At 45.4% G+C, this 72,089-nt stretch overlaps 1 protein-coding gene across 2 annotated transcripts; it reads right to left on the reverse strand.

Moving 5' to 3' along the window:
- Positions 1-12,391: 12,391 nt before the first annotated feature.
- On the reverse strand, positions 12,392-60,257 carry DPT (dermatopontin). Of its 2 annotated transcripts, XM_073308035.1 has the most exons (5): positions 59,707-60,257; positions 44,324-44,496; positions 37,594-37,719; positions 21,469-21,576; positions 12,392-13,872 (listed from the first exon to the last, which is right to left on the reverse strand). In XM_073308035.1, exons 1-5 carry the CDS (start codon positions 59,803-59,805, stop codon positions 13,806-13,808), a joined length of 573 nt encoding a protein of 190 aa, XP_073164136.1. In that variant the 5' UTR covers positions 59,806-60,257; the 3' UTR covers positions 12,392-13,805. The 2 variants fall into 2 exon arrangements, with proteins under 2 accessions (XP_073164136.1, XP_073164127.1); XM_073308026.1 differs by lacking the exon at positions 59,707-60,257 and having other exon boundaries at positions 44,324-44,630.
- Positions 60,258-72,089: the final 11,832 nt, after the last annotated feature.

Below are 72,089 nucleotides of genomic sequence, written 5' to 3' on the forward strand. Positions count from 1 at the left end.
GTGCCACTGCCCACACTGTACCTGTGCTGGGGGTGAGAATGCCATGGCTGTCCAGCTTGAACTGCACTGAATCCACTCCAAACGTGTACAATAAAATAAAGACATTATCTGTAGGGCCGAGATGATTTGCTTAGTAGGAAAAATATAGTTGAATTCAATATCCCAGTGTATGGTTATGACTGTTCCACTCCAAAACCAAAGAACACCCTAAAGTCTTAGAGGACTGGTGGAGAACTTGGAGCCAGAGCAGATGGAGGGGGAGGGGGGAGACTTTCTCCATGGCTGATGGCTCTGCTCCCTCATCCAAGGCCCACTGAAGTCCAGGGAAAGTCTCCCACTGAGATCAGTGGTCTCTGGATCAGGCCTTCAGGCAGTGGGGATATGTTTGTAAACAATTGAGTCCCAAATTAGAGAAATCTAAAAACATGACATGCTTTTCTGAGCTATTGCCTTTTATTACTTATATAGTGTCATAGAGTAGGTGCACATGGCTCTTGGCAAACAAGGCAGGAGAGACAAGGTCACTGTCCCAGAAGCCTTGCAATCAGCATTAGATACAATACAAACAGAGGGTCCAGTGAGAGGGTGGGTGCAGGCAGTTTCAGAGCAGAAATTTGAGAAGCCAAGTAAAAGAAGACTGACTGGAGACCAGGAAGACGTTGCTTGCCCTATGGGTAGGGGTCTGGAATGCTGTTCATTCTCCCAGCTAATGACTCCTGAAAGGAGACCCATAGGAATTGACTTCATATAAAATGTACCAGATTCCCTGCCTCCCAAAATAAATCCTGGGGTAGGGGAAAGGAGGAGGAAATCTCTGTGAGGTTCCCCTTGTGGATACTGTCCAACATTTCATCAGGGGGTGGGGTTTGCATTTCCCCATGAAATCTGCCATGGGACCTGCTACCACATGAAAACGATTAATAATGGATGATTTGTGCTATTAGGATATGTTCTTTTGGTTGATTGAACGCATCAGTTTGCTGGGTCAGTGTTTGCTCAGCAGGGATGAGCCTGAACCCAAACCTTAGCCCTGGACAACTCCAAACTTTGAAGATGTTTGGATCCAGGTCTAGATCTGAATTTTGTAGCTTGGCCAATACATCTATAGTGGATCGAATCAAATGCTGGATCCAGCTTCCTACAAACGTAGAAGTTCAGATTTGTATCCAATTTTGTAGCTTAGGTTCCTTTCTTTTGCTTGCTGGGAGTGTTTGGTAGGTTTCACTTTAATTCGTTTCTCCTACTATCTGTTCATGCCTCCTTTCCTTATGTATGATCATTCTTCTTGCTTGTATCTTTGTATCTAATACCTCTTCATTGACTTGTTCCCGTCTGTTCTTTTCTTTATCCATTTTCTTTAATCTGTGGCCAAGCACTCTTAACACAGACTAAAAAAAAATAATTGAAATCAACATTACCAACTGGCTTGGATTCACCTGGCACACTGCCTATCTTTCAGGAAGATATTTGATTTACGGTGTTGGCTTTTTAATTTGGAAAGTTATTTGGGATGTTATTGCCAATTTCTTGACTTGTTTATTGACTTCAGACGTACGTTGGTCATCACAGCGGTTTGAATCCGAGTGTACCGTACTGTATGTTGTTTTACAGAATTTCACCACTGAAAATTCATAAGATTGCTTGGTAGTTCTCTTCTCTTTGCTCCTATTCTTGGCATTCTGTGAGCAAGGGAAATGCTGGGTTAACATGCTCTTGCTCAATTTGTTTCCTTTGAAGTTCCCCCCCTCAGTCCAGGCTGCCAGATTTGTTTTGCTCACTCACGGCCTGCAGATTCTGGCCCTGCATCTGGGATCTCGTGTCCTGATCCTACAAAGGTTTATTCAGGTATATATCTTTGTTCATTGCGAGTAGCCCCATTGATGCAGTGTGTAAAGCTAAGCACCGCACACATTTTTGCATGAATGGAGGACTAGGGAAGAACGCCCATTGAACTCAATGGAGGATGTCCACTTCATAGTAGGGTTTTTTGCTGGGAGGAATGAGGCCTCCTAAATGTATTGTGTGTGGAATCTAGGTTTTTTACATACATGATACAGGTGGTAAAATCCTGTGTATTCTTTTACAATGATTTTGTTTCAGATAGGCTGGACAAACTCTGCTCCCAGCTCGGTGTGACTGTGGAGTGTCTCCACTGACTTTAGTGAAGGCTACATTTACACCTGAGTAACTGAGAGCAGACTGACCCCCTGACAATATTGTTTACCCCTATATTGTCTTTGTGTGATTAGTGCCCAGATCCGCCACTCTTACATTGAGCAATATCTTAGTCCACAAATAGTCTCATTGATTTCACTGGGTAAGGCACAGTGCTATTCAACATGAGTAAGGGGGAGAGGGTGCCTGAATCAGGCTGGTGGGCCCCAATCCTGGAAAAATGGATGTACGTGCTTAACTTTAAGCATGCGAGCAGCCGCAGAGACTTTTCAAAGCATGACCCTGGATTTCTGTGGTGGCAAAGCATACATAATCACGAATAAAGTAATATCCTCCTTTGTCATTGTACTGTCTCCTGGAAGGGAAATCCAGGCACGCTCAGAGCTACAGGCCTGGGGTGTTATTAGCAGAGCTCTTTCTGCCTCCTGCCCATGCTAACAGCTGAGGCACAAAATTCCATTGCCAGTAGAGTTGAGGTTCTCAGGTTTAAAACAGTCTGGGAGTCTTAAAGGGGAAGACCACTGCAATAACCCATGGCTGGTGGCATAAAGATGGGCTAGAAATAAAATTTTAAAATGGAAGGATTCACTGGCTGCAAGCTCAGGACCCTTAGATATTTAAACAAGTTATCCTGAGAGCCAATTGATGTCCTGCCAGAGCACTTCCTTATACTGTGTACTGGTTTCCCTTCAGCTGTGTTGGCGTCTCTCTGCTTGGAGGATGCTGTGCCAAGGTTATCTTATGTTATGAAATCCCAAACACTTAACTGAAAGAGGTTTCGATTCCCTCTTGATCATCCAGGAAATATGCCTTATTTCAGCATCACTTACTGAACATTGGGGTGCGGGGTTAAATATGTGAAAGATAGCAACATTGTACAATTTTATCACTAGTTTCATGATATTTGGTGTTTTGCTTAAAGCTCCAACTCCTGGAGTCAGGTGATTACATGAGAACGTCAGCTTTTATTACTAAAAAAGTACATGTCTAGCTTTCATGCTTGCAGAGAAAAGCTTGACAAACATGATCTAAGTGTACCTTGAAGGCTCAGAAATCAATAGGCAAAAGGAAAGAATCCAAAATTAATTTTTAAAAGTCTCTTGATTTTTAAGCCAAACTCATGAGTTTTTGAGGGCCCAACTCATTATTTTGGGATTGGCAATACTGTTCATACTCTCCTCAATCACCCCTGCCACCTCTCTTGCCTCTGTCTTCATGAGGACAACACCAGCTAGAAAGAGTGGGTTTGTTTGGCTACAAACTCAATTCAATCGCAAATTAAAGGAGACTTACATAGGGGAAAAATTGGTTTATGCCTCCCTGCACCTTTTAAAATTATTTTTTCTCTTTGTAATGTATTAAAATATGCCTGAAAAGTTTTTTTTATTGTTTATTAAATGGTCATTCACCCCCCAGCTTGTTTCTTACCTTAGAAGCAGCAGGTCTGTAAAGGCTGGTCTTCCCTAGTTTTGCTAGAGGACCCATTGAAAATGCCAGAGATGCAGGCTATGAGCTTCCTCAGCCCTTATCTGAAGGGGTAATGGTGTTGAATGTTTAACAGAGACTGCTTTTCTCTCAAGTGTTTCAGTCAAACACATATTAACCCTATGGGCTTAAGTGGGTCTTGAGGGATGCATAGGTCTTGTGCTGCTCCTCCACACAGAGGTAAACTCCACCCCTTGTTTTGTAGGTGTGCACAGCACTTCACTGCAATGGAATTTAGTCTGAATTAGGGTTGCAGATTTGGCCCACTCCATGACCCTTAGTCAGATCTCATGTGCACTGGTTTTATACCACTGTAGCTTCACTGACTTGAGTGGAATTACTCCTGGTTACTACTACCTCCAGCCATACCTGCAGAGACCTGGTAGCAAGGTACCTTTCTCCATTGCAATCCTCCCAGCTCTCCACTTGAGGAGGCCTCTCCCCAGTCAGGTGTATCAGCTAAGTATGGAGTGCAGTGGGCCTTTTTATACCACCCCAGCAGCAAAAGGGGACCATCACGTGTGTGGAGATAGCTCCCGTGCAGAAGATTTCCTTTGCCAGTGTAAAACTAGCAAGAGGGCTGTCTGCTGGCCCTGCTCCTAGCCCCTGGCAGATCAGTGATATGTCAGGAGCGTGGCTGGGATGCACTAAGCTATTCTCTCCTTCCCAGGGCCCATACCGGAGAGCAGAGGGCAAATTAGAGTAGCCCTACAACTGTTCTCACTTACCCCAGGGGCCAGACAGGCCTGTTCATGGCCCAAGAATACAGGGGCCAGACCCTCGGCTGGTATGAATCAGCGTGGCTCCACTCACTTCGATGGAGCTATGCTGCTTTACTGCAGCTAAGGACCTGGCCCTGGGATTGCAAAGGTGGCTTAAAGCCATTTGTGCCCCTCTAAACCTGCCCCAAGCACAGGATTGGGGTAACTTACAAATAAGTGCAAGGGGAGCTGTCCATGGAGAGATTCCAGTTTTCAAAGTCTCGCCCAAAAGACTCACTCCCTATAAACAATGTAGAAAGCAATTTATGGGCCTCACCATGACACAGGGCTGAGTAGGACCCAAGTAAAATTTGAAAGTGTAGTTCTGAGGTGTGACTATTGCAAAACAACCAATCCATCCGGCCCAGTAGTGGCTTCATAACAGTTTAACTTCTCTGAGTTAGATTGTGTCAGCTCCGCCACTCTGACATCTGCAGGCTTGCTCTAAAAGGCACTGTGCTGGAACAGCACTAGGCTTCTTTTGCTCAGGGCCAGCCCCAGGAGGTGGGTGTGTAGGTGTATGGGACATTGTGCTGCTGAGGGTCACAACAGGCCATGTCCTCAGTGCGGAGTTAACTTGCATTATCCACAATAGAGTTTCTGAATAAGCCTAAGTCAACTGAAAGCAGCCACACAGACACACACACACTTGAGCAACTGCATCCACACTGGCAGGGCACTTGCTCATGTGTGGCACTAAGAACATAACATAAAAACATAAGAATCCTCCTACTGGGTCAGACCAAAGGCCCATCTAGCCCAGTATCCTGTCTTCTGACAGCGGCCAATGCCAAGTGCCCCGGAGGGAATGAACAGAACAGGTAATCATCAAGTGATCCATCCCCTGTCGCTCATTCCCAGCTTCTGGAAACAGAGGCTAGGGACACCATCCCTGCCCTTCCTGGCTAATAGCCATTGATGGACCTATCCTCCATGAATTTATCTAGTTCTTTTTTGAATCCTGTTATGGCCTTGGCTTTCACAACATCCTCTGGCAAGGAGTTCCACAGGTTGACTGTGCATTGTGTGAAGAAATACTTCCTTTAATTTGTTTTAAACCTGCTGCCTATTAATTTTATTTGGTGACCCCTAGTTCCTGTGTTACGAGAAGTAGTAAATAACACTTCCTAATCTACTTTCTTTACACCAGTCATGATTTTATAGACCTCAATCATATTTCCCCTTAGCCGTCTCTTTTCCAAGCTGAGAAGTCCCAGTGTAATCTCTCCTCATACGGAAGCCGTTCCATACCTCTAATCATTTTTGTTGACCTTTTCTGAACCTTTTCGAGTTCCAATATATCTTTTTTGAGATGGGGCGACCACATCTGCACGCAGTATTCAAGATGTGGGCGTACCATGGATTCATTTTGAGGCAACATGATATTTTCTGTCCTGTTATCTATCCCTTTCTTAATTATTCCCAGTATTATGTTCACTTTTTTGACTGCCACTGCACATTGAGTGAATGTTTTCAGAGAACTATCCACAATGACTCCAAGATCTCTTTCTTGAGTGGTAACAGCTAATTTAGACCCCATCATTTTATATGTATAATTGGGATTATGTTTTCCAATGTACATTACTTTGCATGTATCAACACTAAATTTCATCTGCCATTTTGTTGCCCAGTCACCCAGTTTTGAGAGATCCTTTTGTAGCTCTTAGCAGTCTGCCTGGGTCTTAACTATCTTTAGTAATTTTGTATCATCCTCAAATTTTGCCACCTCACTGTTTACCCCTTTTTCCAGATCATTTATGAATATGTTAAATAGGACTCTTCCCAGAACAAACCCCTGGGGGACACCACCTCTCGCCATTCTGAAAGCTGACCATTTATACCTACCCTTTGTTTCCTATCTTTTAACCAGTTACCAATCCATGAGAGCACCTTCCCTCTTATGCTGTGGCAGCTTACTTTGCGTAAGGGAAGTGAGGGACCTTGTCAAAGGCTTTCTGAAAATCTTAGTACACTATATCCACTGGATCCCCCTTGTTCACATGCTTGTTGACCCCCTCAAAGAATTCTAGTAGATTGGTGAGGCATGATTTCCCTTTACTACCATGTTGACTCTTCCTCAACAAATTATGTTCATCTATATGTCTGACAATATTGTTCTTTATTATAGTTTCAACCAGTTTACCCGGTACTGAAGTCAGGCTTACAGGCCTGTAATTCCCTGCATCACCTCTGTAGCCATTTTTAAAAATTGGCGTCACATTAGCTGTCCTTCAGTCATCTGTTACAGAAGCTGATTTAAATGATAGGTTACAGACTACAGTTGGTAGTTCTGCAGTGTCACATTTGAGTTCCTTCAGAACTCTTGTCTGAATACCATCTGGTCCTGGTGACTTATTGCTGTTTAATGTATCAATTTGTTCCAAAACCTCCTCTAATGATACCTCAATCTGGGACAGTTCCTCAGATCTGTCACCTAAAAAGAATGGCTCAGGTTTGGGAATCTCCATTACATCCTCAGCCATGAAGACCGATGCATAGAATTCATTTAGTTTCTCCACAATGGCCTTATCGTCCTTGGGGACATGTCCCATGGTTCTTTGCACTGCAGTAAGCTGAGCTAGTCTATGAATTCTTTCCCAAATGAACTGTAGGAGAACTTGTCTGTCTTTTCTAGGCACATGGTGATGGGGGGATTGTGGGAAGGCATTGGAGGAGTAGCCTCACTGGAGTGGTGCTATCTTACATCCGCACTACAGAGTGGTCACGTTGGCAGCTGACGAGTTTTGCTAACTTGGGTTATAGCTTATAGCCTCTGGTAGGCCATCCAAATAGAGTTAAAAGCACCACCAGCTTTCACAGGATAAGAGGGAAGGTCCTCTCATGCATAGGCCTCAAGGGAAAAAATATGGTGGGTGATGAGCACCCACCGGCTGACCCCCTACCAGAACCTCCCCCCAGCACCTCCTGCCCGCTGGTGGGCCCCACTGATCAGCGCCTCCCTCCCAGCCCTACCACTTGCTCCAGATCAGCTGTTTCACGGTGTCTGGGGGCACTGTGGGGGAGGAGCAAGGGTGAAGTGTGCTAAGGGGAGGAGGTGGAACTTGGCAGGGAAGGTGTGGGGTAGGGGCAGGAAGAGGCGGGGTGGGGACGGGGCCTTGGGGGAAGGAGTGGAGTGGGAGTGGGGCTTGGGCAGAGCCCGGGGGGAGCACCCTCGGCAGATTAGAAACTTGGAACCTATGCTTTCGTGGATCAGTAACTGGTTAAAAGATAGGAAAGAAAGGGTAGGAATAAATTATTAGTTTTCAGAATGGAGACAGGTAAATAGTGGCGTCCCCCAGGGGTCTGTACTGGGGCTTGTACTGTTTAACATAGTCATAAATGATTTGGAAAAAGGGGTAAACAGTGAGGAGGCAAAATTTCCAGATGATACAAAACTATTCAGGATAGTTAAGTCCAAAGCAGACTGTGAAGCGTTACAAAGGGATCTCACAAAACTGGGTGAGTGGGCAACAAAATGGCAGATGAAATGCAGTGTTGAGAAATGCAAAGAAATGCACATTTGAAAACATAATCCCAACCATACATATAAAATGATGGGGTCTAAATTAGCTGTTACCATTCAAGAAAGAGATCTTGGAGTCATTGTGGAAAGCTCTCTGAAAACATTCACTCAATGTGCAGCGGCAGTCAAAAAGCAAACCGAATGTTAGGAACTATTAGGAAAGGGATAGATAAGACAGAAAATATGTTGCTTCTATATAAATCCAAGGTACGCCCACATCTTGAAAACTTTGTGCAGATCTGGTCGCCCTATCTAAAAAAAAAAAGATATATTGGATTTGGAAAAGGTACAGAAAAGGGCAACAAAAATGATTAGACATAAGGAACAGCTTCCATATGAGGAGAGATTAATAAGACTGGGACTTTTCAGCTTGGAAAAGAGACAGCTAAGGGGGGATATGATAGGGGTCTATAAAATCATGACTGGTGCAGAGCAAGTAAATAAGGAAGTGTTATTTATGCCTTCTCATAACACAAGAACTAGGGGTCATCAAATGAAATTAATAGGCACGAGATGGATCACTTGATGATAACTCTGTTCTCTTCATTCCCTTTGAAGCATCTGGCATTGGCCACTGTCGGCAGACAGGATACTGGGCTAGAGGGACCATTGGTCTGACCCAGTGTGGCTATTCTTATGTACTCATCTCCAAGAGTTTGAATGTGAGGATGGGACTTGAGTTATGGGCAACATTTGAGCTATTACTTGAGTTATCTCTGCAGTGAAAACAAGACCACAAGAGACACTCTCTGCCACCTCCCACAGCTGGATACTGAATGAGTCAAAGACTTCTTTAGTCCTGAAGAAGGATGGCTGGAAACAAAGACTCTGTTGCTGCAGGAAATCAACTCTGAAGTATACACAGAAAAGAGGTCAAGGTGGGTATAACCCCCAGTGAGCTTATTGTGGGTGGGTGAGGAGGAGGAACTGGAGGGACAGCTGAGAGGCATTGTACAGGGAGAAGAGATTTCAAGGCCTGTCAGTAGGTGGTTAGAAGAATGCTCATTTTGGTCTATGAGTATGGGGGTGAATGAGTCATTGAAGAATCTTTCCCATGACAAATGCCCACACTGACCCACAGAACTACCAGACACTTTGCGTCTCTACCAAAGTCTCTGTCCTACAGAGGAAGCCATCCCACCCACCTCCACTAGTGATTGGCCCCTATCTAAACACAGGGCCCCCAGTTACATGGGGCCAGCTGGGCTTTCAGAGAAGCTGAATATGCATTTGGCTTGTGAACAAAACCTGGCTATGTGAGACTTCAGGGGAGGAATCTCTGCTGGTTCCTAGCATTTTTAAAGCATTTCTCCCTTCCCTGAGGAATGTGTGACAGTGTTCAGAATTTATCAGTTGCCCCAGGAAGTCTGGCTAGGAAGAGCCTTGGCAGTGCCTCATGCACTGCTGTAGTCATCAGCAGTCTGTAGCACTGCCCTAGCAAGAAACAGAAGAAAACAACCTGTGCAGAAGTAATAATAAGAGATTGTATCTGAGTTTTCCTGTGGATTTTTTCTCCCACCAATGACTTTGCCTCTCCCCCGCTACTGCAAGGCATCAAAGTAAGTGGTGACACAATAGTTGCATATTGGTAACACCATCCATCCATATGTTTTATAGATATGTAAATATTCCTCTCACAGGCCTCTTGCGGTAGGACACCTAAGTCTGACTATCCCCATTTTGTAGCAGGGGTAAATGAAAAGCAGAAATGAAAACTCAGAACTTCTGGTTCACAGGAAATTGACATTCTGAAACCTATTTTCATTCTTATTCAGAACAAAACCAAATGTATCAAAATTCTGCATGAACTAGAAATTCTCTAAAATGTTTGTTGTGGAAACATCAGCACAGGGTGTTCCCAAAACAGAATATGCTCCCCAGACCCTGGCAGCTGCTGACTGATATCGGCATGATTCTTCTCAGTTTCACTGCTGCCCACCATGGAAAAGCAGCCCTGAAGCCGAAAAGAATCATATCAGTTTCAGTCAGCAACTGCCAGAACTTACATGGTCTCAGGTGGGGCGCCATGGGGGGTCCCAGTTCCAGGGCAGTGTGCAGCCCTATGACGCCTAGGCTTTCTAGCAGCTCGCTAGATGAACTGGCAGGAAACTGGACAGATTTTTGCAACAGACACTTGCCTGTGATTTGTCAGAAGTTTGTCAAACCTGATTCATCTCCACAAAACAGTTTGGGTTTGACAAATCAGAAACCCTGTTTCTCTGGAAAATTTCCAAACAGCTGTAACAGAGACGTTAAAGTAACTTGTCCAAGATCACACTGTAAAGTTAGCGGTGGAGATGGCACTAGAACCAAGATCCCTGACTAAGGGCTTGTCTACTTCACACAGCAATGAGAACTAGGGAGGTGTGACTTTTGTTGCACTCTAACTGCCCCTTGTGGCGCGTGCTGGCCTTCTTTAAAAAGGCACCACTGCACACTAACATAGCCCTGTCTGACATATGACAACATCACTGTGAACTGGGCACCTGTCAGAGTGCACCAGCTGGCTCTACCTGGGGCAGTTAGGACACAACATGTCAGAGTGCTCTAGAAATCATACCCCTCTCGCTTGCTCTGCAGTGCCATGTAGACAAGCTCTAAGCCTCCCTCGTTCATTAATTTGCATAGCACCTGTGATCCCAAAGAACCCCAGAGTGTTTTACAAGCTCCATTCCTGGGTGTAACCAGGCTGCTTTCAGCACAAGACCCGGGCAGGAAGCAAAAGCAGCCTTAACCTGACAAACAGCTCAGCCTTAGGATGCTCTGTCTTACACCTGGGTGACCATGGCCCCAAGGGGTAATCCCAGCAGCTGGGACTAGCCAGACTGCACGGCCAGTGTTTTAACCTCATTTTGCACTCGTGTAACTGATTGCACAAGTTCCAAGGCAGCATCAAATCAGGATCAATATCTTTTTGAATAGCTTTAGGCTGTCCTAAACCTGCAAGCACTCCAGCAGAGAAGGCTTCGGGGGCCATTGCACAAAGTGACCAAGAGAAGCCAAATGCTAGACAAACAGAGGGAGCTGGCAGGAGCGTAGAGTGAGGTCAGTCCCATGAGGCAGGCTAGAAGCTTTTAAAAAGAAAGGAGAATATGGCCTAGGAGGTGGGGCACTGAACTATGACTCAGGAGTCTTGGGCCTCACTTCCCCTATCTGTAAAATAGGAATAATGATTTCAACATCCTCTCTCAAAGTGCTTTGAGATTGTCATGGGATCCACTTATCATACATGGCACCTCCTCCTGACAGCTCTGAGGATTAGCTCCAGCCAGGCATTGCCCTCCTCTAGCAGTATCTCTACCTGGATCCCAATAGGATCTCTTTCACCCTGCAGCCCCCATCCCTCCCAGAGCTGCAGCTTCCTGCTTGTGACTTGGCTCTCCAGCCAGGTCACTAAAGCCCCCCCTATCTGGACAAGTCAAAGACCTTCCAGACCAGCTATCCACTCCAATGCCCTGCATCACTTCCCAGTGGCTGGTAGGGAACACGGGCTCTAGCCCAGGGACCCTATAACAAGCAGCCAACACCTATACTATACTATACTATACACCCCTTCCTTGCAACCCCCTTGCTGCTCACAACTCCTGGGCTTTATACAGGCCCCTCCTGTTCCTGCCCAGCTGAGCTCATTTCTAATTAATGGCCTGTTCCCTGTCTCCTTCAGGTGCAGCCTGGGCCATTAATTGGCCTGCCCAGCCACTTCAACTCCTCCAGGCCTTGTGTTGGGTGGGTACCCCATCACTGAGATCTACTGATGAAAAGCACTATATGAGAGCTAGGTATTATATGCAGCACAGTGATTCATTTTACTATTTGCACTGGGTTCTGCAAAGCTTTTATCTGCAGATTTATGATGCTCATGTCCATTTAAAATGTCTGTAACTATTGACAGCTATAGGAGATTGAGATGATGATTTGTACTACAGAAATACTTAAGAAGGGGCCACAAGATCAGGACCTAATTATGCTAGGTGCTATATGTAGAGATAGTAAGAGGCAGTCACTGCCTCAAAGAACTTATAATCTAAACAGACAAAGGTGGCCAGAAGGAGGGCTGACATAAATGAGAAGAACAGGTGTCTCTCAAGGAGAGATCTTCCTGTAGAGGACCAAGAATTCTATGAGTTTGATTTAACTCCATATCCTTTTCTATCACTACTCTAGCGATAGCCTTTTCCTCTGCAGTGCCTGTTGTTACACTCTGCTTCATCAACTCTCCATCTCCTCCAATGTCACCTAAAATCTTCTCTCCCTTTCCTGTGCCTCTCAAATTTCTCTTTCTTTTTGTTACTTATTTATTTGGCCTAGTAACTGACTAGAACAGCACCTCACTAATTACAGTGATGCACTCTGTGAGTGATTGGGTTTTTTGCAGATTAGTGAGTTAAGTGGACAAGCAGGTTAAAAAAGAATAACCCAGGCTACCACATTGCAAAATGTACTTAATTCATTTATTTGACAAGTGTTTTAATGATAACATTTCATAGTATGCTAGTAGATACCTAGTACAAGAGAGCTGCTTGGGATGGGGTAACTGAATGATTGACTCCATTCATGTCCGTGTTTCTCTTGATCTTAGAATCTTGAGTTTGGTGCACGTCTTCATTATGGGCCTGATCATGTGCCACTGAAGATGGTGGGGACTTTGTCATTGATTTCAATTGCCAAAGGCTCAAGCCCTAAATGTCTCTGAGTGTGAAAAATCCCATATTTGACCTTTCTGGCAGAAGTCATCAGAAAGTCGTCTGTCTGGACTGCAACTGCACAAGTGTCCTTTTGAGTGACACTCTTGAAATCTGGTAGGCTCATGGACTGCCAATTACATGGAGAAGGGAGAACATACATTTGAAAATGAACATTTCCAAACATCGCTCTGAGGCTATGTCTGCACTGCACTTGGAGGTTGTGACTGGTGCTCGTGTGGACACGCTCACACCAGCTTTAATCTAGGGAGCATGGCCAATCTAGAAGACATGGCAGCATGGACTCTGATGTGACTAGGAACATCCGGGATTCTGACCCTCCGGTGGCCTGCACTGCTGCTGCTACACTCTATTTTTACCCAACTACCTGTTCTAGCTCTGATCCAGGTATGTTTTCTCAAGCTGGGACTCACAGCCCCAGCTTAAAGTGTAGGTATACCCTAAGTCTAAAGGAGATTCAGGCTCCTAATACAAACAGATAAAGTTGCTATTTGCACTGATGGAGCTTACTCTGATTTCAAACAGGGCTAAATTCTTCTAATGCAAATAGTGACTTTGCCTGTCCACACAAGGGAGTTTCACTAGTGCAGTTATACCAATGGCTGGAATTGGAGCAAATCCCCAATATGGACAATGCCAAGATCCTTGCAATGTGAAATCTCTCTACAGCACAGTCTCAGTTATTAAACGCTGAGAGGTGGGGAGAGACCACTGGGGTTTGTGTGCCAACTAGAAGGTGTGAAAAAGTAATGAAGTGCACACGGAAGAGCTTCTACTGTATTTTAACCTTGTGTGCAGTGGTTTGGGGATGGGAGGCATCTGACACAAAGGTGCTACGCAAAATAATGTTGCGCATGTGCGAAGTGGCTAAATACAAAAAGAAATAACTGCTAATAAAATGTGTGTATATCATAAGCATTTTAGCTGTGAGATGCAGCTACACATAACGTTCAAGGGCGTCCTCTGAGGTTGCAGCTGCAATCATGTTACTAGACTAAAAGGTGCCGTGGGTTGGTACGGCAGTTAACAGCTCCACAGGCAAAGGAGAAGAACTGTAACATCAGCAGCCAGCTGGTGCTGCTTGATGCTCTCTTTGTGAGTTTAATTGCCCCTTTCCCACCCACCCCAGCCTCCCCAAGTTTGGTATCATCAATATGTCTAAAGGTTTTGAAATTGACAGTCAAAGGCTGTCATCCTGCAGATGATGAACTTCCACTGACGATCCCTGCGGGGGAAGAGAGACAAAAGATAGACATTAATGAGGTGAGGGCAACCGCAGAGGATAAAATTATACAAATGAGAACAACTTTGCACTAAAGGTGCCTCCAGCTAGCAAACTCTGTCTGTCAGCCACGAGCCCAATCAGTCTTCCTCCAAGTGTTCCCTGCTGTGCGGTTACATTACGGAAGGCAGCTGAATATTTCAAAAGATTGATAATGCCCTGCCCTGCCCCCTGACAAACTTAAGAGCATAAGGCCACTGAATTACCCATCAGAAGATAATGACTTTTAATCATGATCTACCTCCAGTAAGCTTCAAACCAGTGACTAGAGGAGAAAAGCCAGGCTGGTTATGATCAAAAGTGAGTGCTCAGGTGATGAGTTGCTCTGTAAATTGTGGTACATGAAATGGGTTGGTCGTCTTCAGCTGTCATACGGTACTGGGTAACTAAAGAATTCAGACGTAGAGTAAAATATTGGCAGATGGCAATTGTGATTTAAATTAGTAATGAGTGGCTCTCCAAAGTTTGGAGGTTTCCAGAAGCTCTGCTACAGCTAATTGTCTGAGCTTGAGTCTGAATGCCGGGTTGGTAACATTGTGAGAGCTGGTCCAGGCAAAGGGGAGATTTCCTTCCCAGATCCATGCACAGTCTTTGTCTTCTGCCGGCAACCCCAAACGGCGCATGCCGCTGTGCACTCATGAAGGATAGGAGGTGCTGTAGCGAATGGAAGACAGATACTGATCTCACATTTGCTGGGATGTGACTCGATTGACTTCAGCTGAATTACTCTTGACTTATACTGGAGGGACATGAGAGAAAAATTTTGTCCCCCTGGACTCTCTATAAGTAAAAGTCCTTTCAGTTCAGTTTTAATTTACTGTACATATTATTATGGTAGTTTTTCCTCATTTTAACAGAATATAATTTAGAACAGTGTGTCTCTCACATTAACCAGCAGGGTTTAATCTTTTTTTTTTTTTTTTAGATTTTTGCTTGCCTAGCTAGTTTTGACTGTTTGCTGACACATATGTCACTAAGGGCTAATACAACGCCAAACTTATTTTTAGATTCAGTTTAAGAAATCATCACCTGTGGGTACATGCATGCTGATCACAAATGTGTTACTCCTTTGGTCGCATGGATACCCAGAGATACAGATACGTCATGCTTCAACAAGGTTTTACAGCTCAAAATTAGGATCTATTAAACTCGCCCCTGTTGGAATGGAGGCTCTAAGCTCAAAAGCTCAGATCCAGTACCTTTGCCATTAAAAGAACACTGTTAAGATAAAAATCAAGCATGTCTAAAAGAAATGTTCTTTACTTCCTGTATTAATAACACTGTCTATGATATTAAACCAGAAAGAGTTTTGAAACATTAATTTAGATCTCAATCCATCAGACCATTAAACAAATTTAATTTTAAGCCCTATTCAACTTTTCGGGACTATTCAGGGTACAGGTGCCAACTTTCATTTTTCTGGGTGGGTGCTCCGTTCCCTACCCCCAGCGCCCCCTGCCCACCGCCAAACAGTTGATCAATGGGTGGCTGGTGGGTGCTGAGCACTCACTATTTTTCCCCATGGGTGCTCCAGCCCCAGAGCACCCATGGAATTGGTGCCTATGATTCTGGGCTTACTTTGTACCCTTTGTGCTGTTTGTTTAATCTTTTGCATTTCTCTTAGGGTATGTATACCTTGCCAAAAAAAATAGGTGTGTTCTTGGCTCAGGTTAGCTAACTCAGGTTAAAGTTAGGTTTCAGAGGCGCAGCCATGTTCGTCTATATCCGCAAAAAGAACAGGAGGACTTGTGGCAACTTAGAGACTAGCAAATTTATTTGAGCATAAGCTTTCATGAGATGAAGTGAGCTGTAGCTCACGAAAGCCTATGCTCAAATAAATTTTTCAGTCTCTAAGGTGCCACAAGTCCTCCTTTTCTTTTCAGGTTAAAGTAGCTGTCAGGACATAGCAACTTGGCTTCTAACTCAAATCAGCCCCTCAAATTCAATCCCAGGCTCCTCTGACCTGAGTTAAAGCTGAGCTTCTGTGTCTTAACCTGAGTTAAGAACACACTGACCTATTTTTGCAGTGTAGACATACCGTTAATTAGGAAGCAAAGCTTTGCCGGTCACTTTCACTTTGGTTCTCATGTACCTAGTTCTGTTGTTATCTGAGGAAACCCAAATACTTGTTTCCAATTAAATTAAAAATTTACACTATTTCTAATCCTAATAGATTTGATTTCTTGTTGTTATACGAAACCTAATTGGGAGCCTAAAACACCTGATGGTTTAGCTAATCTATCTGGGTAGTCAGTAGGGTGACCAGATGTCCCTATTTTTTAGGGACGGTCCCGATATTTGGGCTTTGTCTTATATAGGTGCCTATTACCCCCCACCCCCTGTCCTGATTTTTCACACGTGCCGTCTGGTCACCCTAGTAGTCAGGGTCTCCCTAGGCATTTCTATTGCACTTACCGCACAGGTAGCTGAATGCCAATGGGCTTTAATGATGATTCTCATAGCAGTTAAGAGATTTCTCACTATTCAGTTCACTCAAGCAAAGACATAGAAGAACAGATGACAAAAATCTCTGTATACCAAATTATTGAACTTCGTGTAAGGCGTGTGGCTGGGCATGACGTTTGTGTCCTACCACTTGCACTGCCAAAACCTGCTGGGTCCCCACAGGGGCTGGAGCGGCAAAGGGTTGCAGAGGAGGGTGTGCACCGTGCATTTTGACATGTACAGTAAATTCATGGCCCACTCCGCGACTGCAGATTCCAAACCAGGCTTTAGGGAGACCTGGACTGGTGGCACTTGGGCAGAACAGCCTGGGTTAGTCATTCTGGCAACTAGAGAGCTGGAAAAAACAGCAAGGTCTGTCGGTGTCCAGCAGCCTCCCTAAAGATTCCCAGGCTGGGTTGCATTAGCCTTTTCTTCTCTAAAATCCCCAACTGCGGCTATCATAGGTTCAGCTCCACCAGTGATAGGGATGGTGGGGCTCCTGGGTATAGCTGGCATTGTAAGCACCGTGTTATCGAACCCTGCTCAAAGGTGTTCAAACCAGCAGCCAGCTCCTTGTCTACACTAGTGCTCCCACTGCTACTATCAATGGGGATAGTGCAGTGGGAAATGCTAAGGGGAAAAACCTAGTGTAGCCATGACCTGGGAGTCTGGTCTCTTCTCTACCACAAGGGAGCGAGGCACCTCTGATCCAACTGCCTGTCTCTTGCGTCGGTTACTCCTGCTTCTGGTAGGAATAGTTTCTGCTACAAGGTTGCCAGTAAGCAATCATCAGCCCCAGGCAATTTTGTCAGAAACTATCATTTCTGGGACTGTAAAAGCCTGGGAATTTATTATTATTTCTGCAAAGCCACGACTCCCATGGCATCGTACTGACAACCTTGGCCAGGGGGACTCCCTGGTATGCTGCCAGGGAGCTAGGACGGTCACTGTGGCCAAGGCATCTCTTCTTTCCCTCCTTGTCAGGTGAACTCCTAATTTGCCTCTCTCCAGCCACTCTTGGCAACAACTGGCTGCCTCAGTACACCCCAACTCAGTATCTGCAATGGTATCCCAGGCCATAATGGTGGGTTAGCAAATTGGCTTGGTGTCGCGGCTAAAATAGCCAGCAGTGAAATAGTTAACAGTGTTGCCCTATAATTTGACCTCATTATAATTGAGTCAACACCCCTATTGGATTAATGGGGGCTGTTCACACTTCTCAGGCCTATTTTTTCAGACTGTCTACAAATTGGGCGCTGCATTTTTCTACATTAGGTTCACATTTTGAAGGTTATCTCTGCAACCATGATGGCTAGAGAGATAATTTAGTTTAAGGTGGAGACTTTGGAGCACAATAATGCAGCAACTTCAAAAACAGACCAATGATATCCATTTGCATGCCAGTATAATCTCACTGTACATAGAGCCCTGCTCATAAGGTGGTAACGAATGCTAATGGTAAATAAGGGTCTGGCATGATTGATACAAAGTAATTAACTCATTCTCTGGAAAGGAATCAGTGTTATATTTCATTAACCTTAATTCTCTGTGCCTGACTTGCAGCATGCTTCAAGCTGCTCACTTACCCTATGTTTTATATCGGTGTCGCTGCTGATTTCAGTGAAGTTATTCTGCATTTACGTTGTGTCAAAGGGGTGGAAGAATCAGGCTCATTATAGGTAAAATTCTCTATTTTAAACCACTCCATATTGGGCCTTATGAAACACCGTGGGTTCTACAGTCCCCCTTCCAATTCCCCAGTAGATTAATAGGGTTTCCCTTTTCTGTGTGTCCTTCTGCCTGAAACCCAGCTTCTGATTCATCAAGCTGTTTGTGAATGGGTCCTTACACTAATGAACCAGCTTGATCTACAGTACAGAATATTCACCAGTGTTTGGCCCAATCCACGTTTAAGTTATTGAAGGGATGGTGCTATTCAGTCACATTATGATTGTGTATGTAGCTATGATGTTGTGCCTTTGCTTCCTATATTCTGCAATTACTAAGAACTCTCCCTGTGTGCATAACTTGTGTATTTATAGGTTTCAGAGTAACAGCCGTGTTAGTCTGTATTTGCAAAAAGAAAAGGAGGACTTGTGGCACCTTAGAGACTAACCAATTTATTTGAGCATAAGCTTTCGTGAGCTACAGCTCACTTCATCGGATGCATACTGTGAAAAATACAGAAGATGTTTTTATACACACAAACCATGAAAAAATGGGTGTTTATCTATACAAAATGTTTTCTCTCCCCCCACCCCACTCTCCTGCTGGTAATAGCTTATCTAAAGTGATCACTCTCCTTACAATGTGTATGATAATCAAGGTGGGCCATTTCTAGCACAAATCCAGGGTTTAACAAGAACATCTGAGGAATGGGGCGGGGTAGGAAAAAACAAGGGGAAATAGGTTACCTTGCATAATGACTTAGCCACTCCCAGTCTCTATTCAATCCTAAGTTAATTGTATTCAATTTGCAAATGAATTCCAATTCAACAGTCTCTCGCTGGAGTCTGGTTTTGAAGTTATTCTGTTGTAATATCGTAACTTTCATGTCTGTAATCGCGTGACCAGAGAGATTGAAGTGTTCTCCAACTGGTTTATGAATGTTATAATTCTTGACATCTGATTTGTGTCCATTTATTCTTTTATGTAGAGACTGTCCAGTTTGACCAATGTACATGGCAGAGGGGCATTGCTGGCACATGATGGCATATATCACATTGGTAGATGTGCGGGTGAACGAGCCTCTGATACTGTGGCTGATGTTATTAGGCCCTGTGATGGCGTCCCCTGAATAGATATGTGGGCACAGTTGGCAATGGGCTTTGTTGCAAGGATAGGTTCCTGGGTTAGTGGTTCTGTTGTGTGGTATGTGGTTGTTGGTGAGTATTCGCTTCAGGTTGGGGGGCTGTCTGTAGGCAAGGACTGGCCTGTCTCCCAAGATTTGAGAGAGTGTTGGGTCATCCTTCAGGATAGGTTGTAGATCCTTGATAATGCGTTGGAGGGGTTTTAGTTGGGGGCTGAAGGTGACGGCTAGTGGCGTTCTGTTATTTTCTTTATTAGGCCTGTCCTGTAGTAGTTGACTTCTGGGAACTCTACTGGCTCTATCGATCTGTTTCTTCACTTCCACAGGTGGGTATTGTAGTTGTAAGAATGCTTGATAGAGATCTTGTAGGTGTTTGTCTCTGTCGGGGGGGTTGGAGCAAATGTGGCTGTATCGCAGAGCTTGGCTGTAGACAATGGATCGTGTGGTGTGGTCAGGGTGAAAGCTGGAGGCATGTAGGTAGGAATAGCGGTCAGTAGGTTTCCGGTATAGGGTGGTGTTTGTGTGACCATTGTTTATTAGCACTGTAGTGTCCAGGAAGTGGATCTCTTGTGTGGACTGGACCAGGCTGAGGTTGATGGTGGGATGGAAATTGTTGAAATCATGGTGGAATTCCTCAAGGGCTTCTTTTCCATGGGTCCAGATGATGAAGATGTCATCAAAATAGCGCAAGTAGAGTAGGGGCGTTAGGGGACGAGAGCTGAGGAAGCGTTGTTCTAAGTCAGCCATAAAAATCTTTTGTAGTGATAAACACCCATTTTTTCATGGTTTGTGAGTATAAAAACATCTTCTGTATTTTCCATAGTATGCATCCGATGAAGTGAGCTGTAGCTCACGAAAGCTTATGCTCAAATAAATTGGTTAGTCTCTAAGGTGCCACAAGTATTCCTTTTCTTTTTGTGTATTTATGCATCACCCTGAACAGGGGAGATGCACATACTGTCTGTCTTCTCTCATGAAGACTTTATTTTTGTTCCTTTCTGTTACTTTTATTTTAGATGAAAGAAAACAATTTTAGATTGAACATATAGTGTAGCTCTTTGCATATTGAAAAACATGCAATTGAAATACCCTCAATTGTTAATGTAAGTTCCCTGAATGTCTACAAACACAGGCATTTTAGTCCCTTTTACATGACTGTAAATTATAAGAATTGGTTTCAGGCATGGGGAATAATCTGAAGTCATGTCTATAAGAATATGGAAATTACTGTACCGGGTCAGACCAATGATCTGTTCCTGTTGGTACTCTGCTTAAAGGAGTTCCAACCAGCAGCCAGTCACCAGCACTAGGCTCTACTCAATGGATCAGAGAAAATAATCATACAATCACCATATATAAAAGCGGGGGAGGTGTGATATTAGGACTGCTGTGAGGCTTCAGGGGGGATATATCTACTGTTATGGCGGGGTTGGGAGTGGAAGAGGAGTTCCAGTCCTCTTTTCCTTGTACCCCCAATGATAGCACCTAGCAACTGTCTACCTTAATCAAGCTAAAGATGGCAAAATGCAGTCTTCAGGGGCTCTGTGGCTATGGCAATTGACGCCAGCGTAACAGGGGATTGAGGGCATTGTATCCTTCATTTCTGGAACCGTAAAAGCCTGGCTTCTAATTTGTCAGGAAGCAGCATACATCTGATGTGGGTCACCTGCGGCTGATGCAGTGTGGCGCGCACACACTGAGCATGCAAATGAGCAGAAGGAGCAGTAGATGTGTCTCCAGACACAGCGCGCAGCATTTGGCAGTCCTGTGTGGCCTGAGGGAAACACCAAGCGCCCTACACACCTGCTGGCTCCCCAGTAGCCTTCATGAAGGGTGGGCTGAAATGAGCACCTCTGTCCTTCCAGGGGTATGGGATAGTCAAGCTGGAATTTTAAAGATCTGGATAATTTTATAAACAACAGTATCCGGAGCTAGGCAAGAGCCAAAACTCTAGATCCAAACACCAGTAAACCTGGGGGAGCGCAGATCCACATGTGAACTTCTTGGCTGAGGCCCACTGCTAATAATGCTTGTAGTTGTGCCTACTAATCAAATCTCAGCTAAGATGATCACCACTGAGGACAGGAAGGTATTCCTCCCCTCCCCTATGTACAGCCCATAACAATTAGCCAGGTGCATGATGGACTTCCCCAGATGAGGGATAGTGCATTTGATGGACCATTGTTTGATCCAGTATGGCAACCCTATATTCCAGATGGGGAGGAGCGGGGAAAATACCCACTTTTTCTCCCACTTCCAATAACAACACAAAGCAAAAAGCAAACCTGTCCACAGCAGAGAAGGTAGTAGTTGCTCCCCGGATGTAATGATCATAGGTGTACATCATCATGTCCATATCTTCTCCATAGTGTCCCGGCTGCTCTGCTGTCAGACTTTATGTCAAGGGAAAAGAAAACACAATTTACCTTTTGGAAGAAATGAGGAATGAAATAGAATTAACTGAGTGCAGATCAAGTGCCAGAATCTTCACCTCTATTTCTTTGAAAGTTTTTACTCTTTGAAAGTTCTTATTCTTTGACAACATCATAATGCAGAGTCCTACACATAACATGGTTTTGTTTCTCTTGCATGCAATTTGTTCTTGGAATCCTTTAGGCAATTACAAAGAATTTAGCTTGTGTAGAGTAGGTCTGATTATTAAACATAGCAGCAACTCTGGGAGAAAGGCAATCTGAATAAGAATATAATGCCTGTCTATTTCTTCTGTGTCTGTTACTTTCCTCATATCAGTTTGTTTGGTTTAGTACTGCAAAGTGTCCTAAATATTGCCAAGTCAAATAAATACAACCATGTCTCCATTTATGACTTATACGTATGCATATAACAGCTATTGTGTTCCTCTTTCTTCTCTTTCCTCCCGGTTTGTATTCAGGCTTTAAGAGAGAATGATCTGGATTAAATGTGTAAAGTGTAATTTATCCAAGGATCTCAAAGTGCTTCTGCAAACATTAATTGAATTATAGTTACAAGCAACCCTCCTGGGAAGTAGGCAAGTAGTATTATTCCCATTTTACAGATGACTAAACAGAGGCACAGAGAGGGTAGGCAGCTTGCCCAAGGTCATCCATCAAGACTCTGGTGGAGGTTGGGAATGGAGACAAGAGGCTGGATTCATCACTGGGTTTATGCAGGTGTAAACATAGTTATATCCATGTGAATCTGAAGTAAAATAGTGATAAATCAGGTTTCAGAGGAAATTCTGTCCCAATCGAAGTCAATTGCAAAACTACCCCTGACTTTAATAGAAGCAGGACTTCACCCCAGGAGCTCTAATTCCCCGTTCCCTGATCTAGGCCCCAGCAAATTCAGCAAAGTCTTTAAGGACATTCTTACACACACAAATAGCCCCCTCCCTATTCAGCAAAGCCCTCAACTATGCGCTTGAACCCAATTAAAGTCAATGGGATTTAAGCACATCCTTGAATGTTCTGCTGAATAGGGATAGTACTATTGGGATTACTTACATGTTTAAAATTAAGCACATGCTTAAGTGTTTTGGTGAATCAGGGCCCTAACCGGTAACTATGGGAACTATCAGAAACTGGAAGAATATTTTAAGGCAAGTGTATCTGATTTTTCAAAAAGATCATGTTTACATATTAGCTTAGGCTGCTTTATTCCAGAACTGTTTCTGTGATTAAAAATTCTCTGAAATTACCACCAATGGCTGTATGATTAAATGCATTTTACATTACTTTGTTTACCATACTATTGAGCTGTTTGTTTTCTCTGTACATAGCAGATGTGACTTAATTACGGGTCATTTTCTGCTCTTGAAAATGAAAGGAAAAGACCATCCAGTGCAACATCACAGTTGGCAAAATATTATTCCCGGGCAAATGAAAATAAGAATCAGGTTAGAATTCTGATGCGGATGTTTAAGACCTTAAAGGTATCAGGAGCGGATTCCTTTTTACCCCACAGGCATTCTTCTGCCACCTATCCCTAACCATACACCATCATCAAACAAATTAGTGATTGCAGAATGAGTGCAACACTGCCTGGTCTTATCTGAGAAGTGTGTGATCAGGTCGGTGTAACAGCATCCTCGTCAGCATTCCAGCCAGGGGGCTGGCGTTCAACCCAGTCTCTGTGGTGCCTTGTTGTTAAGTGATGATCCACATACAACAACATTTCATCACTGATACAGTCAGCTGCTGCAGGCAACCAAACAGAACACCTGTCCGAAGGGAGAAATAACACAGCCAGGGGAATGGATGATTGCTGAGCTGGGTTTTCTGATAGAAGGAAGGAGACAGAGGTGTCCTCTGTGGATGAGAGGATTTGGGCGATAGGTCTGAATTCAACTCCCACTGAAGTCCCTGAAGAGATCTGGATCAGGCCCAGAGTCATTCTCTTAGCGTATGCACAATGTGCCTCAAGTGTTGGGTTGCCAGGCCTCTAGTTTTTGACCAGAATGCCCAGGCAAAAAGTGACCCTGGTGGCTCTGGTCGGCACTGCTGACCAGACCGTTAAAAGTCTGGTTGGTGGTACAGTAGGGGCCTGAGGCTAAGGCAGACTCCTTGCCTGCCCTAGCTCTGCGTGGCTTCCAGAAGCTGCCACCAGGTCCCTGCGGCCCTTAGGCTCATGGGCGGCATGGGAGGCTCTGTGCGCTGCCCACGCCCTGAGTACCAGCTAAGCAGCTCCCATTGGTTGGGAACCGCGACCAATGGGAGCTGCGGGGTGGTAGCACCTGCAGGCGCAAGCGCACCCACAGTGTGAGGAGCCTCACTGATATACCTAGCAGCAGCAAGGACCTGGCAGCTGCTTCCTGGGAGCTGCCAGTAAATGCTGCTGGGATCCCATACCCCGAACCCTCTCCTGCAGCCCTGCCCCAGCCCGGAGTCCCCTCCTGCACCCAAACTCCCTTCTGGAGCCTCCAACCCCCTCAAACCCCAACCCCCTGCCCTAGCTCGGAGGCCCCTCCTGATCCCCAAACCCCTCATACCTGGCCCCATCCTAGAGCCTGCACCCCCCAGCCAGAGCCCTTACCCCCCTCCCAGTCCCCAACCCCAGCTGGGTGAAAGTGAGTGAGGGAGAGGGAGCAATGCTGGGAGGTGGAATGGGGTGGGGGCAAGGCCTCAGAGAAGGGGAGGGGCAGGTGAGGTCTGGGTGTTTGTTTTTGTACAATTAGAAAGTTGGCAAACCTACTCAGGTGACACATGACTGGAATTCATCGCTGAATTTGGTCCATCGGTTGGATCATTAGCTTCCTCAGTTTGGGCAGGGTACTGACAGGGGGTGTGACGTGAACACTGATCCATCCCAAATACGAGTGCGGCGTACACGGCAAAATTTCTTTTCAGTTGTTCCCAAGTGGCAACCTTAGTTGGAGGAGTATTATTGTGATTGATAACAGGCACTGTATTATTTCTGCTTTGGGGACATCTGCCTTCATGCTCTTAAATATATATCTAGGGCTTCTGTTTTTCACGGTTTATTAATAGCATTGGCGAGGAATTTTTAACAATTTTTGAATTTCATGTAGATGTCCAAAAATTGGGGATTTTTAGGGCTTTCTCTTTGTATATACTGTAATAAGCAATGTATATCACATAAGACCATAAGAACGGCCATACTGAGTCAGACCAATGTTGCATCTAGCCTAGTATCCTGTCTTCCAAAAGAGAATGAACAGAACAGGCAATTATCGAGTTATCCATCCCATGCCCTCTCCTCCATACCCCTGATCATTTTTGTTGCCCTTCTCTGTTCCTTTTCCAATTCTAATGTATCTTGCGCCAATGCTCTGTCTTGCACTGAGCTTCTCCTGGCCCATTATGGACCCTGGCAGTAGAGAATAGTCACGTGTAGCGTGCTCTGGCCTTGGCCCTGACATGCCCATTCCACCTCCTACCCTATCCATGTGTTACTGGTTACAGTAGTACATGCTGTAATAAGTGCTCTCTCTGAAAGCTTCCAAAAGAACTACTTTACAGCACACGAGAGAACCTTTAGTGCACACCAGCGAGGTTTACTCAGAGCAATTAATGTGCAACACGTTAGGGCGCTTTCAAAATCACACCCTCATAGTCCGTATTCCTGCTCTGTGTAGATAAACTCTTAGATACCATCATTGCAGGGGGGGGGTGGTTTGGTGTTTACTGGATAAATACCCATTTTTTATTTTTTCTTGTTTTGTGTCAGGGGTGTTTTATCAGTATTTATTGGTTAAAAGCAAAAATCAGAAGCCCTAAATATGTATTATTTTAAGCAATGTCAGACACTTTGCAGCATGGGCAAATCAACTTGACTTTGAATATTTATGTTACTGTCTTATCTAGGGTCTGATTTTCTCTTACAGTAAGTCACTCTAGCAGTGTAAAGGAGCCCTTGAGTAGATGTAAATCGCTCCGTGAGGATATCCCCTGTGCAGGAGGTCTCCCCAGCTGGTGTAGAGCTGGAATAAGAGCTCAATACTGTCCCTGTTCTCAGGCTCCAGTATGGGAGGTGGAATGGGCATGTCAGGGGCATGGCCACAACACACTACACAATGACCATTCTCTACACCCAGAGTCCATAATGGGCCATGGGAAGGTGAGTGAAAGATAGAGCAGCCTCAGGGATGCTCTAACTTACGGTGTGGGCTAGGCAGGCCCTTGCACCGTGAGTGAAAGATAGAGCAGCCTCAGGGATGCTCTAACTTACGGTGTGGGCTAGGCAGGCCCTTGCACCATATCAGAATGTGGGGAGTGCAAAGGTCATCTAAAGCTACCTTTGCCCTTCCCCCCTCCACACTTCCTGCCCCAAATATGGGAATGGAGTAAATGAGAATCAAGCCCCTACCATCAACCCCATGAGTCTACCAAAACTAATGGGATGTAGGCTGAAGCCTTTGAGTTTTGCTTTATTATGAATACAAATGCTCCTGAGCCCCTTTTGTTGTGGAGAGGAATGTTATGAATAGGGCTAGGATAGCATGGTTCAAGTTCACTTAGGTCTTTCTGTCTAATTCTATTTTCTTTGACGTTAGCTGTGCTCGTTTATGTAACTCTTCCCGTAAGCCCATATGTCTCAAGGTCAGCCTGATTGCATGCTATCCTTTAGAGAGAGATGCAAATAATTAATCCAATTGCTGGGTGGTGTGCTATTATCCGCCCTTTGTCTTTCACCCCTTTTTGGAGTTTGGGAGCCAAAACACAGAGAGATCATGCTCTGCATGTTACTACTGGTCCTTTCCAATACCTGGGTCTTTCTCCCAGAAACAGAGATGAAATGTATGTAAATGGTTAAAAATCTCTCAAACTGAGCTGGCTGGCTTATGTGATTGGTAATGGATCTGGAGCCTTTCACCACTGCTGGAGGTTGCTACTTCAAGGCCAGGCCAGGCTGGTCGTGAATGTAAGTTATTACCATTTAAATGTTGTACAATGGCCTATGTGGAATACCTCGGTGGTCTCAGTCCAGGTGTCTGCATCACTGCTTGTCGGCAGCAGTCTCAGAAGCAAGGCCAAGGATCTAAATGTGAACTATCATCTCCTTTTTGGTCAGCGTTGAGGCACATTAGCAGAGCAGAGCACTCCTCCGGGGGTGAAACTAGAAAGTTCTACTGTCCTGGATGTGCTTGTTCAGCTGATGGGGGCCAGAATCCGTCTCGGGGACTGGGTTCGAATGTAGAAATGCACAGAAGAAAAGCAGGCATCCGTTTGTGTGTATGTGGAGCTTGGCGGGACTACATGAATATATATTTAGTAATGGATTTCCTCTTTGTCCTTCATGTTGGCACCTAGATATTTCCTAGAGTTTTGTTTGTTTGGTTTTGGTGTATCGTGACTTCAATTCTACAAGTCGTAGGGTGGGCCAGGATATGTGTTGCATAAAAGGCGTGTTTAAAGGCGCTGCATCTGAAACAGGATCTTTATTTTAGCTTGAAAGTAGGGTTTTGTTCTCCCTGGGGAAGAATAACTGCATAAGAGGTTAAAAGTACGGGTAACGTTATTTTATTCAACCCAGGGAGAGGTCTGTAATAATAAACAATAATTACGAACATGTCTCATCCATGATCTCGGAGCAATTGACCACAGTGGGTCAGTAGCATTATGTCTATTTTACAGATGAGGAAACTGTGGCAGCGGTGGCCTGATTTTCAGAAGTACCCTGAGCACCCACAAACCCAGCAAAGTCAATGGGACCTGCAGATGCTCAGCATCTTTGGCAATTAGGCCAAGGGAATTTAAATGACTCCCCTAAACTCTCACAGAGAGTTAATGGCAGGGTCAGTTAATATAAGCAGGGAATATAAGCGAGGGTCCTTTAAAAATCTGTTTAAAAAGCCCACTCGTAAGTGACCAAAGGAGCTAGCAAACAGAAGCAGCAGTGTGAAGGTTGCGGATCTCTCGAGACATCTAGATAGACTTATGTGTAGTGCTGGGGAGTTTTGCAGAGGGGGAGCAGAAAGGGGGGGCTAGATACACTTCCCATTCCTTAAACTTCTTTAAACTTAAGCCAGAAAAACACCCCCTGATAAGCACAAAACATCAGCAAAGGAACTAACTTCAGGATTAAAAAGATAAAGCAGGCAGAAGTCCAGCTACAGAGTGGGGGCTATCCAGTTTATTGAACCCAATGCAGCATGTATGATTTTCTGCCCTATGGGCAGGTAGCGTATGTGTGCATGCGGGGCAAGGGGATCTGGGTCCTCAGAGTCCGTGTACGGGCTTTGGAGACCAGGGTGGCTGAGCGGGAGGAGCTGAGGGAGACAGAGAGGTACATAGGTGAGACTTTCTGAGACACAGTGGAATGGTCCCACCCCCGGCCTGACAGCCTCTGTGCTGTTGAGGGGGATAAAAGTCTTAGGGAAGGAGAACATCCAACTGGAGCAGAGGGAAATGATCCCATAGTTGGGCCCCTCCTTCCAGATGATGTTGTGGTATCCTTCTCTCACTGAGGACACCTCTCTGGGGGAGGGAACTCCAGTTATTAGGAAGAGACAGGTGTTAGTAATGGGCGATTCGATCATGAGAAACAGAGATAGCTGGCTTTGTGATGACCAGGAGAACCGCATGGTGATTTGCCTGCCCAGTGCAAAGGTTGCGGATCTCTTAGGACATCTAGATAGACTTATGTGTAGTGCTGGGGAGGAGCTGGTGGTCGTGGTACATGTAGGTACCAATGACACAGGGAAGGATAGGAGAGAGGTCCTGGTGGCCAAATTTAAGCTGCTAGGTAAGAGATTGAAGTCCAGGACCGCCATGGTGGCATTCTCTGAAATGCTTCCTGTTCCACGCACAGGGCCAGGTAGGCAGGCAGAACTGCAGGGTCTCAATGCCTGGGTGAGACGATGCTGTAGGGAGGTGGGGTTTAGATTCATTAGGAACTGGGGAAACTTTTGGGAAAGGGGGAGCCTATACAGGAAGGATGGGCTCCAGCTTAACCAGAATGGAACCAGATTGCTGGCACTTAACATTAAAAAGGTTGTAGAGCAGTTTTAAAACTAAGGGCTGGGGGAAAGCCGACAGGTGCGGAGGAGCACGTGGTTCGGACAAAGACATACCTTAGGGGATGATCCACTAATGGAAATTGTCTATGTCCTAGTAAGAAGGAGAGGATGGAAGATGATAAAATACAGGTAGGATCTGATGAGAAACAGTCAAATGAAAAAAAGTCTCATTCAATTACATCATGTAATGGGAAACAGCTAAAAATTGACAAGTTTTTAAAGTGCTTAAATAGCAATGCTAGAAGTCTAAATAATAAGATGGGTGAACTAGAGTGCCTTGTATTAAAGGAGGATATTGATATAATAGGCATCACAGAAACTTGGTGGAAAGAGGATAATCAATTGGACACAGTAATACCAGGGCACAAAATATATCAGAAAGACAGAACAGGTCATTCTGGTGGGGGAGTGGCACTATATATATGAAAGAAAGTGTAGAGTTAAATGAAATAAAAATCTTAAATGAACTAAACAATACCATACAATCTCTATGGATATTAATTCCATGCTCGAATAATAAGAATATAGCAGTAGGGATATATTACTGACCACCTGACCAGGAAGGTGATAGTGACTGTGAAATGCTCAGAGAGATTAGAAAGGCTATTAAAATAAAAATCTCAATAAGAATGGGGGATTTCAGATATCCCCATAGTGACTGGGTACATATCACCTCAGGGCAGGATGCAGAGATAAAGTTTCTTGACACCTTAAATGACTGCTTCTTGGAGCAACTAGTCCTGGAACCCACCAGAGGAGAGGCAATTCTTGATTTTGTCCTAAGTGGAGCAGAGGATCAAGTCCAAGAGGTGAATATAGCTGGACCACTTGGTAATAGTGAGCATAATATAATTAAATTTAACATACCTGTCGCAGGAAAAACACCACAGCGGCCCAACACTGTAGCATTTAAATTTCAGAAAGGGGAACTACACAAAAATGAGGAGGTTAGTTAAACAGAAATTAAAAGGTACAGTGTCAAAAGTAAAATCCCTGCAAGCTGCATGGAAACTGTTTAACGACACCATAATAGAGGCTCAATGTAAATGTATACCCCAAATTAAAAAACATAGTAAGAGAACTAAAAAAAAGCCACCCTGGCTAAACAACAAAGTAAAAGAAGCAGTGAAAGGCAAAAAGGCATACTTTAAAAAGTGGAAGTTAAATCCTAGTGAGGAAAATAGAAAGGAGCATAAACTTTGGCAAATGAAGTGTAAAAATGTAATTAGGCAGGCCAAAAAAGAATTTGAAGAAGACCTAGCCAAAGACTCAAAAAGCAATAGCAAAAAAAAAAAAATTGAAGTACATCAGAAGCAGGAAGCTAAACAACCAATGGGCCACTGGACGAGCGAGGTGCTAAAGGAGCACTCAAGGACGATAAGGCCATTCCGGAGAAACTAAATGAATTCTTTGCATATTCTTCACAGTTGAGGATGTGAGGAGATTCCCAAAACTGAGCCATTCTTTTTAGGTGACAAATCTGAGGAACTGTCCCAGATTGAGGTGCCATTAGAGGAGGTTTTGGAACAAATTGATAAGCTAAACAGTAATAAGTCACCAGGACCAGATGGTATTCAGTCAAGAGTTCTGAAGGAACTCAAATGTGAAATTGCAGGACTACTAGTCTGTAACCTATCATTTAAATCAGCTTCTGTACCAAATGACTAGAAAATAGTTAATGTGACACCAATTTTTAAAAAGGGCTCCAGAGGTGACGCTGGCAATTACAGGCCGGTAAGCCTGACTTCACTACCAGGCAAACTGGTTGAAACTATAATAAAGAACAAAATTGTCAGACACATAGATGAACATAATTTGTTGGGGAATAGTCAATATGGTTTTTGTAAAGGGAAATCATGCCTCACCAATCTACTAGAATTCTTTGAGGGGGTCAACAAGCATGTGAACAAGGGGGATCCAGTGGATATAGTGTATTTATATTTTCAGAAAGCCTTTGACAAGGTCCCTCACCAAAAGCTCTTAAGCAAAGTAAGCAGTCATGGGATAAGAGGGAAGGTCCTCTCATGTATTGGTAACTGGTTAAAAGATAGGAAACAAAGGGTAGGAATAAATGATCAGTTTTCAGAATGGAGACAGGTAAATAGTGGTGTCCCCCAGGAGTCTGTACTGGGCCCAGTTCTATTCAACATATTCATAAATGGGGTAAACAGTGACATGGTAAAATCTGCAGATAATACAAAACTACTCAAGATAGTTAACTCCAAGGCAGACTGTGAAGAGCTACAAAAAGATCTCTCAAAACTGGGTGACTGGGCAACAAAATGGCAGATGAAATTTAATTTTGATAAATGCAAAGTAATGCACATTGGAAAGCATAATCCCACCTATATATATAAAATGATGGGGTCTAAATTAGCTGTTACCACTCAAGAAAGAGATCTTGGAGTCATTGTGGATAGTTCTCTGAAAACATCCACTCAATATGCAGCAGCAGTCAAAAAAGCGAACAGAATGTTGGGAATCATTAAGAAAGGAATAGATAATAAGACAGAATATATCATATTGCCTCTATATAAATCCATGGTATGCCCACATCTTGAATACTGCATGCAGATGTGGACGCCCCATCTCAAAAAAGATATATTGGAATTGGAAAAGGTTCAGAAAAGGTCAATAAAAATTATTAGGGGTATGGAACGGCTTCCGCATGAGGAGAGATTAATAAAACTGGGATTTATCAGCTTGGAAAAAAGATGATTAAGGGGGGATACGATAGAGGTCTATAAAGTCAGGACTGGTGGAAAAGTAAATAAGGAAGTGTTATTTACTACTTCTTGTAACACAAGAACTAGGGGTCACCAAATAAAATTAATAGGCAGCAGGTTTAAAACAAACAAAAGGAAGTATTTTTTCCACACAACACACAATCAACCTGGGGAACTCCTTGCCAGAGGATGTTGTGAAGGCCAAGACTATAACAGGATTCAAAAAAGAACTAGATACATTCATGAAGGATAGGTCCATCAATAGGTATTAGCCAGGATGGGCAGGGATGGTGTCCCTAGCCTCTGTTTGCCAGAAGCTGGGAGTGGGTGACCTGGGATGGATCATTTGATGATTACCTGTTCTGTTCATTCCCTCTGGGGCACCTGGCATTGGCCACTGTCAGAAGACAGGATACTGGGCTAGATGGACCTTTGGTCTGACCCAGTAGGGCCGTTCTTATGTTCTTGACTCACACTCTACAGCTCAATCCTCTGCGCCTCTTTCCCCCTCCCCAATAGCGGCTGTATTGCTAATGATGCCTTATCTTGCTGGTAAATTGCAGATTTATTATACAACCTATGGCCAGTGAGATGAGAAGCCGCTCTTTGACCTGGTCTTTCCTCATTATCATGCAGCTCTTCCTCCAATGAAGCCGTGACCAAAAGCAGGGGCCTTATATTCTATGAAGGCACAGGAACTTTGACCTTATACCCGTGATCTCTCAGGATAAGCAGTGGCCCACGGGTGACCGTGTTGCTTCAGGTGCTGTTTGTAGTTGCATAAAGAATGTGGTTTCGCTAAGGGGAATTTTGTATTACAGGTGGTGATGGCTTCATGTGGCATGTCTGCAGCACATGGGAGTTAATTGTTTGTTTAACAGAGAGGAAGATTTTCGTACTTTTGGAGTTGGGTATTATGGGTATCCCCTCCTAGCAAGCAGGCTGTGTTGAAAAGCGAAGGGAGGTCTCCTCTTAGTAATGCTTCACGAGAGGCTCTAGCCTAGCGCATGATTTTAGTAGAGCTCCAAGAGAGGAATGCTGCTAAGGATTCAAGAGCTACAAGGCGCTTGGAGCCGCTGCAAAGGCAATGAGCCTTTTATGGGGGCAGCATGGATGAGACACTGGACTGGGCCTCAGGAGTCCTGGGCTGTATCCCCAGTTCTGCTGGGTGGCCGTAGGCAAATCACTTCACCTCTCCTTCCCCTCTGTTGTCTAGTTAGATTATAAATTATTTGGCGCAGGAACCATGTCTTATCATGTGTATGCACAGTGTCTAACACAACAAGCCACAATCTCAGCTGAAGGCCTGTGGACGCTGGCATGATGCAGTTCTCTGTGTGATCTGGGAGCTGCTGCCCATTCTGCAAAGGGGAAGGACTGAAATAGTGGTAGGTCGTTTTTCAACATTAAATGAATTAGGATCTCTTGCACAGTGGCTGACTGATCGCCATGGAGACTGAATTTGTCAGGTGGTATTCACTGGGGTATATGTCAGCAAGAAAACTTCATTTCTGCCTTAAAATGACCACATTCAACTGGAAGGTATTGAGAGTGGTAAATGTGGGTTTCCAATTCTGCAGTTGCTTTTCTGACTCTGTAACGGCACTGCTCATAATCTCAGAGGTGCCAGGTAAATCTCCCGTGGATTATAATGTGGTTTTGATGACATCTTGGGTAAAGGAAACAGACACTTCCTTTAAAGCCAATAAACTGTAAACGCTTGGAAAATGGCGTAGTTGCTTGCCCAATCTAACTGAGAGAGAAAGCAGCCACAGCACCAGCCAGACCCCTCTGGCCCTCAGCAATGCTGGTTGTTTGGAGAAGGGAAACAATCATAAACACGCTGTGCAGACTTTCAGCTGCTCCAGTGACATGTTTGCTTTTGAGAGCATGGAGTCAAACTTTTCAAGTACCCCTATGAAAAGAAAAATATGAGGTCTAATGGGATTACTTAGTAATGACATGTCCACATCTGCAAGGAATTTGTTGCCTTTCCAATTAGATTACATTTGGTTCCTTCCAGAGTGATGGTGGACACCTGGTCTCCCACCACCAAACATACTTTACTTTTGTAGCATTTTCCCGGGCAGGTAAAGTATTGTGTTTTTTCCCTCTCCTGTAATTAATTTAACAATCTTTGGTATGGTAGAAATCCATGGAATTCAAGAACAAGGCTTATCGTGGTAGGAAAAAAACAAGAACTCCCCCAAAAATATCAAGTTCAAAAATCTAAGACTGGAGCAGGCTACTGTTGTAGCTTGTAAAGGGGTGCATATTGAGGAGTTTCACTGGGACTTAGTGGTGAGAACATATGTTCAGTGTTAAGCATGTGCTTAAGTCCATCCCTGTTCTGCAAAGCCCTGAAGCATGGGTTTTAGTTATATAATGGTGCCTTTAAAAAGTATTCTAATAAGTAGTATATATAATCTGAAGAAGTAAAAGGTAAATGAACTTTATGTTTAGGCTGAGAAGTTGGAAAGATTCTAACAAGTTGTGTGCCGGCCTGCTGTATATTGGGAAGACTCTGCCTCTTAGGAAGGAACTTTTCATTTCATGAGGAGTGTCGGGGTAGGATAATTGATCATTTTCTCCTTCAGGTGAAACACAGATGCAGTTTAAAGTGAAACCCAAAATATGAGTGATAGGTATATTGCAAGAGAAGATGCAGAAGATGCAGAAACGGGCATGAAAACGTTTTGAGTGGGAAAGGGGGTCAGACAAATGAGATAAGAACTTCTTAATTCTCAAACTACTCTGTGAATCTCTGGCTCCTATTAGTTTTCCTTAGAAATCTCCCTGCACTCAGATACCACAGGGAAGGGCTCGTTTTGATTTAGATGAGAGTAGATCAGGGATTTGCAAACATTTTGGTAGCATGAACCACATTTTCTTGTGGCTCACACATTATCCATTATACAGTAATTGCACACATGGAAAAGTAATATTAGGAAAATATGCCTGTATTGGTTAGATGCCTTTTAATGCAGTTGAGCAGGTGGAAGCAAGAAGGAGGAGCCAGCACCATGGGAACAGCTAGTTCTCCACAGACAACCAGAAATTGTTCCACAGACTAGGCCACAGTTTAGGAGCCTCTGACATAGAGAGGGAGAGGGGCAGTGGGGAAGAGAGAGAGAGAGAGATGTTATCAGAATTGGACAGGCATTGAAATAAGTAATTTAATCTTGCATTATCATTATTATTACTTAAGTAGCTCCAACAGTGGGTAAGATGCTTCATGGATAATTCAGAAGACATGAGCCCTGCATCTAAATAGACCATATATAGCTAATGGCTGGTGGAAGAGAAGTAAAGGAAAAACAAGTGCTGAGCAGTGAAGTTTAGCAGGGTCTTGTTAGTTTCATATTTTCTGTTGGAGTCACAGAGTGAGTGCAAGACCAGAATGAGTCATGTGAGGGGGTACACCTGCCCTGCATTGGGCAAGAAGAGGTTAACCCTACGCTGTGGGCTGAGGAAGCCAGGCCCCCTCTCCCCTGCTGGACATGCTCCAACTGGAACCCCAGTATAAAAGGGAGCAGCCCAGCTCAGTCTGCTCTGACCGCTGAGAAGACAATGTGCGTTGCAGGTTCCTGTCCAGGAGCTGTCGGAGTCCCAGACTGCAGAGGCCAGGCATGCCAAGACCCAGGAGAATACCTGGCTACCCATGGGAGCCCATGAGAAGGAGTCGTCAGGAGCTACACTGGCCAAGACCCCCAGAGAACCAAAGGGCCTAAGGACTCTGGAGCAGACATTGACCTGGTTGTGGAACTGGGAACACAGTCAGTGTGTTTTGGACAGATCCTCACTGACCCAGTGGCAGATACTCTCGCTGCTGATAGGGTCCTGGGCTGAGACCTGGTGGAGTAGGGAGGGCTTGGGCTCCCCTGCCCCAGCTGCCAACCCACCGCTGAATGGTGGCCCACCACACTTTTTGGCCATTAGGCCGTGCTGCCCTGCACCAAAGCGTGGGCCCACTGACTCTTGCCATTAGGCCCTACCACCCTGCACAGGACAGCAGCCCTATCAACTCTGGCTACTAGGCCACGCTGCCCTACATGGAAAGGCAGCCCTTTTACCTTGACCACGGGACCATATCTCCCCCCAGAGGGATGACAGGGTATACCTGCCCTGCGATAGGCCACTGGATCCTGCCCTCCTGTATAGCACAGGCCACTAAACCTCACCTAGCCACCCCCACACCAAGCCAACAACCAGAATTAGACCCAAGTATTACAGCCTTCAGGAGACTAAACTACTGTGTGCTACAGGCAGAGGACAGGAGGGATCGAAGTCCATCAATGTCCGAGGCCCTTGCAATGGTTCAGTGGGGTTCTTCTATTACTATATCTTGTATCTGTCTGGATAACACTACTTTGAAGGGAGGACTAGGGGTTACAGGCCACTTGGAAGAAACATGTTTAAGGAGGGACTTTAAGGAGGAGAGTATCAGTGGGCATGACACACTGGGTCAGGGAGAGGTTCCAGGCTGAGGGAGCCACATGGGAAATGGCACAAGAGTGGAAGAAGGACATGAAAGCAGGATGTTAGACATGTAGCTTGAACAGAGCAAACTGGACCCTGGAGTGAGTGCCAGAGATGATAGCACAGAGTCAGGCACGAGTTAGACAGTGCAGATCTGACTTTATAATGTCTCTGTCCCCCTGGAGGGTCCCAAAGACCTTTAACAAACTGTGGGCAAAGTCTTGTCAGATCTGCCCAACGGATCTCCACTGTTGTATCCTGCCCTGTTTAGATGAATGGATCTCCAACCCAATCACTGTGGAATCTGAGCACAGAGAGTAGAACAGAGGAGCCAAGATTTGTTGCATGGATCTGTAAGCAGGATTTTACCCTGTTTATGGAGGAAGTACTTCACCCTCCTTAAAATGCTTCCACTTCTGCATTGGAATATGGCTGTTCTTTAACAATGCAACAAACCCTACCCAACATCTGACAACAAGAAATGGAGAATGCCATGTCTTTTTGAAACAGATGGGCAGTCTCCAGGCTTGTTGTAGTGTAGAAAAGAAACACGAGACGTGATGAACCCAAGACTATTATTTTAGATCTTGTGCTAATCTGCCTTCAGATTTGCAGGGCATGGCCAAGTGGTAATACTAAAACTCTTTGAAGGAGAGTGATTTGAATGATTTCAACTGTTTCATTGGAACATACACAACAAATTCCTGCCTCACAAGAGGCAGAGACTTTAAAATCTGCCTAAAAATGAGATCCAAACAAAGTCTCCCTCACAAGCTGGAGACTTGGCCGGTCTGTCAGTACAATTTGCAAATGCACAGCATCTGCAGACCACATAAAGTGGGAAGGTCACAGAGGGGCATTTACAGATTTTGCTATAGCTCCTTTTACTTGGGCTTTAAAAAATGCAGTTTCTTTCCCTCCTGGCTGTAAGGAGATTGGATTCTGAAAATTAATGCACTGCTGTTGCGTTTGGTCGGTAGCCAGCCAGCCAAACAATAAGGCCTGCAGGCATGTGAACATCTCACATGCATCTCAATGAAGAATGTGCTTCAAAAACTAGTTCTGGCCACAAAGCTGTAAGCACATTGTTTCCTTAAAAAATGTGTAAGAGAATTATTTAGTTTGCCAGTGAAAAAAATGCTGGATTAACAACCATGGAAACTGAAGTCTTCTGTTTCGCCTCAGAGCAGGCAGGAGCAATGCAAGCTTGCCTTCTAATATCCTGCTAATAATCTTCCTCCTTGATTTAGAAGGACCACATCTAGGGGCAGCAGAGGAGCTCACTACCCATGGCCCAGTTAGTCCTTAGTCTCCTTGATGAGACTGCCAACAAGGAGACCAACAAATGCCAACTGTGATGATCTTTTCTGAGATGTGGACATCTCTTCACCAGGCCTTGGACTGTGATCACTAATTCATTTCCACAGAGGCCCCCAAACAGCCTATGTACTACAAAGAAATTGGAGAATGATTTGCGTGAGGTGACTAGAGGTGAAAAGTTCCCTACTCTGTTACCAAATCCCCTGAGCCATACAACCCCGAGGTGATACTGCTTGGCCAGAACGGAAATATACGTGGTTCACCTTGGTACACAGAACTAACTTCTTCTCAATGCATAAGACAACAGGGCACTGAACTTCCCGGGACCAATGGTCAGTTATGCTACATTGGGAGGACAACAATTCTGAATGCTTTGCAGCAAAACCTGAGTAGACTTGGGCTGTAGTAAATCTTGTGGAACTCACCTACAGGAGTATGGGCATTTCCGGCTGTAGCGGCAGCAGTAAAATTGCCACTCCCGATCGAGAACAGCTGGAAAATACTGGCTCTGGAACCCTGCCACTAGTCCATTATTTGAACAGGTCTGATACCTGAGAAAAGGGAGGGAAAAACAAAAGACGTTATTAAGTAATATTGTAAAGAAGAAAGCAGCACTTATATAGCAATTTATATCTTCAAAGCACTGGGCAAGGAAATGATACAGTGTTGCCAACCCCAAATATTCAAAAATCATGAATCAGGCAAAGATTGGCTTTAAAATGTTAAATTAATGCTTCTTTTTCTTTGCCCTCTGGTATTTGAACATTTAGGGTTCACTGGGGTCACATTTTCAAGCTTTTCTTTGCAATCCTGTGGTGTAGAAATTGACTTTGATTAAAATGAAAGTTGAGTTTCTCATGTAACCACCTGAATCCAGGAGCTGGGGCTTTAATAAAAAACATCAAATGTTGTGTGATAAAGTCCCAAGAGTTGGTAACAGGAATACAATATTATTTTGCATGTGAGGAACCAGAGACATTCTCTGGGGGGAGATTAAAAGACTTGCCCAAGGTTTTGAGTTTGAATCTGCAAAATGAATTGCTGCTAAATTTACTAAACCACTAGGCTAAACGTTATGAGGAAAGTCCTCTACCAACAACCCGGGGTTACAAAAAACTCAGTTTTCCTTGTAGGGCAGACGATGCCTGAAAAGCCTATGGTACAATACTACCACAAAGCTCCCTCTTCAGAGCCAATTTATAAAGGATGGATTCACACATCATGGAGATGGCAGCCATGACAAACTGACTCAGTCGGAACAGCGCCACGCTCTCAATCACCAGTGCCACTTCCTGTGATACCTCGGAAATTCAAGGAGAGAGTAGGCCCGAACCAGTTTAGTACGTGAGATCACAGCCCAGAATAATGCAGCTGCTGCCTATGAAGAGCAGATGAGCTGATTCTTTCTCAAAGAGACAAGAAAGGGCTTTGCTAATGAAACACCAAGCACAATATTTTCCCAGGGAAAAAAAAGACTGGCCTATGTAATATTGTTTTCCTGTAAAACTCTTTCCTGTAGTGGCGCTGCACAAAGATCTATTATTTTTAATATTCCATGCAAAATTTCCTCCAAGTGGAGCAGCAGGCCAGAAGTGCATGCCTGCTGGTTTTGCTGATGCAGTCCTTGTTTTACAGAAAGCCTTTACCTGAGCGATAAAGCCCAACATCATTATTTATCAGCCCATTAAGGACAAGAACGGAAGGGTAAGTGCTTGAGGCAAAGCTGAAAGTAGTTAAAGCACTTCAGCTCAGGCCTAGGGAGGCCCTCAAACTGTCCAGCTCCACTGAGGTCCTGCAACTTCCTGTCATCTGCTTCTGCCAGGGTTGCAGGAAACTCTACCATCCATTTCCTCCAGGGCCTTAGGAATCCTGTCACCCACTTCCCTGTGGCCACAGGCAACCCTGCTGTCCAATTTGGCTCATACCACTAGCAACCCTTTTTCCCTCACATGAACCACTGACAGTGACCCATTCCTTTCCCACACAGCCTCTCTGCCCTTTGGGGAGGCTAGTGCCTCTTCCCCATGGCCTCACTCCTTGTTGAGGTTGACTAGTGAGGACTATACACAAACCTAAGCAGCCCTGCTTCCGTTTCCATCTATGCAAATAGTCCCACTGGATTCAATACAATGGATCTGTGTAAACATGCTCCCTGCTGTCCCTTTAAAATAAACCTACAACTGTGAGGAAAAACAGCTTGTTTATGGCATCTAGCATAAATGGGAACACGTGGAAAGGGCAGTCTAAAAAGCAGGCAGCCTGATTCCAAGGTTTGTGTAATGCTTCCCCGTTGTTGGTCAAAGAGTCTGCACAAAAACAGTCCTCCACAAATGTACTGGGCTGTGCTGCCAACATGTTAACAGGCAACTCCCACACACATTTGCTTCCTTAGCCCATGATGTAATCTGTGCCCCAAGGGTGTGTGTGTGTGTGTGTGTGTGTGTGTGTGTGTGTGAGTGAGTGAGAAAGAGAATGATTCAGAGACTGCAGAATCTGTTTTCCCCACTTCCAGAAAAATATTTTCTTAGAATCCTAACCAAGGAAAAAAGGCAACAAACTTACATTAAACTGCACTTTGTTAGAAAAGTTTATACATTGTGCCTGAAAAATAAACAGAGTTTTTTGAGGGTAGGGCACAGCATTCGTCTATGTAATAAGGAGAGGGGCTGGGGAATGAAGACCTCACAAAGGGACATCCTCTCTTGTGCAAGAGTTGTTTGTTTGGTTATTTTAATCCCTGCCATTTGGAGCAATTTGGTTCATTCCATCCACAGTTGCTCTTCCTAAATATATATTTTTAAATAATCTCTGGCAGAGATAATTGAGCAGCGGCCACAGAAGAAGTGAACTTCACCAGAGGCAGAGAAATCACCCAACCCCTCCCTTCATTCCGGTGGAAAAGTTTTAAACCTCAACTCCCAGGGCCCCCTCCGTTGTAGAGGAATGGGATAGACATACATTACCCTTCCTTGGATTACACATCCCTGTTCAAAACGTGTCACTGTGTAGCTGCCACAATGAAGCTATAATTAACAGGGTGTAGCTTATTAATTACTAGAAACTGACACTGTCCCCCAGACCTCTCACTGCTCCAATCCCCCACCACTGCCTGCCTACCGGTCATTAAGGGCCAGATTCTGCTGCCCTAACAATGAGTAGTATCTTGGTCCCCAAACAGTCTCCTGGAAGCCAGTGGAGACACTTGTGAAGTAAGGGTGCTACTCAGCATGACTAAAGGTGTCAGAATCTCTCCCTTCATAAATAGGCCCCAATTCAGCTAAGTCCTTAAACACGTGCTTAACTTTAAACACATTCATAGATTCAGATGTCAAAAGGGACCCTTAGGTCATCTAGTCTGACATCTTATAAATCACAGGCCACAGAATTTCATCCAGTTACTCCTGTACTGAGCCCACATGCTTATTCAGCAATATGTTTAAGCCCATCTCTATTCAGTAGAGCGCATAAACATATACCTAACTTTAAGCACATGTTTAAGCTCATCCCCTAATCAGCAAAGCACTTAAAGTTAAGCCTGTACTTAAGTGAACACATGCTGAATCACGGTCATAATGGTGAAAAGTCGTAATATTTCTTCCTCTCTGAGCTTTATATCCCCACTCCATTTTCTCTCTATTTTTTTTTTCAAAAGAATACCATCTGTGTATATTGTGCAGTTTTCAAAGCAGAAATAAACCCAAGAGACAATTAGTTAAAAACATACTACTATACAGTACCAAGTCATTGGTCAAAGGTCTCTTTTTGGTGTTTCCGCCAGACTGGGGTTTCTGATGCATGTTTTAGACAAGATAGCCAGCAATTGGAGAGAATTCAGAGGAGAGCAACAAAAATGATCAAAGGTTGATTAAAGAGCTGGGAAAATTAGACCTTTAAGGAAAAGTTAAGCAAATGGAGAACATGTTCAGGATGAAAGCAAAGAGGGAGAGAGGGGGCATGGCAACTGTGACAGATATTGCAACTGCACATTAATATCTGTGGGGCCCATATTATATTAAGTTTATGTATCACCATGAGGCAGGGATTGTGTGCAACTCTGGGGGGCAAGGTGTGTGTGGGGGGAGCGGGGGAGTTTATCATAGCTCCTCCATAACCAAAAACAGTGAGGTGTGATTACAGAGTAAACACCTCCAGAGAGGTACCAACCATGGGTAGGCCTGCATATACTGGTTCAAACTGGGTTTTCTAGAGACCAGCAGACAAAGACAGGGCTTTTGGCATAAAAAGGCTGCATTTAAACTGACTCAGGGCTTTCCTTCTGATCCAGCAAACGGGCAGAACCTTCTCTCTAAGGGCCCCAACCCTTGTAGAAGAGTTGAAAAGACTTTGGGAAGACTGATGGGTGACCTCTGGTAACCTTTTAGCATTTGCATAGGAACTTTTACTGTTTTTATATGTTTTTTCTGTGATGCTTTTACCTTAAGAATAAATGTGCTTGCTCAGAAAGAGCTGTGTGGTAACTTGTAACAGTTTGAAAAACACTGTTCATAGCCTTCAGAGAGAAAGCAATGCACAGGTGCTGGCCTTTAGGCAGACTGGCTTGCTTGGGATATCTCAGTGTAAGGCAGGGAGCTGTGCAGCCTTAAAACCCCCACTCCGAAGGGAGAGAGACGTACGTTTCTGCCCAAGAGAGGTGATGGCTTGGAGCCAGAAACCTGAAGTGGTGGCCTCAAGGGACCACAGAGGGGAATACAGGTACAGGTACCCTGAAACTGTGACAACCACCACCTGCTAATATGCTAAAGGGACGTCATGCAGACAATACATTTATTCTCATTAGTCAGTGAAGGCAGGATAAGAAGTAGCAGGCATTGACTGCAGTAGAGAAAATGTAGATTAAATATTAGGAAGAATTTTGCAGTTTTATGTTTGTCAATGGAGCTGGCTGCCAATGGAGGCTGTGGAATCTCTGTTGTTGGTGATATGCCAGGTGAAGCCAGCCACCCACCAGTCAGGGCTGATGTAAGGATAATAAAATCCATCCCGCCACAATGAGAAATGGATTAGATAATCCAGCAAAGATTGTTGCCAACTGAAATTAATCTAATTTGTCCCTCACAAGCAGAACTGACCAATCAGGAGGCCAAAACAGACACAGAGATGGCCAGAAAGATACCCAAAGTACTACAGATTATTATTCATATTTGTGTTCCTACACAGTTCCTGAATGGATGTATTTTCAGAATAGTGTCAGGCACTCAAATACCATGGTGATGAGCCTGGCAGAGAGCTGGAAAAGAGAGGCAGATAGATATATAAAGAAAATACAGAAGGATTAGATTTTCAAAAGCCCTACTTCTAAGAAAGTGACATAGGAACACAAGTCCCAACAACTTTCAGTGGTCACTTAGGTGCTTTTGAAAATCCCACCTGAAATAGATCCATATAGGAAAAGAGAAAATGCTCAATATAGAGATAAGAGAAACAGAACAGACAGATAAAAGAGTTAGACAGGACAGGTTAGTTAAGAGAGTAACATCCAAAATAGATAAGACCAACAAATGGAAAAGACAGTTAAATAAAGTATCCAAGATAAATGAATGATGGCGAGATAAGATAGGTAAACACAGAAAAAGAGAGAGAGAAATATCTAAGATAGATAATTGATAGAAAAAAAGAGAGGAGAGCAAGAGAGAGAGAGAGAAAAGAAAGAGAAGAGAAGAGGAAGTGTGAGAGACAAAGTAAAAAGATCTAAGAGATGAGAAAGAAATAAGGCATAGATGATATGCAGAGGATATAGACTTCCTAGGTACATATAGTTCTGATGATGAATGTTGCTAGATGGTTCAGATGTCATAAGAAAACATTTTGTATAGAATTACACAATATCCCGTTTGTGAGAAATGACTTCAGCAATTACTGTCAAGAACTGTTTGAGAAGAAAAAATGTTTTCTTTATTTTTAAACAGTAGAAAGAACTCATTCAAAATTATTATGTAATAAATGAAAATTGCATCAAAGTATGAAAAGGACTGCGTAATACAACATAACCAGAATGATCTCAATCTCTTGCTTATCTTTCCATCTCTGTCTCCTTCCTACCCCTCCCTTTTTCTTTTCAGTCTTATTCCAAAGTGAGTATAAAGAGTCAATTTTGTTCTTAACAATTGCATCAGCCATAGGAACTTATCACAGGGTGAACTGAGGAGCATGAATCATTCAGAAACGACTCAAAACCCTTGAAAATCAAGGGTTTCACATTTCATTTTGAATTTTTTAAAAATTTCCTGTTTCATGCAAAATCTGCAGAAGTTTGTGTTCTTTGGCTCAAAAAAATTCTGTAATCTAAAATGTCTGAAATTTTAAAACTGAATACATGAATATTTTCAACATGTGTCTGTTTTCCATTTCATGAAAACATCATGAGAAAATGAAATTTTGGGATCATGTAATGCCGCAGAATGAAATGCTGTAGATGGTCTCATGAAACTTTGCCACCCCCTCCTAAAATCTGATCATTTCTATAAAGTCCTTCTCAGAAGCACAGTAGTGTATATGCATGTTACATATGAACTACAAAGGATTATATTAGGTTTTACATAACATGCTACATCATTATCATATAATTAATATTCACTATCATCATCGTAGATTAGCATGCATTTTTGGCCCCTGTAACACTGATGTAAGTAGTAAACAGTCCCATACTGGGCCCAAGCCAAAGTCTTCAGCAACAAAAATATATAGAGAAAAAACAATACTAAGCTGGGAAGGAGCTTTTTCTAATGATTAGGGTTGGAGATTGGTAGTCAGGAATTTTGGGTTCTGTTCCCAGCTCGGTCACTGATTCCTCGTTTAGCCCTGGGCAAGTCACATCCCCTCTCTGTGTCTCAGTTTCCACATCTGTAAAATCAGCAGCAACAATACCAAGCCACCTCAGAGGTGAGGTTGTGAGGCTAAATCACTTAATGTTCACAAAGTGCATTGGACTCCTCCAGTGGGAAAATGCTATGGAAGTGTAATGTAGGATCATTATCACATCAGTATGCATCATTACTAATTTGACTAAGACAGTCATTTGTAATGGCTAAGCAGATAATTAATGTGCACTTGTACTATCACCACTGTGCTAATATGCACCCTTCGACTTTGGGCATTGCAATTTCTCTTTCAAAAGATAGTTTAACAGTATCCTACCATTGCATTCCAGCTCTGTTGATCTCTTCCCACCAGCATTCTGTTGGTTCCCCAAGACTCTGGGGCGTAGGCATGCATGCATAGTTCCACAGTCTGTCAGAGCCTTCCTTCTTGCTGAAAGTGCTCCTTACTGCCACTATCACCTGGCCATGTGGGCACTGGAAGTTGAAGCCCTGACGATACACATTGACCCACTCATCATTATCCCCATAGTCATAGGGTTGATAGTTATAATCCCCATACTGGCCCCAAGCCACCGTCACCAGTGGCAGGAATACACAGAGAAGAACAAGGTCCATGTTGAATATGTTTCTGGTTTAGAAATGCCCCACTGGTTTGTTGTGCTGGCCCTTTTATATTGCCTCTAACATGTGGCTTCCAGATGTTTCATATCGAGATCCAAGTGCAATGTGTCATTGTTCAGCAAAAGTTCTCTGACCTAAAATATTGGCTACAGACACTTTCAGTTACTTTTAAGGTGGAACTCTGCAAGCATAGTCATCTTAGGAGCATAGGACCTGGGGTTTCCCAGGAGTGTGAACCTTCTCCAATCCCTTACTGTAAAACTACTGTCTATAAAGGTTGCACATATACATCACACATTGATAATACATAAGCTGCAGCAACCCATTGTGCCATCGTTAGGTTGAAAAACAGTTTCATATGAAATTCAAGCTCTATTACATATGGACAGAATTTGGTGAAATGTTGATCTTTAGGTTGCAATTTTCCATTCTTGGCATTTGTCCATCTTTTTTCATCTTGAACAAAAATGGGTCTATTATTTTTGAGTGAGAAGAGAGTGGGGGAAAAATATTTTCCCATTATAAAAATATCCTTTAGACTTTTTGGAGCCCAAATGACTGATGGTTGATTGTCCTGATCTAGCATGGGAATGGCCCTCATTGAGAAGCAGAGCACAAGCTGTTTCAAGAGGAAAGTGATTTTGCAATGACTGAATTAAGAGCATTTGAAAATGACATATGCTGCGCATTCAGCAGATATTGTTGCTAAGGTCATTAAGTGTACTCCTAGGCCCTGATTCGGGAAACCATCCCCATTCAGGAAACCACTTAAGCACCAGTTTTACTTTAAGTATGTGCTTAAGTCTCATAGAAGTCAACGAGGCTTAAGCATGAATTTAAGGTGAATCATGTGCCTAAAGGCTTTCCTGAATCAAAGCACTAAGGAATGATGCACTGGAGGCATGGAGGCCTAAGCTGACTTTATAGTGAACTGGCTCCAGAATCACTGCCTGCAGAGCTGCCTTACTCTCCAAGTGAGAGGATCCAAATGACAAAGATCCCCACGTATCTCTGCCTGCCCATTCACTGCATATCATGCAGATCTTAAAACATCCATGTGCCCTCATCCTCAGCTGCTGCTATTCCTAGAATTCACAATTAAGCAGACCTCTGCGGTGAGTGGGCTGGACTTGCTGGAAAAGCCAACTACCTTTTAGAGATCCAAGCTCCATTACAGCAGGGTGACTGCTCTGATGACACTTAGAAGTTCCACAGGGCACGTGCCTTTGTAACGCCAACAGACCAAAGTCGTCGGCGGGCAGGATTGAACCTGGGGCCTCTGGAGCTTAAAGCATGAGCCTCTACCACATGAGCTAAAAGCCAACTGGCTCTAAGCTAAGGCTGTAGAGCAGACTCATTTAACTCTCTCTCCCTCTTAGTGGTCTTGGTGCCACTAGATTGGACAGAACACCACACCCAGAACGTGTGTGGGTTACACCTTCACCAGCTGGCCCCAGCTCTCAGAAGCTCCACAGGAATAGAACTCCTGACCTGCACCCATCTTAAAGTGAAGCTTCCAGCCTCTGGATCTTAGGCCTTCTGCAGCAGTAGGGGACCTGGATGGCCAAGGTCTTGGAAGAGATGTGAAGAGTCCTTGGGATGAAGAAGACAACGTGTCCCCATGTACATATGCATTACAGTCATCTTTAATTATATGATCTCATACTGTTTCTCACAATGCAACAGCATATGCCTGACCCCATAGATACATGTGTTCAACATATTGTAGTACTGTGCACTACTCTGTGTCTGCTTGACAGAGGCTATGAAAATAATCTATAGAAGTACGTAGTTAACCGCATATATACAACATATGGAGCTCGACCCTCAGCTGGTGAAAATGAGTGGAACGCTATTGATTTCAGCAGAGCAATGTGGCATTACACCACCTGAGGATATGGCCCATGAAGTACAACATCAAGCAACAGTAGCAAAAAAAGTACATCTCTAGAGGGTTGGAATTAACTTTCAAAATTAAATTATTTCAGTGAATTTATGAGTGAGGCTTTATGAATGAATCTTACTATGAATACACTATCAAATCAGGAAGCCATCACAGAGTGTTTATTAGATATTTTCTCTGGACTAAACCTGTGATCCAACCCCATTCCTAACCTAACAGTAGGTTTCCTAATGCAATTAATGCAAAATCCCAGCCTCACCAGCTTCCCATCTGATCCCCACATGCGATTCCCAAAGTGTCTATCACATGGAAACTATACAGTGCTCTAAGCCAGTGGTTCTCCACGTTTTCCACAGCAGGACCCCTCCAGGATCAACCCCTCGCCCCTCGCCACCCTCTAATTAGGTTCTGGTTGGGATCCCTGATCCCAATTAGCAATATGAGCAAAGCAGAGTGGGACTCTTGGGGCATCTGAAGCTACGAACACCATCCCCCGGGTGCCAGACAGGGGAATGTCCACATGTGAACAACTCCGAATAATGAATAAGTAGCTGTGGAGCTGAAGTTGTGCATGGGGCTGGTAACCCCATCATGTCAGACCAGACTTGCTACAGAAATGAATACCAGAAGCCATCTCGGTGTGCAGCAGGCCAAACAAGAGATCAGCTTCATGTGAAGAACGTAACGGTCATTGATCAAACCCATAACAAAGCCCACATGTCAAAAAGGCCCTTGCTCAAGGCAAGATCAGTAATGAAAATCAGATTGTGAAATGGAAAAAAGAAGTTAAATACATCAACATGACAATCAGTAGCCTGAACAAGCCAGCACAAGACTGGTAGAAACTGGTGGGGATCCAATGCACCTGAGGGTGCCTGAGGAAAAAGAAAGAAAGAAAGGAAGGAAGGGACTCCCATGGTGCACCATGGAAATGATTGTGTTGCATTTTGGGAGATGTGATCTGGCAGGGGAGGGTCAAAGAGGGGAGAATGAGGCCTTGAGGGATCTGGAAATACAACTCCCATGAAGCACCATGGCAGTTCAAATAGATGCAGATTAATGTCAACCCAAAACAATATGTTTCAGTATTTCCAAATCAATTTTTTTCTGAACTCTTAGTTCCACGGGAAGTTTTGGTATTTTGAGTTTTCACACTGATTTGGGATGAAAATAAATATTGAAGTATCAAAATTTCTCATGGCAGGGAAATTCCGTTTCTCAGTCAGCTGTAGGACGAGAACCCTTGTGAAGGGTTAAAAAGAAAAGCCTAAATGTGTGAACTTTCCTTCTGAGTAACACCAGTGTTCACTGAGCTCTGAAGTTCACAGCTGCCTGGCTCATAGGGTGAAACTTAGGCGGTGTCTACAGTAGGCTTTTTGCCTTAATGCTTTCCATCACTGCTATAACCAAGGCAGTTCCATTAGTGGTAGCAGTGCTGGAAAGTGCTAGCATAAAGAGGTCTCCAGTCGGTCCCTGGTGTTTTGACCACCCTGTCATCTAACCCTGCTCCAAGCAGTCTACAGACACCACAGAGGTTAAAACGCCAATGATTAGAGGTCTTGAAACAGACAGGCTGTAGCAGAACCGAAGTTCAAGCAGTCTGACTGGCTGCATGGCATGATGTGGACAGCATTATAAGACAAATCTGAGTTCTTGTGTTGAGTTCAGCTGAAGTTTGCCTGGAGAAAATCTCAGAACCTGGCACTTTCTGAAATGCCTCGCCCTGTAATTTGACTTTGAAAACGTCAGTTGCCTGCCTTGTGGTTTGATGTTCTCACAGTCTTACGCATAAATCAGCAAAGCAGAAAACAACAATATGTTAGGGGACAGGAGACTCTAAAGCCTCCCTGTTGTCAATGCCTTACCGTAAATATGCAATAACTAGTAATACTTTTTATCAATACTTAAAAATGCTACAGTTTAACCCATCTAAACCACATACTGTCTTCTACAGCTGTGGTTCTCAAAGCCGGTCCGCTGCTTGTTCAGGGAAAGCCCCTGGCGCACCAGACCAGTTTGGTTACCTGCCATGTCCACAGGTTCGGCCGATCACGGCTCCCACTGGCCACGGTTCTCCGCTCCAGGCCAATGGGGGCTGCGGGAAGCGGAGCGGGCCAAGGGACGTGCTGGCCGCCCTTCCCGCAGGTAAACAAACTGGTCCGGCGCGCCAGGGGCTTTCCCTGAACAAGCGGTGGATCGGCTTTGAGAACCACTGTTCTACAGTAGTTGCCTGATAGCACTACAATAACACTCCCATAAGACCACTGCTTTGGATCACTGCTTTAAAATACTGTAGTATATTTTTTAGTGTGTAGAATCATTGCTGTGGATCCAGTTCTAATTTTTCAAAGGAACATTATGACTTGCTTATGTTTGTTTGTTTTCAGCTTAGAGCTCCAATGCTAGAGTTGGATGGATATGAAAGCTTTATTTACTGCTTAGTGAATGTAAAAAGGATCCTAGAGCAGTAACAGGATGATGGGGAATGCACACTTGTTCAATTACATGCACGATTAGGGCCTGATTCTGCAATCCATTACTCATGGGAGTAGCTCCATTGACTCTGATGAGACTGTTTGTAGGTGAAATTCACCCCTGTACAGAGGGCCAGCTGAGGGCGTATAAGAACATAAGAATGGCCATATGGGTCAAACCAATGGTTCGTCTAGCCCAATATTCTGTCTTCCAACAGCAGCCAGTGCCAGGTGCTTCAGAGGGAATGAACAGTACAGGGCAATTATCAAGTGATCCATCCCCTGTTGTCCAGTCTCAGCTTTTGGCAGTTAGAGGTTTAGGGGCACCCAGAGCACGGGGTTGTGTCCCTGACCATCTTGGCTAATATCCTACATGAACTTATGTAACTCTTTTTTGAGCCTAGTTATAGTTTTGACCGTCACAGCATCCCCTGGCAAAAGATTGACTGTGTGTTGTATGAAGAAGTACTTCCTTATGCTTGTTTCAAACCTGCTGCATATTAATTTCATTGAGTGACCCCTAGTTCTTGTGCTATGAGAAGGAGTAAATAACACTTCCCTATTCACTTTCTCCACCCCATTCATGATTTTATAGACCCTATCATATCCCCCCTTAGTTGTTATCACATTCTGGGGCTCAATCCAGACCAGTGAGGGGTTGTGTCACCATCTGCCCTGCAACCTTGTGTGCCTCTCAATCCTTTGCTGCTGTAGCTCCCAACCTGGGCCTCTCACAAACAGCCAAACAGCGTGCAGGTCACACTCTGAGTGTCTGTGAATAGCTGCAGCTCTGGTCCAGCAACTCTGACTCCAGAGCCTGTCAGTAACACACAAGCCACACTCTGGCTTCCCGCAGGGTGACCCCAACACACTTCCAGTCCTGCATTTTCCCCAGAAATATTCTCCAGGTTCTGCAGTGTCCAGCCCTCTCCTGGGCAATTCAGATATTATAGACCTGTAGCCCACGTACAGGGTCATTGAACTATAGTTTGCTACTCTAATTGGAGTTGCCAAATGATTCAGTTTAAACACAACACTGGAAAGTTTTGATTAAAGAATAACACAAGTTTATTTAACTACAAAGAGAGACATTTTAAGTGAGTACAAGTATAAGGTATTACAGTCAGAAATGGTTACAAGAGAAATGAAGACAAAAAGACAAATAATGAAAATTTAACGAACTAGACTTCGTTCAAGGTGAAATCCTTTAGCACAGGTTCCCAGCAACACTGCTGACCAAATTTTCAAGTTAGGATCTCTCACAAAGTCCCAAGGCTGGTTGCTTTGTCTTCTTAGGTGAACGAGCGAGAGAGAAAGAGAGAGAGAGAGATCCCCTGGTGTGTTTTTGCCCCTCACTTTTATAGTCCAGTTCCCCTTTGCAATGAATTCTTCTGAGGATTAGCCCTCAAAGCAAAGGTTATTCAAACAGTAAGTGCAGCTACGTGGAGTCTGGGAATGAAGGTGCCCCCATCCTCTTTCTTCTCCATTGTGTTTGCTGAAATGCAGATTTGTCTTGTCTCCTTCTTGCTGTCTCAAAGACCCTGTTTACTACTTATATGTAGGTAAACACACATTTCTTTGTTTAAGATAACTCTGATAGAGGCCTGGTATACACATAAAATTAGATCGACCCAGCTACATTGCTCAGGACTGTGGAAAAATTTCATGGCCTGTGAGAAGTAGGTAGGTCAACCTAACCCTCATGGTAGCCATAGCTAGGTTAACAGAAGAATTCTTCCATTGGCCTAGCTACCACCCCTCAGAGAGGTGGATTACCTACGTTGGTGAAAAACCCCTTCCATCGATTCAGGAAGCACCTACACTATGGCACAGCTGCAGCACCATAGCTATGCTGCTGTAGCCACTGTAGTGGGGATATGCCCTGAGCTTTATTTGCTCAGCTCCAGTGGTGGTGAAGTGGTTAGATTATCCCTCCTCTGAGCCATACAGGAAGTGGCAATAATGATAATGAACACTTTGTGTGAACAGCAGTATGAGTGACCTCAGGGAAGGCTCTAAGAGATGGTGTATTGCGGTAGTACCTACCACTCCTATCAGGCTAAAAATGTATCTAACTCAAAAGTCTGTTGCAATTACAGTCAATCTGCCAGAGTTATGATAATGAAGAAAGGTCAATTTGATGGAGTCAGAAAGCAGAGGGAGTGAGGGAGCTGCCTGCAGGTGACTTGAAGCCTGGAGTAGGCTTGCTAAAAGAGCCATCCAGAGACACCTGGTGTAGGGAGGGAACCTTCAAGTAGATGGTTCCTTATAAGAGAGCTGAAGCAGTTCTGAGAAAAGAGCTGATTCTGGGAAGTCTGCAAAGGAGTCAGCGCTGAGCAGGGCAGCGGCAAGCCAAACCCCAGAGCAGGTTGCCCCCTAAGAACTGATAAGAAGACTCTGTGAAGAAACCCTTTTGCTCACCCAGGCTCTGAGGTAAGAGCCAGGCTCTGGGACAGATTTTTGGGACTTTGAGTTTCACTTCTGAGTCTATTTTGTCTGAATAAACCCAGCCCCCAATACGGGTGGTGATTGGATGTATGAGATGGTAGAGGCTGTGTAAAATGGCCTAGAAGAGGGAGAATAAAGAGCCTGGCAATGTAGGGGCACCCAGCCACGAGAGGGTACATGAGGATGGCCAACTCATCTATAGCTGGAAATGCACAACTGCGGTTTCAGATGTCAGAACAGGGTACAGCACTTTTCCAATTGCATGTAACTGCTAAGAACTAAGAGGTGTGTTTTGTAAAAGTCTGTTGAATTATGTAGTTATGTGGGCTTGGCTAAAATCCACAGTGGATGTCGACCTGTATTCCCATCAGCTCTCATGTGCTGAGCAGACTCAGGCAGGGTGCAGTACTTGGATGGGAGACTTCCAAGGAAAGCCCAGGATGCTTCAGCAAAGGGTGTTGGTGATTCAGTGGGGGGCTTTGAGAGTACACCTACACTTTGAGTTGGGGGTGTAATTCCAAGCTCGAGAAGACACACCCACGCTAGCTTGACAGAAAGTAGCTGTGGTGGCACAGGTGCAGGCCGAGCAGCTCGGATGGGTACACGCTCAGGTGGCTAGCCCCTCCTGACACCAAAACTACGCTTTATTTTTAGCAGTCTAGCTCAATCAGAGCCTGCGCAGGGATGTCTCCTTGAGCTTGGGGGGGGCGGGTCTCTAGGGTCCTGGCCAAATCACCAAAGCAAATAGGATTAAGTGGTTAGTTAGCTCCTAAACTTGTCACGCAAGCAAGTGTATAAGAATGGTGAGCAGGGGTCTTGTTTTATTTCTAGAATTCGGGTTTCATTTGAAATTTTTCACCTGGCTTCTCCAAGCCTATACTATGAACTACAGCACATAATAATCATAGTGTCACTGCAAAATGCTGGGGGGTAATTCTGAGCTAATCCCTCTTAGTAACTCTACACAGAGCCACAGAGGTAAATTGGAGGTCAGCGCTGGCTTGCTCTTTGAAGTTAATGGGGACAGTAGTTGTAATTCTCAGACTGGTCATGGGAATGAGATACAGTCAAAACCAAGCTCCTCTGAATACTGTGGAGGGAAAAGTGACCTCACTAATGAGTGGTTCAGTTTCAGTAAATGTTTCCATGGGCCTCACTCTCTAGGCAGTCATTTGGTCCCAGTGCAAAGTGAGTGCTGAGTGAGTGTACCATGCTTCTGTTCTTACCAGGAACCATTCCACACCCACTTCGTGCTAGCAGAAATGACTGGCCACAGAGGCCCAAAATATCTTGCCTTAACTGTGACTAATGTCTAAACAATTAAGTTGACTTAAGTTACACCAACGTACAGCCACCACAGTAATCACTGCAGTTTTTCATGTCCCCCCTACCCTCCTTCTGCCAGTGGTGTGCATCCTCACCAGGAGTGCTTGCACTGACTTAAGTGGGGCATTGTTGGGGTCAGACTGCTGGAGCCCCATTGCCTTGGGCTGACTGACACTCAGAATTCTCATTGCTGCAAGATCCTCTGCAAATTCTTGTGTCTGAGCCTCTGGGTTCTCATCCCTGATTAATCACCCCCAATTCCTTGTGGGACTCTGGCTTGGTATTGTAACCATCAAGGCACTAACCACTGATATTTGCCAGTTGAAGTCTGAACCTCCTGGTAAGGCATCTTCTTACCAACCTAAAATTGCCTCTGTTCCAAATGGATTCTTCCTCAGCTCCTGCTCTAACTCGTTGTTCACTCTGGCTGATAAAAGCATGCCTGACATGTCCAGCTCCAGAAGTGGCTGCTTTTCAGTAGGTGTACTCAGATGATAGCTCAGTGGTTTGAGCATTAGCCTTCTAAACCCAGGGTTGTGAGTTCAATCCTTGAGGGGGCCATTTAAGGACCTGAGCCAAAAATTGGGGATTGGTTCTGCTTGGAGCAGAGGGTTGGACTAGATGACCTCCTGAGGTCCCTTCCAACCCTGATATTCTATGATCACACACTTCTTTTGGTGTAATCTACCAGTCTTGTCTCTCCTGTTTTGTTCTCTCTGCATCCTCTCTGCTCCTGTTCCCTGTGCTAATCCCCCCACCTGTGTGCTTTCTGTGAGATGTAGAATAACTAATGAGCATGATCTAGCCCACAATCCCGGAGTTTGTGCAGGCGGATGGCAAATGTAGCTCTGCAAGCCCGTGCCAAATTAGCTCCATCTGCCGAAGCTCGGAAAAGGCCCTGTTGCTCATTCTGTGCATGTGTCTCTCTGTCTCCCTCCCTCTGTGCTTCTATGTCTGCCGCTCCCTTCCCTTGTGGATTTGTGCATGTGTTTGTCTCCCCAGTCTTGCTGCAGCAGGTCACCCTATTTACATTGCTAACTTCTAAAGAGCAGCCATGAATCTTCCCTTTCCCGGGAGGGCGGGTGCGTCAAAGTAATTTCATTCCTATCAGGAAAAGGTGACCACTCCAGCTGACCATTAGACCTAGGATCCTTCTTGTAGGCTCACTCGGGCTATAAGCTATAGACCATGAATGTCAGCTAGACCCAGATCAACATAGGTATCTATGCTCTTAACCTACATTCCTTTGTGGATCTGGGCCATAGCTCCTTTCTAGATTATAAACCCTTTGGGGGCTGTGTTTGTACAGCACTTAGCCCAGTCGGGTCTTGGCCCACCCCTGGGGTTCCTAGGAGCTACATTAATAAAAAATATCTGTATCTTGTACTGTGCTGAGCACATTGGGATACTTTCAATGATCCTCTATTTCATTAGTGATGCCAAAGTCCTTTACAAACTGTACACGAAATCAAAAGGCACAGGAGCCACTTCAGCCAACACGGTAGTGCAGCAGCCACCTCTAGGGTATAACGGAGCATTGGTTTAACAGCACACAAGGCTTCCACTCAGTATTTCAGGCCAGGAAGTGAAGGTGCATTGTGAATCCATTGGATACCGGTGTGGGGAATTCAGCTAGGCACCATTACCCAGACTGGAATTAGACCAGGACACTGGGGTTAAAGTGTCATAGGATAGTCAATAGGCATGGATGACCACGGTCTTGGATTTGCACCAGGTTTAAAACATGTCAGCTCCAGGAGAACAACAATGCCCCTTAGCACCATGCTGAGGTTTGGATTCAGTACTATACCTGTATGAGAAGCAGTCATTTCATTTCACAGGAATGCTCTTTAGGGAAGGAGGGGGTATCACTTCAGTGAGTTTGGGGCTCAGGGCCACAGAAATGGTTTGTGAGCCTGGTGTGAGCTTTTCCATTTTAATGAAATCCCAAACCAGATGGGTTTTGCATGGTCTGGAGGATTGCTGTGAATATTTTGCATGGCTCTATTTGGTGCTGACTCAAAGAGAACAAAATGCCTCCTACCGAAGCCCAGATCCTCAGCTGGTGCAAACGAACACCGCTCCATCAATTTCAGAAGTGCCTTGCTGTTTTGCAGTAGCTGAGCATCTGGCCCCAATCATCCCCTCTGCCTAAGTGACACACTCTAGATATAAATATAAGGCAAGGACCTATCTAGAAGAGCTTATACAATCGAATTGGCTCAGAAGTGGGAGTGGGGAAAGGACTTGCATGATTAACACATCCTGATTGATTCACTCCCAGCTTTGTACATTAGAGCATCAGCACAGAGACAGCATGGTTTAGTGATCAGAGGAGGCGGGTGGGGCTTCAGAACTCTTGGGCTCTGCAACCACATCTGCTGAGACTTATCGTGTGACTCTGGGCAACTGAGATGAAACGTGTAAACTATTTAACATATGAAGCCCTGATCCAGACGGGGGCCTTTGGGCACTGCTGCAATACAAATCATAGATGAATCATAAGAGTCCCAAATGGTAATTAAGGGTGTTAACTCCGTTCCTCAGAAACTAGTGCAAGAGAGAGGTGCTATAGGGGGTGAGTTAAGTCTCTGAGAGAGACGTATAGACTGGGGCCAAGGTGGAAGAAAACAAGAGATCATTTACATGAAGGTAACTGAAATTAACAATCACTTTCTGAATTCCCGTTTCTCAGCTTTTTTGAAAGAGAAAGACAGGTCTCGCTATCACAGAACTTTACTATTGCACCCCCTAGAGCGTGGCGCTTACATTCCTGGACCATCTGTCTTGGCCCATCCTTCCACATTTGCACCTGCTGAGTTTGGGGTTTGAACAAGCCGCCATATTTGGTCTTGCTTCCTGAAACCACCATATTTGGTCTTGCTTCCTTCTGACAGCCCCAGTCAGCCCAGACGTGGCTCAGATTCTGGTTCTTATTTGGAGATTTGCTCTCAATACTCAGCCATCTCTGAACCTAACAAGATGATCGGTCAGCCTCACTGGGTACTTATAGGATGTCTGTCACCTTTGTATGTAGAAGTCAATAATAACATTGCAGGGCCCAATTCTACTCACCACAGGGCCCAATTTAATGTCCACTGAAGCCAATGGACATTAGATCATCCCGTTGCTCAGACAATACCCACTGACGTTGATGGGTGTATTGCCTGACAGAGTGAGCAGGACGGAGTTCACCATGTTGTGCTGGGATGGAAAAGTCAGCCCCCTGCTATGCCAGCCCCTTGGAAGATGGAAAATGAGTGGCAGAAGAAAGCCAGCTGCATTGGGAAGCAGTAGATTTTCTAGCGGTTAAGCAGAGCACCTGGGAGCCAGGATGTCTGGGTTCTGCTATTCCAGCCACCCTGTGTTAAAGGAATTTGATACCTTACTACATGCCTCCAAATTTTACTTGGATGACGTTTTCAGGTGAAGAAATTGAAGTAATCTGTAGCCCCAATCATTAAGCTGGGCCCTTGGTCACTGGTAGTTACAAATGAATGGGGAATTACTCTCTGAAGATGTCCGTGGACCTACAGGTGGGTGTGTTCTACCAATATTCTGACTGCCAATTGGAAGCTCCCCTTCTCGGCAAGACAGAGTGCGACTGGCAATTTTTGTAGTCCAGCTCCTTGTTACAAGACGTTTACAAATCTTCCCTATTATCTTGTGAATGGTGGACAGCTAGTGTTCGTTCTTACTGTCGTTCTGTTTAAGTATGAGTAGCTCCTGCTTGGCTGCCTTAGAAAGGTGACAGCACAATGACAGCGGTTGGGAAGGCTGCCTTCTCAAGGAAAACTTCAGGGGGAAGGATAAGTGAAAACTTGGAATCTGTGGCATGCAGCACAGCCTCTCTAGTTGCAGAATATACCAAAAAGTAAAGTACAACAGGTACCGAAGATTCCTGAAATCTTCAGTTATTAACAATAATCTACTTAAATGGATGTGGCACCCTTTAAGAGGGCACATGTGCTCAGAGTCTATGATTATGGAGACTGCATAAGAAAAAAAATAGATTAGATTTTAGTGTCTCGTCGTCTCCTTGTATGTTCCCCCATATGTCTGTCTGTATCCACCTGTTGCCTTTTAATTCATACTTAGATTGTAAGCTCCTTGGGGCAGGGACCATCTTGTTCAGTGTCTGTATAGCGCCTAGCACAAAGGCATCCTGGTCCATGAGTGGGGGGCATTGGTGCTACCATGACAACATTATTAAATATTATTAATAATAATAATTCAAAATACTATTCACTGGAAACAATTTGCATCAATAATTCAGCTTGCCTGCTAATGTCGATGGTGTGTCACAGCAAGCATGACTGAAACCTCGTGGAGCATGATCTCATTCACACTTTCTGTACCCATGTTGGAAATGGTTTTGGCCCTTCTAGACTAGCAGTTAACCAGTTTTCAGCACCAGCTGATGGGAGTGCGAACAAGAAGCACCCTTTGCTGCTAATCATTCACAACAGCAACTTGCCCTTCTGATCCTGAGGTGGCCAAAAACACCAATGGAGCAGATACACTGTGCAAATTGTTTGAAAAGTGTTCTCCTAGCTTTCTCTCCTACATATATTTTCATTTTTTTAATAGTTTTTCAGACTATTTTTAGTTCAGGGGAAAGGTGTGGTATTAAGCCCTGGAGACTGGTGCTGGATCTTCTGTTCTAAGCACAGGATCAAAACAGCTCTGCCACTGATCTGCTGTATGACCTTAGTCAAATCACTTCACCTCTCTCGGCTTCTGGTTTCCTCTCCCAATCATCTTCTGTCCCATCTACTTAGTGTCTCTTATTATATACAGCACCTAGCACAATGAACCCCCCCCTCAACTGGGGCCAGTGGGTGCTATTGTAATATAAATAATGAGATCAAGTGGACCGGGAGCTCTTTCCCCCACACTGTCCCCTGTCAATGTGCCTCAGCACATAGCTGAAGGGACCACCTCTAGGGATAAGGGTATAGTTCACTCTTTGTGGCCCGTTCAAACCTGGAAACTTCTGCCAAACCTGCATGTGACACTTGTGGTGAGTTCTATGATGTTGGCATCTGTTCACCAGGAACTGGACTGGCACCCAGCTGATCTTTTTCATGTGGTCCTCTGGAGAGCCAATGGATGGTAACAACTTTTGAGCTACAAGTCTCAAGACCCAGGAATTTCTTTGACATTAAATAAACCTGATGATGACGGCAGCTTCTCCCCCTCCCCCCGCCCCAGTAACTGTCTCTTTTTTTCTACCTACTGTGCTGTTCTGCTGTGAAAAGTGGCACTCGGGGGGGTTCCATGTTCATTGTTTCTCCTGTCAAACTTGCACATTGCACAAAAGAGGGACTGATGGAAAGGCTGTCATTGGCTGCATTGGGCTCTGGATCTGGGCTATAAAAAGGCTTTCCTGTCTGATGTCCCTGAAACTTCACCTTGGAGCTGAGAGTCAGTCTGGGTTGCTTAGAAACTAAGGGGTTAGCGCTCTTTGGCATTAATGTGGATTACATGCATGGGCAGTGAGGAGAATAAGCCACATAAGAAAAGGTGGGGACAGCAGGTACTGCAGCCTTCTCTCCTTTGCCCTGTTTCTGCTGCGATGGGGAATTTCCAATGTTGTAAGGCGCTGCTCTCTGAGGTGCATGCGAATAGCACTTCCCCAGGACTATACTGCAAATCAGCTGTTCTGCTGCTGTGATTTTATTGCTTGGTGCTTTGTTTAAAAAATCCAGTGAGATTACTGGCAAAATATATAGTGCAGGTTCAGATCCTGGCTGTACCACCGAAAAAATGCTGACCAAGGAAACACCATTTCTGATACATGCCCTGCACTGGGGTGGAGATGAGCCAGACAACAGGTAAATCCGCAGAGCAGGAATCCCCTGTCATTGCAAAAGTAATTTGCAGAGAGTACATTGAGGTCTCAGATATGATCTCTCTCCTCAGTGTCACAGGGTTGCTAGTAATCTCAATACAGGTGATACAGAAACACAGTTTCCTTATAAACACACTAGCATGTTGTCATACTATAAGTGGAAACCCAGTTAGGAAAACTCTCCTTTTCACTATTCCCCTGTACTCCCATTGTTTGTCTGTGGCATCCACCTATTGCATTTTATCTTATAGTAATCTGTTTAAAGCAAGAGACAGAATTTGTGTGTGTGTACCGTGCCTGGAACAGAGGTGGGCAAACTATGGCCCGAGGGCCACATCCAGCCCGCGGGACCGTCCTGCCTGGCCCCTGAGCTCCCGGTTGGGGAGGCTAGCCCCTGGTCCCTCCCCTGCTGTCCCCCCTCCCCCACAGCCTCAGATCGCCGCACTGCCAGCACTCTGGCCCACAGTTCCTGCCGGGCAGTGCAGCAGTTTGGCTGGCTCCAGCATGGTAAGGGGGTGGGGAGCGGGGGTGTTGGGGGTTGGATAAGGGGCAGGGAGTCCCAGTGGGCAGTCAGGGGACAGGGAGCACGGGGTGGTTGGATGGGGGCAGAGGTTCCGGGGTGGGGCGGTCAGGGGACGGGAGAGTTGGATAGGCGTGGGAGTCCCATGGGGCCTGTCAGGGGGTGGAGGTGTGGATAGTGGTTGTCAGGGGACAGGGAGTGGGGGGGGTTGGATAGGTGGTGGGGTCCCCAGGGGGGGCGTTCAGAGGCAGGGGAGTCCTGGGAGGTCAGGAGACAAGGAGCAGGGGGGCAGTTGGATGGGTGGAGGGTTCTGAGGGGGGCAGTCAGGGGGTGGGAAGTGGGAGGGGGCAAATTGGGGGCAGGGGCCAGCCTGTTTGGGGATCACAGCCTTCCCTACCCAGCCCTCCATACAGTTTCGCAACCTCATTTGGCCCTCGGGCCAAAAAGTTTGCCCACCCCTGGCCTAGAACAATGGGGGCCCTGATCCTTAAATGGAGCCTCTAGGCCCTACCATAATAAACCATCATCATCACAGTAGACCTTATTGACTTACACTGAATGTCTGTTCTTTGGCTGGGGAGCTCCACTGTTCCTCTTCACAACACTCGCCAAAGCAGAGCTGCCAAGTTCTGCAGAGCTCCTTGTATGACATATTTCACAGAGGTGAGTGCCTTTTTTCTGAATCAGCCTATCACCCCGTCTCTAACCAATACTGTATTCACAATAATATTTTGTCCTTATACAGCACCTACCGTCCAAGGATCTTGAGGTGTTCCCACCTACTTGTGAAGTCACATTAGCCCTATCTTACAGAGGGGGGAAACTGCAGCACAGAGAGATGAAATGACTTGCCCCCAATGTCACACAGCATGTCAGTAGCAGAGCTAGAAGCTCATCTGCCTCCTAGTCCTTTGCATGAGCCTCTTCTCTGTTTTCTCCTGTCCTTTCTCCTCTCTTGATCCCAATTTCTACCCCATCTTCCTTTCTCTCCACTATTGCTGACCTCTTTGCCCATTACTAGGCCTTTCTTCTCACATTGATCAGATCTCACCCCATTCCTCCCCCTCAATATTTTCTCTCCCCAGTATATCCCTGCTGTGGTCCCCTCTCCCTCCCTCTAAATTTATCCAACTCTGTTCTCTCTCTCTCACACACACCCTACCCTGACCTGCTCAGCCTGGAGGCAGAAACAAGATCTCTTCTGCAGTTTTTCTTTCCATTACTCACCATACCAGCTCTACATTAAAGAAGGCAAGTGCTGCATAGTTGAACACGTCAACATTGGCCCTGGCAAAACAGAGCAGGCAATCATTTACAGGCTGCTGTAGCATATGTAACGGGAAACCACCATCCATGGAAATAACCAGACTTGTGTCTGGGTACTTAAAAATATCCCTGTTTAATGTCCCCTGTGAAATAGGAGTACCTAGTTCAAAAAATAGCCTGCAGAGTAGATTTTCATTGATATAGACACTTCCTTATTATGTAGTTTGAGTGAAGCCTAATTAAATTGCCTGGATTGATTTGATGTCCTGCTTTCTGAAACAGGTAAGGCAGCTCTCCCCAAGCCTGCCAAGAAGGAGGGGGCACTGTATGGGGAGCCTGGCTTAGATCAGCAAAGGAGAAAAAGGGAAGCTTCCTTCTGATTTTAGCAAAAGAGGGGAGACTGTTCTCCCCTCTTCCCTGCCCCCAGATTCTTTCCCATCACCTACAGGAACTCATGGGGCGAGATGGGAGTTCACTCTCCAACCAGATTCACCTCTTGATCTCCCTGCTGAGGCTGCTAGCAATGCAATATCAAGTTACAACCTTATTTTTAGAATGTGGTTACCTCTCCATTGGACTAAGGCTACTAATATATTTCCCCAACCAACTTCTCCTAAACACAACAAAAGAAAGTCTCATCTTCTCCCTATGGATAATGCTGGGGAAGCCTCTTGCTGGGGTGATGTCTTTGGGCTGGATGCCCCTAATGGATAAACTATGACTTGAAAGACTTATAGTTTGTCTTACAGGAGTGAACCACTAGTGGTTCCAAAGTGGGGCAAAACAGGTGATCTGTCCCTTTCTTTATAAAAAGGAGCAGCTAACTACTGATAGGGGTTTACTGGTACCACCTGGAGCGGGGATCCAATCAGATCTACCCAAATAAGCGTCAGTGAACTGGGCCATAGCTTCGATGGGAGGATTCAGTTGAATATATACAATACTGTAAATGTTGTAGAAGATGGTGCTGATGATGATGTAGGATGGTAGGTGATGCTATTCTGTCTTGGCAGTCCTGAACCAGTGCACCAGCAGCCTCCTGTTCAATGTTACTGTGCTGGTGGAGGTGCCATCTATTAGAGGAGATAGAAAACTAAGTTCCTGGCCTTGGCACTATTTCCAATAGTAGAGATGTTTGCCCCAGGGTTGTAGCCATATTCAAACTTAGCTATTATCTGCCTATGCATCCCTGGGGCATCCCTCACTGCAGGCTGATTGCATTCTGCCTAACTCAGAACTCCACCTGACCTGTTTGTTAAATACACCACCCTTCCTCACTTCCTGTCCTAAACTACTGTTGTGCTGTTAAACAACTACCAGCTTTTACCCCAGAGGTGGCTGCATTTCAATGGTGGATGAAATGTGCCCTGTATATACATAGCAAAGTATACAAGGATGAGAAATGCTGTGTAAATGCTAGGTGTTCATATTGACAACATGATGTTACCGCAATGGGATCCTCATCCTTCAATAGGGCCATTAGGTGCGAATATAAAATATAATATAAATCAGGCGGGACGTCAATACCAGTTGGAGCTCTATTGATTTTTGCAGAGCAGTTCCTCAGATTAGTCTCTTGTTCTCCCTTAAAGAATTAGTTCAACTTTTGAATGTAAACCATCCTGCTGGAGGACTGCCTGGATTTGCTTTGGCTTGCTTCTTACCCTGGATTACCGCCACGTTAGAGACATTAGCTACTTTGCTTGTTGCACTAGGAACATGGAAATTTGGTTCATGTAAACTGGTGCTCAAGCTCTGCCCTGCTCATCAAGCCAACGTTGCCCTTTGCACTTGGCATCTCCTGCTCAAGACGGCAGTTTTTCCACTTGGCCAAACCTCACCCTGGTGCCTGTTTGCAAAGACAGCTCTTTTTCAGAGACGATGGAGCCTGTTATTTAAAGTCGGGAGGGGAACTGGCTCACTGGATAGATGTAACTTTTTCTGTCTGCCTCATAGGTTATCCCTGGAGGGCTCTCCTCCACTGCCCTCTGATGTCCTACTTTCCAGGCTTTTAACAGATGTCTGTTAATACCTGGTCAGTGGTCCAAGATGCCTGAGCCACGGAGTGCCCTCAGAGCCAAATGTGGTCCATAGAATCCTAGCATGCAGCCTGCAGCAGAATTCTTCCTATAGCTTTAGAGTGAGGGTTAAACCTGTCTCACTGCAATGCTTATTGCTGGAGGATTCAACCAACCAGCATGTCCTACTCCTGGGGGGAGGAAGATACAAGCATAAGCAAATACAACTGTGTAGTTTTGTTTTTTGTTTTTTACTCAAACAACATCCTATAGATTTTCAAGCCAAATTAGGCTCTCAGACACCCTGCTGATGAGTGCACTACAGACACCTATAACAGATCATTTAGTGGGGAGGCCTGGCAAGTTGCCAATGTGGCCATCAGTGCCATGAAGCTTGGGCTTCCCTGTAACATACAGTTGAAGGCTAAGCAAGAAGAGGTGACATGATGGGTTGACTCCTTCGCTTCTTCCCAGATTTTCCTTGAGTTGTGGTGTCTAGCAACAGGTATGGAAACAAGGTCTTAGCATCCAGTTTGAATTCGGGTAAGAAAGATGTTTTAGTAGACGGGAGCTAGACTGGGCCTCAGGAGAGCTGGCTCCAATTTGCAAGTGTACCACAGACTTCCTGCATCACCATGGGAGAGTCACTTAAGCCATCCCATGCCTCACATGCAAATAATCAGGATATTACTTCACACGGATGTTGTGAGTCCAAAATCCATTAATGATTGTGAGGTGTTCAGGTACCACAGCGTGCTGAAGGCCATATAATTGTCTGCATAGATGAGTAGCAATAATTGGCTTCTTAAAGCCAGGCATCTGATTCCAGGGTTGACTCAGCTCCTTGGCCTTCTGAGGTAAGTAAAAGGAGTTCTGGGTTGCTTACTTGGTATGGCTCTTCTGGACAGAAAACTTAAAAAATAAGATCATGCAATGACAATTTTATAAGAATATGGACTTGCCTGGTGTCCTTGGACAAATGTCTCTGGTGAATGTCAATCTTCACCCCAGAGGTGGCTACATTTCCCTGGAAGGTTAGATGATTCCTGTGTGGGTAGAGTGTCTAAAGTGCTTTGGGTTACTCTGAGATGAGATGCACTTTAACAACATAAGAGATTATGGGTGAAATCCTGTCTGTCTTGCACTCAATGGCAGAACTCCCATTAATTTGTTTGGGGCCAGGATTTTACTCTCTGATGAAAAAGGCTGACCTTTCAGCAGTGGAAACAGCAAATGGATGAAATCTGGCTCAGCCACACCTTGACAAACTGAAAATGGGCTTCTGTGCAGGAGAGTCTTTCCCCTTAGCTTCATCTTGCTCAGAAAAGTAAATATCATTTTAGAGAACAACCTCTCAGTCTCGAGGTCACAAGCAGGCCCAGTGGGTCGAGGGGCACATCCACTCTCTTTCTCTTTATGGCTAGCTCAGAGGGAGGCCACAAAACTTTTTCTGTTACAACATAGGGTCCCACTGTGGAAAATGAGGAGAACTGTTGTCCTAGACTATCTAGGGACAGGCCCAAACCCAGATCTCTGATTCAAATATCCTGTTCTTTGTTGGGGTTCCAAACCCAAACCTCACTGGGATCCGAATGGAGGCAAGCAATCACTGTCTCTATAGAACGACCCCAAGCTCCCGCGCTGAACTCCTCTGAACTCATCTCTCCAGTAACAAAACTAACCAGGATGAAAGGTGTCCTGTTGCCACTGATGAAATAGTTCTGCACTCCTCCCCTCCCACCAGTGCCCCCCAATCTCCCACTGAGTCAAAGGGGAACTAGGAAAACTGCTAAAATGATTGGCCACTGTGTGTCTAGTGTTTGCCCCAAGGGAGTGAGTCAGTGTCAGCCTCTGTGCGCTTACTGGGAGTGTCTGTGAACGAGTGAGTGTGCATGTTCAGAGGAGAGAAAGACGGTGAGGAGTGTCAAAGCATAGCTGGGGGTGAGAGTGAAAGGAAATCTCTAACAGCACAAGCTGTGCCTGGGTTAGCCTGCCCGCACTCACTGGAATCCAGTTAGCATAGGTAACAACGGCAGTGAAAACAGAGCAGTGTGGGCTTCAGGGCCGGTAATACAAGCCCAGCATGGAGCCTGAGTATGTCCTCAGCTTGCTAGCCCACTCTGGAGCCTGCACTATGCTGTGTTCACTGCTCTTGTTACTCGGGCTAGAGGGATTCAAGCGAGTGGGGGTAAGCTGGTCTGTGCACAGCATTCGCTGTGTAGACATACCCAAAGTGTGAGTGCCATGTGAATGAGAGTGTCAGGGAGTGAATCTGCGAGAATGAGGCTGGTAGCAAAAACATTTGTGTGTTTGTCAGATAGTGTGAGCATCCAGATTGGCCCCAGAACTGGGAGAAGAGCAAAGGCAATTTAAGACTACCTATCCACCCCAATTTTTAACATCTCTGCTGGACAGTTTGCAAACCCACTGATTTCAGTGGGGTTGCATGCACTCTCAGCAGGTCTGGATTTGACCCATAGGTTTTCCTTTTCCTTCAGAGGAAGAGGCGGGAGGAGAAAAGATCCAAATAGATCAACTAACCTTGGTGCTGCGGAACTAGGATCTTTTGTTCAATAAGAGTTCTCTTCCATCGAAGGCGGCTTCTGGGTGACAGTAACACTGACAAGAGTTTAATACACACTAGCAGATCCTCACAAAGAATCTGTTCATTCTATGCTATGCAGGCCAGTGCTTGTTGAAATGACAGAAAAAACATGGGGGTAAGGAACTAGTTAAAGCTGACAAATGTCAGTATGGAGTTCAGCAGTGAGCTTCAGCAGGAAAAAGCCTTGGCATTTGATCACAGCCCAGAAGGGTGTTTAGGGAAATGAAGATAATGAAACTAAATGAGTTCTGAGCCACTGCAGAGCTCTTTAGATTTGCAATTTCCAAACTCAGATTACATGGGAAATCCTAGAAATGTAGGACTGGAAGGGACCTTGGCAGGTCATCCAGTCCAGTCCCCTGCACTCATGGCAGGATTAAGTATTATCTAGACCATCCCTGACAGGTTTTGTCTTACCTGTCCTTAAAAATCTCTAATGATGGAGATTCCACAGCATCCCTAAGTAACTTATTCCAGTGTTTAACTACCCTGACAGTTGGGGAAGTTTTTTCTAATGGCTAACCTAAAGCTGCAATTTAAGTCCATTACTTCTTGTCCTGTCCTCAGTGTCTAAGGAGGACAATTTATCACTCTCCTCCTTTATAACAGGGGCAGCCAAACCGCGGCTCGTGAGCTGCATGAGGCTCTTCTACAGTTAAAGTGCAGCTTGCAGAGCCCCCCCAGACCTCCCTCATTCTCTGCCTACCAGATGGGGTGGGGAGGGACCTCAGGGCTTCTGCCTTGTGGTGGCACTAAGGTCTTCTGTCAGAGACGACTGGTACCTGCTGAGAGTGTGGGGGCACAATTTAAAGGTTCAGCCCCCGCCCCGACACTCACACCCCTCTTACCCTCAGCGGCCCCTCCCTACAGCTCCCAGGTGTAAACTCTGTGTGAAGAGGCAGCAGCAAACAGCTGGGAGCTGCAGGGAGGCACCGCTGCTTTAGCTCCATGGGGATAGGCAGCAGCAAAAGCAGCGGCTCTTCCTGCAGCTCCCAGCTGTTTGCGGCTGCCTCTCCTCATGGCTTACTCCTGAGGGGATTCTGCGTCAAAACTTTAAAAATTCTGCGCACAATATTTTAAAATTCTGAAAATTTTATTTGTCAAATAAATGGGGAAGCTCCACCATAGCACTGGAGTGCACAGGCCACTGGCTGCCCAGAGGTGGGAGATCACTGTCCCACTCACCCCCCAGGACACAGACTCAGCTATGAGGCTGCACCCAACCCTGACACAGTGCTGCCCCAGAAACATCCCAGGGGCCTGCCCCTCCATGCCAGGTGCACCAGGTGTGGGCGGGCAGGCTCAGCAAGACAGGATCCAAGTGTGGAGGGGCTTAGTGTGGGGGGATCCAGCTGTGGGTTGAGAGGGTTCCTTGTGGGGCAATTTGGGTGCGGGTGGCTCAGTGTGGGATCAGGATGCACAGGGGCTTGCTGGGGGGTTCTGGGTGCAATGGTAATGGGACTCTATAGGGAAATCCAGGTGAAGGTGGTTGGGGCTAACGAGGGGGTTCTGGGTGTGTGGGGAGGAATAGAGCTCAGCATGGGGGTCTGGTTGTGGGGGCTCAGTGGGGGGTCCAGATACTGGGGGAGTGTGGCTCAGTAGGGTGGGGATCCAGGTGCAGCTGGTTGGGGCTCGGTGGGGTGGGGATCCAGGTGTGGGTGGCTCGTTGGGGTGGTCCAGGTGCAGGGGGAGTGGGGCTCATCAAAAGGGGTTCTGAGTGTGGGGGCTGAGGCTCAGCAGAAGGGTCTGGGTATAAGGGGGTCTGGATGCACAGAGGTTGGGCACATTTGGGTGCTGCTCCCTGTACAGGGATCCCTCCCCATGCAGCTGAGGAGCGATGGATGCAGGAAGTGGGGAGGGTGGGAGAGAGTTTGCAGAGCTTCCTGAAGCTGGGGAGAAATCTTAGGGTGGGTCTGACACAGCCCTGGATGCTGTGCAGAAGAAGAGGAAGTCCTGTCCTCCCCAGCCCAGCTGGGACTAGCAGCTGAGCCCGGCACAGGTTAGGAGCCACCAGCCAGGTCTTCCCCAGGCCCGTCTCCCACCCCACATGACCACTCTTGTGCCTTCCCTTTGTTTCCCCATCAGAAAGTCATTTTTCTGCAGGGAAGCAAAGAAATCTGCAAGGCATATAAATTCTGCACATGTGCAGTGGTGCAGAATACCCCCAGGAGTAATGGCTGCAGCTCCCAGCTTGCTGGCTCCAGCAGCTGCCATGCAGGGAGGGAGCTAACAGCATTATGTGACCAAGTGGAGCCAGCAAACCCTGGCAAAAATCAAGGGGCAGGAGCAGGAGCAGGGCTGAAGCCCTGAACCTAGGCAGGCACCGTCCATGGGGCTGAAGCCCTGAGACCCTGCCCCGCCCTGCAGGGCTGAAGCCCCAAGCCCCAGCAGGTGTTTCCCGCAGGACTGAAGCCCTGAGCTCCAGCAGGCATGCCCTGGCTCTTGAACTTCTGAAGATTGCTGTATGCAGCTCAGAGGTCAGTACGTTTGGTCACCCCTGCTTTATAACAACTTGTTACACACCTGAAGACAATTATCTTGCCTCCCACTCCCGAGCCTTTTCTTCTCCAGACTAAACAAACCCAATTTTTTCAATTTTTCCTCAGAGGTCATGTTTTCTAGACCTTTACTCAATTTTCTTGCTCTCCTCTGGACTTTCTCCCTTTTGTCAACATCTTTCCTGAAGTGTGCTGCCCAGAACTGGACACAGTACTTCAGTTAAGGCCTCATCAGTGCTGAGCACAGTGGAAGAATTACTACTTGTGTCTTGCTTTTGCGCACTAAAAGCAGAGAGAATCTTTCCAAGGCAGCTTTTAGTTTTCCGCACAAACCATAAATGAGTTTTGTCAAGAATTAAACTGTAGCACAGGGATGAGTCACATAGGCAGGGGACAATGTTGGGGTAGTTTATATGGATGCCTGTTTTGAAGCTGTTACATGGATAAACAGAAGGCTTTAGTCTCCAAACCCAGAAAAATAAAATATGGGCACCTGATTCTCCTCTCACTTACAACAGCATAAATCAGGAGCAAACCCACTGAAGTAAGCGGAATTGTTCTGGTATAAGGAAGTGGAGAATAAATGCCAATAAATAAGATTAAAGTCCCCTGTTTCTTCCCAGATTGTGTACAGCATGGGCAACAGCAGTGCTAGCTTCTCCACACCACCATGCTCACATGCCTCAACACTGACCTTTAGGGACAGCCACTACAGTTGAGAGGATTGTTCCATCTCCACCCCCCATTTGGACCTTGGCCTTGCAGTTGAATCTGCTACCCAGAGACCTGTTTGTGAAGTGGTCAAGGAGGCATCACCAATACAACTGATCTCACAGGTATCCCTACCACATACAGTGCTCGGTCCTCGTCTGTGTATCTGTAAAAGGGCACTCATAGACCTTGTCTATACTCAAGAATAGACCCATAATGAGCAATCAGCAGGCAACAATTGGTGTCACTGGAGAGGTGCTGACCCCTCTAGAAAGACAAAGGCATGCATGGGTTTGATGATTGAGCTAACTGAGGTTTGCCCCTGCTTGGCTTGCCCTGGTTTATATTTAGGAGTCACCCCCAGTGCTAAAATGGGACTATTCCTGAGACTAGGCAAGGCTTTATTTACACACACTTTCTAACGGCTCAGTCCACCACTTTCTGTTCACCACAGTGCATGCGGCAGGCATGGATCAACCAACACAGTGCTAGTAGCTATGGGTTTCTGCAGAACAGAAACCCAGCAGCAGCAGGTTGAATACAGAGAAATGCCAAGTTGCTTTACAAGTAGAATGTATTACACAGACTCCAATGAAACCAGGGCTTGCAATGCTTGAATTTTTTTTACAGTAGAGACTGCAACCACCCCTGTTGAACGGGATGAGGATGCAACATGTGATGGCCCCACAAGAGCCTTGTCACACTGGGAGCTTGGTGGGCACCCACTGGATCTATGCTGTTTGTGTCCCTCCAGCTGTTTAACTCAACTCCCTTCTGCCTCAGCTCTCAAAGCACCAGCTTTAGGAGGGCATCAAGTATTATTTTCAGCCTGCCGCTTACAGGAATAGAGTCTGTCAGTGACCTGGTATTTGAAAGAAAGGGAGAGCTTAAAAGTGCCAAGAGATTAGCTGTTGCCTATTGATTTCCACTTTCCTAAGTCACAAGAGGAGGATCTTTAAAATGCCCTCCCTCTCCCCAGTTCAGCAGGAGCCTAGATTTTGAACAGAGCTCATCCAATTTTAATTTCATGTGTCCATTCGTTTTGGCTTATTATTGTCATTTTAAAAAAGCCATTTTGGTCCATTCATTTCCAATACCCTTCTCCTCTTGTTTACTAGTCATGATCTCACCACAGTCCTTGGCAAGTAGCAGTAGTCCTTTTGGGTTGGACTAATTCAGTCTGCCTCCCTTCGATACATAAAATTGTTTAGAAAACGGTAACTCTCTGAGTTGGACTTTTGCTACCCTGGACAACTTGAAGTCCACACCTCTGTACAACATGGTGAAAACATCTCTGAAGTAGTAATGGAGAAATCCACAAAGATAGAGGAGGAGAGATGGACACAGGGAGAAGAGGACAGATGGAGTACATCTTTCCCAGCCAGGGGAATGTGTAACCCAGGCCCATATAGTGTGGCATGACAGTGCTGGCTGGGCCACATATATAGGGAATGGATGTGGAATTATCTATGGGAAAATGGGGATAAAAAATAATGGAAATTCTGCTCTAATACAGAGGTAGATGAGCCTGCTACAGCCTAGGCTAACAGAACTGGATCTTTTAGCTCAGGCAGTAGGGGATCATGCTTTAAAAACCAGAGGCCCCAGGCTCATGCCCTGCTGCTAATGACCCAACCAGGGACTGAGCATTACACTTGGTCTATGCTATTGTAGCACCTTGAAGGGTGCTTGTGTCAGACTTTACCACCTAACCAGGGTAGGGTTGCCAACTTTCTAATTGCAGAAAACCGAATACCCTTGCCCTGCCCCTGTTCTGCCCTTCTCCAAGGCCCTGCCCCTGCTCACTCCATCCCCCCTCCCTCAGTCCCTCAATCTCCCCTACCCTCACTCATTTTCACTGGGCTGGGGCAGAGGGTTGGGGTGCGGTATGGGGTGAGGGCTCCAACTGGGGGTGCAGACTCTGGGGTGGGGCTGGGGATGAGGGTTTAGGAGGAGGAGGCTCCGGGCTGGAGATGAGGGTTGGGGTGCAGGAGGGGGTGAGGGCTCTGGGCTGGTGGTGTGAGCTCCAGGATGGGGCCAGAAATGAGGGGTTCAGGGTGCAGAAGGGGGCAGGGGGTTGGGGTGCGGGAGGGGGTGAGGGCTCTGGATGGTGCTGACCTCAGGTGGCTCTGGGGAAGTGGCAACATGTCCCTCTGGCTCCTAGGTGGAGGCACAGCCAGGGGGTTCCATGAGCTGCCCCCACTCGCTGGCACCGCCCCCGCCACTCCCATTGGCTGTGGTTCCCAACCAATGGGAGCTGCAGAGCTGGCACTCAGGGTTGGGGCAATGCATGGAGCCTTCCTGGCTGCTTCCTGGGAGTCGTGCAGAGCCAGGCAGGGAGCCTGCCAGCTCTGCTGCACCACCAGCCGGAGTTTTAATGGCCCGGTAAGCAGTGCTGACTAGAGCTGCCAGGGTCCCTTTTCAACCGGGTTTTCCAGTTGAAAACCGGACACCTGGCAACCCTAAACCAGGGTGGTGCTAAGTCAGAATATGAATGGGTGCTGTGGAAAGTGGTTTTGATGACAGAGGGGGCAGCACTCTTCCCTGTAAGAAGGAGAGATCTTTGAGGGGGCAGGGACCTTCTTTTTGCTCAGTGTTTGTATAGCACCTAGCACAATGGGGTACTGGTCCATAATGGGAGCTCCTAGGTGCTACGGTAATACAAATACTAAATGAACAACAACATCTTCTGTGGGTGTGTAAGCCACTTATATTCTTTTAAAAACATAGTTTTCAAACTAACAGTCCAAACACATTTTCTGTAACTTGCAAATTATTACACTGTCCTATGCAGCCAACCCTGTGCATTTAATTCAGATGATTTTGGAAAGGTACTCTCCAAATTACTATTGCACATTATCAACCTCACAGAAACACTATTTTAAGGTTGGGGTTTTTTTCAGTTTGGACCTTTATTTATGACAATTGAAACCAGTTCTTAAAGGCTAGGTGCCTAAATAGAAGCCTCTAACCAAACAAAGTTTTGTATTCCCTCCCCCCCACACACACACATCTGGCTCTGACAAACATAGACATGTGCTCTAGTGCCATCTAGCTAGACGTCCATTCACCACACCTTCACCTATCCCTATAGCCTTTTTCTTTCAACTCATCCCTGGTCTACACTAGGGGATTAGGTCAAAATTAGCCACGTTAGGTCAATTTTAAAATGAATGTGTCTACACAACCAACCCTGTTCCGTTGACCTAAAGGGCTCTTAAAATCGACTTCTGTACCCCTCCCCAGCAAGGGGAGTAGCACTAAAATCGACCTTGCTGAGTCGAATTTGGGATAGTGCAGACACAATTCGACGGTATTGGCCTCTGGGAGCTATCCCAGAGTGCTCCAATGTGACCGCTCTGGACAACACTTTGAACTAGCACTAGCCAGGTGCCCAGAAAAAGCCCCGGGGAAATTTTGAATTTCATTTCCTGTTTGGTCAGCGTGGCGAGCTCAGCAGTACAGGTGACCATGCAGTCCCTCCAGAATCACAAACGAGCTCCAGCATGGACCAAACGGGAGACACTGGATCTGATTGCTGTATGGGGAGAAGAATCTGTGCAGGCCGAACGCCGATCAAAAAGAAGAAATGCTAATATATATGCTAAAATTGCACAGGACATGGTGGAGAGAGGCTACAACAGGGACACACAGCAGTGCCACATGAAAGTCAAGGAGCTCAGGCAAGCCTACCAAAAGACAAAGGAGGCAAACAGTCACTCTGGGTCAGAACCCCATACATGCCGCTTCTATGATCAACCACATGGCATTCTAGGGCAGGACCCTACCACTACCCCACCACTGTCCGTGGACACCTGCAAGGGAGGAGGTCTCACGC

This window comes from Lepidochelys kempii, chromosome 1 (genome assembly GCF_965140265.1).
Source record: "Lepidochelys kempii isolate rLepKem1 chromosome 1, rLepKem1.hap2, whole genome shotgun sequence".
NCBI lineage: Eukaryota > Metazoa > Chordata > Testudines > Cheloniidae > Lepidochelys > Lepidochelys kempii.

What these genes read in the sequence shown, in the direction of transcription:
- DPT (XM_073308026.1), bottom strand. Translation starts at nt 44,622, where the DNA reads ATGGACCTTGTTCTTCTCTGTGTATTCCTGCCACTGGTGACGGTGGCT. An exon ending in AACAGAGCTGGAATGCAATG is followed by an intron (nt 37,720 to 44,323) that starts GTAGGATACTGT and finishes CCCTTTTCTCAG; the next exon opens with GTATCAGACCTGTTCAAATA. An exon ending in ACCTTCTCTGCTGTGGACAG is followed by an intron (nt 13,873 to 21,468) that starts GTTTGCTTTTTG and finishes CTTCCCCCGCAG; the next exon opens with GGATCGTCAGTGGAAGTTCA.